Raw genomic sequence first — 60,948 nt, forward strand, 5'->3', positions numbered from 1 at the left:
GATGTACTTGGACTTGATTTTCATGGCAATACATGCTGTGACGTGCATATTCTTGATTTGTCTTGGATAGGAGTTTAGAAGCAAGATATGCTCTCTAAGTTGTCAAACTAAAAAATCTTGAAAACCTTTATAACAAATAGAAATAAATCATTTGTTTTTGTTTAGTGCTCTCTAGTGGAAATGGGCTGCGAGAATTTTCCCCCGAGGTATCGGCTTGTTCAATGAGAACTTCATTTAATATATCTATATAGTAGTATATAATAGGACTTCATCTAGGATGTGGCTCAGACCGTCATATGCATCGCCTTGTTCAAATAAAAGCTAATTAATGACCTAGTAAATTAAACAACTATTAGAAACAATCATGTTGTGTATAGTAAGAAAATAATTAAGGTATGGCTCTCTGATTTGGTTAGCCCAAGACTCCATCTTCTCTCATGTGTATACAAACTAATGCAGTCGTATCACAAGGTCAAGTCATCAACAAATGTGTATACAAATTAAAAAAAAAGCTGTGCATGATTACTTGCAGTAAGAACAGATAGTTTGTTCAGAGTAAGACAACGAAGATAAGTAGGTCCTTTAGACTAGCCACAGCGTGTGAATTGGGCGATGCTTGAAACAAGAGAGAGAGAGAGTGTTTGAGCATCGGATTGCACATTGCAGCTATCGATGCTTGGAGAAAAAATGCTGGCATCGAGGAATGTTGGTGACTCGATGCTGAAAGAATAAAAAAAAATTTAGCCAGCCATTGGTCGTGGTCCCACTACGCCAGATCTTAACATCACTGTCGGTACAAAAAAAAACCCCTTCACTGACATATTTTGAACCGACAATGGTATACCGACAGTGATGTGAGATTAACATCACTGCCAGTTCTTATGAACCGACAGTGATGTGAACCGGCAGTGATGTGGTTTTTAGAAAAGGCAAAAAATTCATTGAAAAAATAGAGAAATTTTTTTAATACCGAGAGAGGCCCCACTGGACAGCCACATGGTCGCGCGTCATAAGTCACAAGTCAAGCGATTTTTTGCTCGAAAAACGTGTGCTTCACGGCCACCTACGCTCGAACCCCTGTCGTCCTGCTTCGCGTCTTCGGCCCCTAACCACTCCACCTGCAAGCTGTTTGTGTCCAAATAAGATTTTCGTCCTAGCCATTTTATGTTCATCTAATTTTGAAATAAGTATTTAGGACCCTAAATGAATTCAAACAAAAAAGTTGTCAACTATAAAATTTTATAACTTTTTGAGATCTACAACTTTTATTTTGGTAGTCTCTCCATCCGAGATCGTTTACAAAATTTAAATTTTAAATTTGAGAAATTCAAATATAGTTTTCTATGACAAGATGATTTCAAATCAAAAATTTATCAACTACACAGTTTCATAACTTTTTGAGATCTACAAATTATGTTTTTGCTGTTTGTCTATCCGAGGTCGTTTAAAAAATTCAAAATTTAAATATTTTGATATTCAAATGTAGTTTTCGTTGAGAAGATGGTTTCAAATCAAAAAGTTGTCAACTACAAAGTTCCATAACTTTTTGGGATCTACAACTTTCATTTTGGCAGTTTCTCCATCCGAGGTCTTTTACAAAAATTAAATTTCAAATTTTAAAAATTCAAACGTAATTTTCCTTGACAAGATGATTTCAAATCAAAAAGTTGTCAACTACAGAGTTTCATAACTTTCCGAGATCTACAACTTCTATTTTGGTCATTTGATCATTTATTCATCCGAAATAGTGGTAGTAACATTGTTCACAAATGTTACATATCCCTCTTATTGGTTATGAAACTATAAGAGAGATATGTAAATTTTGTGAACAATGTTAGTACCACTTTAGCGGATGAAGAAATGACCAAAATAAAAGTTGTAGATCTTGATAAGTTCTACAACTTCAATGTTTATGATTTTTTCAGCTGAAATCATTTAGTGTTCCAAAATAACGTTTGAAGTTGCTATTTTTTAAAAATCAAAATTCAAATAGATAAAACACAGTTACATAAAAAGATAGATAAAATAATAGCGGTAAAACCATAATAAATTGATAGATCATGATTTTAAAAATTTTTAGAAAAAAAATCATCAAATTTGATGTTAGTATGAGGGAGAAAGACTAGTTCCAAGTTTTAGCCAGAGATTAAAAAGAAAAATCAGAGTTCTTCAACAATTTTAAATTTTAATTTTAAATAGCATTTTCAAGTAGTAAATGATCTCATAAGAAAAAGTTTTAAACTACAAAGTTGCATAACTTTTCGAGATCTACAACTTTTGTTTTGGGCGTTTCTCCATCTGAGGCCGTTTGAAAAATTCAAATTTTAAATTTTAGAAATCAAACGTAATTGTTTGTTAGATAGATTATTTCAAATAAAAATATTTGGACATCCAAACGATCTTAAATTAAAAAAGTTTGAACTATAAAGTTGTAGATCTCGTTGAGTACTACAACTTTGATATAAAGTTCGTCTTCTTCGGACATCGTACGAAAAACTTATGAAGTTTTCTTATAGCATATCACTGTCGGTTCAAGCCACGAACCGACAGTGATAGTATCAGTGTCGGTTCTTGGCTAAAACCGGCAATGATATGAACCGACAGTGAATACCCGAATATCAGTGTCGGTTGGTCCTAGCACTGCCGGTTGCATTGGTTTCTCATTGTATTATATGTTTGTGAATCTGCTGCATGCCCGGTTGCATTGGTTTCTCATTGTACTAGAAACAGGGTGGGCGTACGTGTGGATTGCTAGAATTTTCTCTGGTTATTGCTACATTCATCTAATTATTAGTTATCTTAAAACATGAAATTAAACTTAGATCGCATCTAATTGAATCTAACTACTTCACTGACAGCTCAAAACGAATCTAATTCGGCACTAATTAGGTAACATAAACATGCATCATAGGATTAATATAAGCATCACAGAGGCTAAACATGCATGTAACAGACAAGATCAATCTTAATAGAAACTGATGCTTAACTTTCATCTCATATCTACACATCTCAATATAGAGGCAAGAAACAATTCGATCCACAAACATAGGACATAAGACACTACCTCCACATGGGCCAAGAACCTATATAAATTTTGTTTCCTTAATTTGTGCTATACCCGTAAACTTGTGACAAAAACATACACTTTTTTGGAACTTAATTTTGAAGCAATATTTAAGCTTGTTTTAGGAAAAGGGTTGTTGGGATTGGCGCCATTACAATTTTTGCATATTTTAAAAACATTGTTACTATTCATCTATTCCGAACCGTGCCATCACACTTCTATGGATACCTGAAATCTGCCACTTTGTACGCATTGGATGCCATTGGGCCCATTATTTGCAGGGCATCGTATTAGAAACAGGGCGTACGTGTGCATTATATGTTTGTAAATTTGCTGCATGCCGGTTGCATTGGTTTCTCATTGTATTATTAGAAACAGGGCATACGTGTGCATTGCCACGCCCACATTGGATTTGGGCCAGTGCAGGATTTTCGCTGGTTGCCACATGCATCTAATCTAATTATAGTATATAAGTTCTCCCCTAGTGTGTGCATATATAGGGAAATTATTTCCTACCCTTAGGGAGTAGCTAGATGTAGCTGCGCACGGAATCACTTTCCATGTGAATGAAATTAGTTAGCGTGTTTAATAAATGGGCCCGTTAATTTAACTGACTACGGTAAAAGCCAAAGCCAAAAGACAGTACTTTTTACGCGCATAATTATTTGTATCACTAGTGCACTCACGTCATTGCACATAGTTATCATCGACATCATTATTTTTCTTGTCTTTGTGCTCCATGCTTTGCAAAACTTGTGAAAACCCTCATCCAATACCCTTGCTAACTCTACGGGACACATTAAGGTTGCGTTCGGTTAGCAGGTTTTCATGCCCTGGAATCATTCCAACCGGAATTCCTTCTTTAATTTATATAGCTAGCGTCAACGGGAACAGTTCCAGTCCAGAACCACCCCTAAACGAACGGGGCCTAAGTCACTTTTCCAGGTACACACAAATCTACACTATATTGTTAGCATCTCCTAGCCGGCTAGATTATCCAAGTGCGAAATAGTGACACTTTGCCATACCAGTGAGGAACGCACTCGCAATGTTCAGTGGGAAAAGAAATCCAAACGACCACCACTTTTCTCGCAAGAAGCACTAAGCTCTCATCTGTCCTCTTCTTTTATGCACGCCTATGGTACCGTAGTTTGTAATCGCAGCAGGTAATGGTTGAAAGCAGATCGAGTAGCTGGTAGTGTAGCAGTGTGGTAATTTCATTTGATTTCTTCACTTCAGGATTTGTGTACAATTACTATTGTTGGAGTCTTCGTCTTTTTGCTGGAACAGCTGTAGTAGTGTGATAGCAAGACCATGTAACTTTTAAAGTTTTGCCGGAGCAAACTTTTTGTTTAATATTTTCTCACTTATTTATCTCTGCAATGTATTTGTTGAAAAAGGAAAAATGGAATGGAAAAGTTGGCTACAAAGTTCTAGAGGTTACCGGTTTGTGAACTATTTTTGATGTAGCAAGATCGACATGGTTTTTTTTTTTTGTCTTTGAAGAAATAAATTTAAGTTTTGTCAGCTCATATTTTGGTTGTTTTAATATGTATGTCTTGATGTTGCCGTAGCCGGCCTGGGCGCTGGGTCCGGCCCAACAGAGCATGTTGGGCTCTATCCCGGCTCCACCTGCAATGGCCTCAGAATTCCCGCCATCAACAGGGGAAATCTTTTGGGGTGCTCTCGGCTATCAGCTCGAGCTCAATTCATGTTACTGCTGGCATCATCCAACTTGATGGCCTCACTTTCAGCAGCGGCTCCTATCGGTGGCCCTTGCAGAAGAATGGAGACTTGAGTTTGCTTGTGTCTTTCGCCGTGGAGAGCGACGTGTCATCCAAGCTTCGTGTTGGTCTCGAGGATATGATGCTACTCGGATTAGCACCGTCCCCATGGTGCTGCGGAGTGGCTTTTACCTTTTCTTTATGTCGGCCATGATTCTCTTGTTGAGCTACAAAGTAGGGTCGTGTATCTACAGCAGGTAAGTTGAAGGTGACACTACGCCAGATGTTTACACTAGCTAGGAACGGGGACATTTTTACTGTAGTGATGGCTGGGGTTGGGGGCGCCCCTACAGGGGGCGTCCTCGGACCCCAGCAGCTCAGCCGTCCTTACAGATGGCACTGTAGGGACGGCTGGTAACCTGAGCCGCCCCTACAGTTGGGGCTGATTTGTAGGGGCGGAAGCAGGTAAGTTGAAGGTGATGGCGCCTCTGGTCCGGCCTGACCCGAGGGCTGTTTATTTTGATTTTATACGTGGATCATCCCCTCAGTGATCAGGGGATAAGCTTTGTTTTTTGTTTTTTTTTTACACATTTACCATTCTGACCTGTCAAAACATATAGCAATAAACTTTTGAACTGGTGATGGTGGCCATGCAGGGACCATGTCCTCGTCAGGCAAAGTAGTGCACTGTGAACTTGGGGCTCTGCCCTTATTATTGTAACCAAAATTTAACTGCAGTATGTTATGTTCTGTCCTGTGGAAGAAAAGCTATTTTTTTTCAGGTGTAATACCCTGGTGAGCTGCAGGTAAAGAAACACTGAAAATAGGATTATTATCAGGCCGTGTTATTTGCCCTGGTTCATATAATCATATTATCATAATCTTAATACATTGTGAACTACGTAGTTTACAGAGTAAGTTATCACTAGTAGAGAAACGACATTTGATCCAGTTCGAAATTTGGCTTTAGTCCCGGTATTTTTCGCGTCCGGGACTAGAGAGACCTTTAGTCCCGGTTTATAGATCCAACCGGGACTAAAGGTCCCTGCCCAACGGCTACTGCGCCAGGCTTTTGCTGGAGGGGACCTTTAGTCCCGGTTGAAGCTACCAACCGGGACTAAAGGTTAACTTTTACTCCCGATTGGTGTCTCCAACCGGGAGTAAAAGTCTACTCCCAACCGGAGACTCCATTCGGGACTATAAAGGGACCTTTAGTCCCTGTTTCTATCTCCAACCGGGACTAAAGGTACCCTCCTATATAGCCATTGTTCCTCCCCGAGCCCGAGCCACTTCGAGCTCAGTGTTCTCTTGCTATCGTCGGCCTCTCTTTTTCCTCATCACCGGTCACAAGATTTCTTCCATTCCTCCATCGGTTCTAAAGGTTACCAACTTTATACTCTCGTGTTTCATCTGTAGCTTATTTTATTTTATGGATTAGATATATGTGGTTTTTTTATGGTAGATTTTTTTATTTGTAAGCCATTTAAGCTCAAAATCACTTTAAAGTTTGCGTATTTGGATGAAAGAAGGTTAAAGTAGTTATTCAAAACTAGTATTGAGCTTTCATTTCTAGCATGCATAGCACACTTCATGCTTTAGAGATATAGAGAATTTTAGAGTTTTTTTAATTTTATTTGTTTATAAAATGAGAAATTTATATTATATTAAAAATGAGTATAGAGAGTAGATGGCAACTGCTTCTAGGTCCTCGGCCTCTCATCGGGTTACAAAGCGACTGAGGCCGGACCTTCCTCTCATTGCATGTGGCAAATGTGAGGAGAAGATTATGATGGAGTACCGGGTGAGGAAGGAGTGTCCCAACAAGGGCCGTATCTTCTATAAGTGTTCGGATCGCAATGTGAGTTATTTGTCGCATTTGATGATTATAGTTAATTTATAATTATTTTCATGATGATTGTAATTAAAGTTCTAATTTTTTATTTTAATTTCAGTGGGATGGCACTGGATGTTCAGGCTGGTACTGGGAGGAAGAGTATGTTGAACACATGCAAAACTCTCTTGCACAGGCGGCTACGGCGGCTGATGAGGCAGTGATCCCGCGGAAGAAGCCCATAGATGTTGAACAAACATATGATCTGTCTGTTTTAGTTGGGATTGGTCATGAAATCCTTATGCTGCTGAAGGATATGATAGAATATACAATGCAACCTTTATTTGTAATATATATATATACACACACATACATACATATTATATGTACATAAAATAACATACAATATATGTATATGCATGTAATATATACGTTAGTTTCATACTTTAGTTTATACAAAATGTTCGAACATTATAAACGTGTAGAATACGTATATTATTAGCAGCGGAGAATGCGTATTCGAAAACCTATTCGAAAACCAAAACGAATCATTAATTAAAAATAGAAAAAAAAAAGAAAAAGGAAACCTTTAGTCCCGGTTGATAATACCAACCGGGACTAAAGGGCCGCCCCATGTGGCCAGGCCGGTAGGCCCTTTAGTCCCGGTTGGTCTTACCAACTGGGACTAGTCCCGAGCGCGAAACCGAGACTAAAGGAGGGGACCTTTAGTCCTGATTTCGTACTCCCGGTTCTAAAACCGGAACTGAAGGCGGTTGAGAACCGGAAGTACAGCCCGTTTCTCCACTACTACTACTACTACTACTGCTGCTACTGCTACTACTACTGCTACTGCTACTGCTACTGCTGCTGCTCCTGCTGCTGTACTACTACTACTACTACTACTACTACTACTACTACTACTACTGCTGCTGCTGCTGCTACTGCTACTGCTGCTACTGCTACTGCTACTGCTGCTGCTCCTGCTGCTACTGCTGCTGCTGCTGCTGCTACTGCTCCTACTACTACTGCTACTGCTACTGCTACTGCTACTGCTACTGCTACTGCTACTGCTGCTGCTACTGCTGCTGCTACTGCTGCTGCTACTGCTGCTGCTACTGCTACTGCTGCTGCTGCTACTGCTACTGCTGCTACTACTGCTGCTGCTACTACTACTGCTGCTACTACTGCTACTTCTACTGCTACCGCTACTGCTACTGCTACCGCTACTGCTACCGCTACTGCTACTGCTGCTACTACTATTGCTGCTGCTACTACTACTACTGCTGCTGCTGCTGCTGCTGCTACTGCTACTACTACGCTACTGCTACTACTACTGCTACTACTACTGCTGCTGCTACTACTGCTGCTACTGCTGCTGCTACTACTCCTACTCCTACTCCTACTACTACTCCTACTACTACTACTATACTACTACGGATACTACTATATGCGGCTACTGCATGCACTTTCTACTGCTACTGTTGTGCTGCTGCTGCGATACTCCTACTCCTACTCCTACTCCTACTCATACTCCACCTATACGCTGCTGATATGCTAACTGTACTGCTACTGCTCCTACTGATACTGCTGACTACTGCCTACTTGCTAGCTAAGCTATGCTCTGCTGCTGCTGCTACTACTGCTACTACTGCTACTACTGCTACTACTACTGCTACTACTACTACTACTTTTGGCTAATGCTATGGCTATATGTTACCTCTGCTAACACTTTTGACCTGCCGTATACATAGGTCGTCCCTACTCAACCTCTAAAAAGACTGATGTTCGGCCTCCGGCTCGTCTTGCTAGACAATACATTGTGGGGCAAAGGAGATCAGAGGAAGGAGCCATAGATACTCACAATGAGTCCTCCGCTCCACAACCTTAGGACACAACCATGAATGAGACTGCCCAGCCAAAGAGGAAACAAGGGGGGATTAGAAAGCCAAACCAATATCACGACAAGGCATGCTATGTGATAACAGAGGTCGGGCCAGACGGGTAGATCCTTGAGTCATATACATACAGGGCAAAATTCTATAATCATATCGGGTTTATAGTTAGAGATAAGTTGAACCCAGCTATCTGTGGCTGGAATCTTGTACCTATGAGCCAAAAGGTAGACCTATGGGAGAAGCTGAAGCAGAACTTCAGGTTTCTGGAGGGAACACATGAGTTGGTACAACAAAATGCTTTTAAGATAATGGGGCAGAGCTTCCGACGTTGGCGGTCGGATCTGAACAAGAACTTTATCCAATAGAAGTTGACTCCTTTCCACGAGTATGGCAACATAACTCCTAGTCAATGGGAGGAGCTCATGGCTGAGAAGACTTTAGAGGCATCATTTGCCATCAGTGCCCGTAACAGTGAGCAGGCGAAGAAGAACCAACACTACCCTTGTCTAGGCCCCGGTGGCTACGCTGGCAAGCAAGAGGTCTTTAGGAAGATGGACGCAGAGGCCAAAGCTGTCAAGAATATGGAAGTGCCAAAGTTGAAGCCACGCCTCAAACAGTGGATATACGCGAGGAGTGTGGATTCATCTGGTAGTAGCCTCAAGTTTGCTAAGCTAGAGACCAGAGAGGTAGTATCAAAGATACTAAAACTTGCTGAAGACTAGGAGAAGGGCGCATTCAACCCTTTCAGAGAGAGGGATGAGCTTACCGTTGCCTTGGGAAACCCCAAGCACACAGGACGCACCAGGGGGCTAGGGAAGAGGATAACCTAGAAGCACGGATTCGTAGAGGAGAGGCACATGTACAAGAAACATGGCAGAGACCGAGAGTCTAATCTTGAGCGCTAAGTGAAGGCTCTAGTTGAAAAGATGTTGGTGGAGAAAGGACTGTCTACGACGGAGCCATAGACACCAATGGGGCCGCCCGGACAACTGACGGTAGTTAGCAGCCCTCCAGATGTTCCCAGCAGTCAAGGTTCTAATGCAACCGGAACCCCTATCGATCGCATACGGGCGCCAACTAGTTGCAAATTGGTGGTTCCGATGGGCAGGCAAAACATGATCATTGAGGTGGCAACAGGCGTGGCATATCCTTTGGGCGGCACGTGGCACAATAGGGACATCCCGTAGGACTACACTCGGGTCAAGGTGCATACCGTGAAGCCCGAGTTCATGACTTGGAAGATAGAACACCCTACTCCCGAGGGGCTCATGTTACTCGGAGACGTCATGAACCAGTTCATCCTCTGGTACAGACGGGACATTGTATTGACCAAGTCTTTGCCAACTCTAACTGAAGTTCATCCTCTGGAGTGACCCGTTGAGGACGGGGAGGTATACTCATTGGCCCATGACTATGACCACCACACGCTAGAGACTTCTCCACCTTGTACCGAGCAAGGGCATGATGACATGCCATATCCTTCTCCACCTCGTATCGAGCATGGACATGATGACATGTCATGTCCTTCTTCAGCTCGTACCGAGCAAAGGCATGATGAGATGCAACATCCTTCTCAACAAGCGCAGTCGATACATGAACAACAAGTGTCTCATGAACAGCAATTGCCTCATGAACAGCCGATACATGAAGAACAAGTGACCCCTGGAGCAGGTGATGCACAAGTTGACAAGGATGTGCTCGAATGGGAAGCTCGAAACAAAATCCCAATCAAGATAAGGTCATCATATGTGGGCATTAATGACGTCTCGTCGGTGCACAAGTGGATGGCCCATGACCAGTTCAAGGCTAAGAACCAAGTAAAAGAATTCAGAGCACCAGCTTCTAAGGAGGGCACCACTAGCAAACTACACAAAGGGTTTAACAAGTATCCAGCTGTTGATAACCTTAAATGGTCAAATGATTGCCCAGATAAATATGAAAAAGGCAAGAACTTCCTACCAAACCGAGTCATAGAGTGCTTGCCACGTGGAATGAGAAAGTTCCACGATTGGTACTTGCGTGCTCAGATAACAGAACTAGAAATCTTACAAGCATGGATCCCTGCCGGCACATTTGGAGCCCTAGGTGGGCAAATTGTTGTTGAGTTTAAGGATATCCAGGCATGCTTCCACCTCAGACGAATGGAAATGAATCTAATTCGCATATGGTGCTTGTAAGTCCTTGCCCTCTCGATATGATACGAATGTAATCTTTTAATTTTGTTGTAACTAACCCGCGCCGTGATTTGTAAAATGCAAGCGGACTTTGTGAAAAAGAGGCCAGCTCTAAAACATGGGTATATAGACCCTTCACCTATAGCATCAACAAATTTTAATTACCCTAAAGAGTGGAAACTATATTTCAAAGAACTAAGAGCTGGAAAGACACTTAAGGAGAAAGAGGACATTAGGAACAAGAAAATATTGGAAGAGTCCCTCAAGGTTACGGCATACATTGCCCTATGCTTTAAAAATCTTCAATAACACGATAATATATGGATACCATACCACTTCAAGTAAGTTCGACTGTATACTTAGCTTTGTTCAATATACTTTGTTCGATGCAAAAGAGCTTATGTGTTCCTTCTATGACTAAATTCATGCAGCGATCACTAGATTTGCATAGGCGTCTAGCTCTCACATAGCATGGCATGGGTCTTTGATTCAGCGGATTTCCCAGTCGAGACATACAAAGACTTCATAGCGATTGTCAAGACATATACATATTGACAATTCTTATTTTAGCTACTATGTTTGTATACATACTTGTAAGATTCAATGTGGGATACTAACAAGTTGTATTTGCTAAAACCATTGGAACAGGACATTCAGGCACTATGTCCAGGAACATAAGGGGAGGCATCATCCAAAAAGGAAGAAAAAGTTGTATGCCAAAACTCTATATGCGGTAAGTGTCATTTACTTTGGTACTCCATATATTACGTGTCTGTCAATAGCATTACTTAACATCTCCATATGCAAAACACACAGTGCCCCAAGCAGAAGCCTGAGAGTCTACATTGTGGATACTACACATGTATTATGATGAGTACCATCGGTGGCTACAACAGAAACCCCAATCTGGTAAGTTTGAACCTCTTCGCTGGTAGTATGAAAAGTTCGCATATGTTGTGATATAGTAAACCTAAACTTGTTCTCTTGTAGTTGGAGAAAGATAAAGACACGAGAAGGACCCCATACAAGGATAACGAGCTCTTAGAGATGGTCGGCGACCTTTGCAACTTCATAATGGACCAGATTGTGTATCATAAAGGTACTTACCATCATCTCCTTTCTGACTTAGGTAGTAATCCTCTATACCAACACCTTCGGGAGACTGATAGGCTAGCCCTAGGCCGTTGATGACAATGTGGACTTGTGGTATGGTTTGGATCAGACTTTGAAACGGTTTGGACTTTATTTTGCATGTGGACTTGTGGATTTCTTAATGGACTATGTTATAATGATGGACTTCATAATGGACTATGTTGTAATGATGGATTTTTATGAATTATGATTTGTGATGATGTTCTAAATAATGGTCTTGTGTTTGTGGATGTATATATGTATATTTGTGGCGGTCAGATTCGAATTTGAATTATTTTTTTTTTGCTGGAAAATCCACTATAGGGGCGGTTCTTGATTGAACCGCTCTTACAAATACACACAGCAGGGGCGGCTGGTGATACAGCCGCCCTTACAGAAGTCCACTACAGGGGCGGCTGATATTACCAGCCGTCCTTACAGAGAGAACTGTAGGGGCGGCTGAAAACACCAGCCGCCCCTACAGAGGGAACTGCAGGGGCGGCTAGGAAACTGCCCCTACAGAGGCACCCTCTGTAGGAACACCCTGGAAAGGGCGGCTGGCGCAGCCGCCCCTACAGAGGCTCTAGAGCCGCCCCTACAGTTAACTTCTGTAGTAGTGTCTTGAGAAATTATTCTTAAGTATGTGGTGTACTAGTGACGCATTGTCAAGAGTTTTGAATACCTTGTAGGGTTAGATCTCTTACTCACCTTTGATTCGGCATGAAACAGTTAACCATTGGTTGACCTTAACTAGCTTCTGTGTAGTTACCCAATGCAAAGCTAGGCAGTTGCTTATGCACCCTTGTAATTTGCACATGTTGTGCCTGAGACCTTGCTCATGTGCTCACCTAGACCCAAGTGGCCATATACATGACCGAAACCCAGTACTACTAATGTAGCTAGCCTCCACGCCTCCATAAAACATGAGCAGGTTTTCCTTGGACCTTTACTCTACTCTTGCCTTTGTATTGCACGAGAACCTACCTGATTCTGCAGACCTTTTGCAGCGTGCATATACTGATGCTCGGGTTTCTTTAGGCGACAGTCAGTTCAGATCTCCAGTATGTGTAATTATTTGCGCTCGATTTCAGATCGATTTGTCAACAATTAGGTCAGTGAGTTGGAGGAAGTGGAAATGGCATTTGCAGGTAATTGTGAATCGGTACGGGAATCTGACTGGAAATGTAGGTCTCTGCCCTACATGAGATGACACTGACCTAAGTAGTCTTGTCTACTGCAGTTTTGTTTATAGTGTTAAAATTTCCAAAATTTCAGTTGTTTTTTTTTTTGTTAATGTCTTTAACATATATATATGATAAATGAAGTATGGGTTTTTAATTTCACACTACAAAATGACACCCCCTTTTGCAACATATATGTGTTGCTAAAAGTCCATATATGTATTGGTAGGGTCTATATCAAGGACATCTAATATGTGTTGCCTAAAGTGGCGTTGCAAGGGTTTATTGCAACAATTATATATGTGTTGGTAACACCTACAAATAACCGTTGTAAGTTTACAACGGATATTAATGGGCTATAGCAACACATATATGTGTTTGTACCAAACGTGGACCGATGACTTCTACAGGTCCTAGCAACATAAAGATTTGGATTGCTGCAATGTTTATATGGGTACCTAGGAATAAACTATCATTGAACAAATATTGGAAATTAGAGACCATCTCACACATGAGAAATACCAATACTTAGCCATATATTAAAAATCAAATTGTTGCATTACAATGAGTACCATCCATACAAAGATTTGTGCTTTAACAAGCAATCTTGTCAATACAGCCCAAAGAAAAGGCTCCAATCTTGTCTCTATCAGACAATTTCACGTTCTAAAACTGAAATATAAAGCTCCAATCTGGCATAATCTTCACATGAAACTCTTGTTGACGAAACTTAGCCAACTTTACTCATCTGAACACTGACCTTGAATAAGAAAAAACAAACATGATCTTGTAAGTACAAGTATCCAAATGTATCACTGCTAATTTCTTAAAGCATCAATATATCTCAACATATAATTCGAGGTATACAGAACACATTATTCTGATATCATGTGAATTGTAGAATGTAGTTCAATCACTTCTCACTACTGGATTCAGGTTCTTTGCCGCCAGATTACACTCGGCAAAGCCTTTGCCTGAGTGCGACACTCGGCAAAGAACAAACGGCAAAAAATTGATCGGCAAAGCCCTCTTTGCCGAGTGTCTTTTATCGGGCACTCGGCAAAGGCTTTGCCGAGTGCCCCGGGGACACTCGGCAAAGAAAAGCAACCATCACGGCGCCGGTCCCGTTGACGGTCACTTTGCCGAGTGCCAACCCGGGCACTCGGCAAAGATTTTTTATTTTTTTTAAAAAAAAATTCTTTGCCGAGTGCCAACCCTTCAGGCACTCAGCAAAGAGTTTTTTTTTACAAAATTTCTTTGCCGAGTGCCAACCTTCAGGCACTCGGCAAAGATTTTTTTATTTTTTTTAATTTCTTTGCCGAGTGCCCCCTGTCCAGCACTCGGCAAAGTTTGAATTTTTTTTAATTTCTTTGCCGAGTGGCCTCTGTCCGGCACTCGGCAAAGTTTGAATTTTTTTTTAAAATTCCTTTGCCGAGTGTCCTCTGTCCGGCACTCGGCAAAGTTTGAATTTTTTTTTAAAAAAAATTCTTTGCCGAGTGTCATGGTCACAGCACTCGGCAAAGCTAGAAAAATGGTTTTCTGGACACCAATTTTTCCAGCTTTGCCGAGTGCTGTGACCATTGCACTTGGCAAAGGGGTCCTTTGCCGAGTGCAACACTCGGCAAAGTGACCCAAAACTGCAATTTTTTTTTACATTCCATCATGACAAATAAATTTATACAAACATATATCACATATATATCTCATCCATCACATATATATCTCATCCATCCACACATCCATCCGCATATTTCACATCCATCACAATATATATCACATATATAATAATAAGTGCTCAAGTCCATCCAATTACAGGAACTACCTAATAAGTTAATCAAAGCAGCTTCAGCCCCCCCCCCCCCCCCCCCCCCCCCCCAAAAAAAAACATGAGCTTAGACGATGGTCCAAAACCCACCAGGACGAACTGGAGCCTGCTCCATGGCAAAAACTGATATGTTATCCTCGACCGAAATGGACATTGTCCATGAAAAAGCCTATTGAGTCTTCACTGCTGAGCACTCTGATCTTCCAAGTTACACCTAGCCCTGCCCGTCCAAAGGTCAGAGTAACCAGGCCTACTTTGGGAAAACCAGGGTCGGTGTTGTTTTTACAAAGTGCAAGGACTTCCATCTTATCAACAAAACTGGCTCATGAGGTGTGCCTTTGATGAAGAGCATACTTGACAACCTCGTAGAAGGAAATGACAATACCAACTGATGGACCAGCACGTGCAACCCGTGGGCCGACGCCTGTGAACAGCCCTTTCATGCCTCCAGACCTACCAGAGAACAATATAAGCAAGCAGCAAATCACAATTATGAGTATTCTTATCAAACCAATTACTAAACTAGAACTAAGAAAAAAATATATGGAAGTAAGGAGCTCCACGTCACCCATTTTGCCGTTCACATTTGAACAATTCTAATCTAATGGACACAAATGTAGCAAGGCAAAACTAACTAGATCAAAGATCTGCAACCTGCTACAATTTCTTGGGAATATCAAAACTAAACATGCAAGTGGCTAAAACGTTCTTCCTTAATACTATTCCAAAAATGAATAATAATATAGATCTATAATAAACTACATGAACGATGGCAGATTATTTTTCTGCAGCAATGTGCAGGTTCAACATACTAGTTCTTTCAGAAATCTTGCTGAAAGTTCAAAGGAAAAAACTGCAGGCTCAACATCAGCGAATTTGAACCAGCACAATTTATACACAAGGGGAAAATGAGTGCAGCATGTAGGCAATACATGGTTTTGTACCGATGGAATGAATAAGTCATGAATCAAACAAGCAAATGCACAAACATCTTGGGCGGGCTGCAAATGGTTCAGCAACTGTGCCTAAAAGACCATGGGCCTCATTTATGGCACCTATCCAATCCGCCTACAATTTTCCAGCCTGTGAAGCTGCAGCATTGATTCGTGTCGGTGCTCAGTTTGGCACCAATGTGGTAGATCACTATTCTCACATAAAAATGACAAACAAATTGTTCAAACCGCGAAAACTAAATCCACTAATCTAAAAATATGGAAATTGTTTCTGGAATTTTATGTCAAGTGAAGTTCACCCACTAGATTTCCACTTATGACCCAGCTCCTAAACCTTTAGGGGTGTGACAGAAGGGCAGCCCTGACACTACAAATGTTTAATAAACAGTTTCACCTTTCATGTGCAAGGTTGTCATCTCACTGGTTTCCAATATGTACATAAAAGGAATTTGTATCAGCATGTTTCCCTACCCACCTATTGGTGTATGTTTTGCGAACATACTGTGACCCCCACCAGATTATTGGTTTCTGGATTATTATGGAAATGACCACCCAAGGCAAATCAAATTTTCTCTAACAAAAATATGCCCTGCTATTTTCATCGTTTTTGCTAATTCAATCTTCTAAAGCCGTCCAACTCTGATCAACTTCCTTATTGCTCATAGTCATAAGAAACAAAAAATCTAATATTTTGTATCATATATCCTAGTAGCTTTAGTTTGCTAGGTTTCACACATAAATGTTCAGAAGATGCAACTTTCAAGAGCAAATTCAAGCAATACCTACAGAGATGTCAATCAGTAAGTAAACTCATTGATCATATTGATCCTATTAGTTTAATTGAAGAAAATTATTATATGTGTATTATGCATAATAATTGCTACTATGTGTATTATGCATAATAATTGCTACAACAATGAACTTAAGTTTAACAAATACAATCAGAGTGACCAAGGGATTGACTTAGCTTGATCTAGTTTTCTAAGGTCTTGCTCTCACTAGCTTTTGAGGCATATTCTTGGTTTCCTATGTCAGCCTATAAATTGAAACTAACACACATAAATAACAATTAAAAGCAAATAATCTAAAACCTGACAGCAAGTCCTTATTTTCGATGTATTTAGGATAGTAATCAACTGGACTTTAAATTAAGGATAACCTCCAAAATCTTGTTCGGTTAATACCTGTGAGCTTCAACAGGTAACACGTTCCACACTTCCACAGTTCAGAAATGTAATCACTCAATACAATAATTTAACTAATCATACGTCTGATAGTACAGTAGAGGCCATTGTAAAGTCTAGCCCTGTTTCATCGGCACATGAGGCCATTGTACTTATCCAATAGCTCATAGTACAGTAGAGGCGTCTCTCAGAGACAAGCACAGATGAATTTGAGCTCTAACGATCCTTACAAAAAAAAAACAGTGCAAATCTAAAAGGCTAACACATTACAAGCTTCCATGAATCATTGCAGCCATGCAGTTGCTATTCCATGGTACCAAAATCATGCACTGCACTTGGGAAGTATAAGGAATCCTTATACTTATCGGGGATGATGCTGTACATGTTGAAACAGAGTAGTGACAAATATAATAGACTACTTATCGGGGATGATCCTGTACGGTGAGGAGGCCTATGCTATTGGGCAGAAATGTAGTGATTAATTATAAAATATACAAAGTGCATTTGTTTGCTAACTGCTATCAATTGACAGTAATGTAGAATCCTTTCTAAAGGAACCAACCTCAGTAGGAAGCATTTAACCATCCAGACACATATGAGTAGTTTTAGAAAATTCATCGTACATTTCTCAGTAGCAGCAGTTTATTTACATTAATGTATCCAATCCAATGATAAAAAAACATAATGTCACATACCTAAACAAAAAGAGCTCTCTACAAGCCAATCTCTCCATTTTTTCCTATATATAATGACCTACTACTATTCAACAGAATTAGATATTTCATTCACAAAAGCCCCAGAATCTAAGCTGAAAACTGTTTTGCTAGTTCAATAGAAGAAAATTTTTGGTAAAGGCTAATAGAGACCATGGAGAACAGATAGATGCTAGTAGATGACATTCCAGCACAAGCTAATAGATGCTACAACACCAAATCCTACCGATCCTACAGATCACCGAAGTATATCTACAAGCAGAGACAATAGATGCTTCTTGTTTGGGAGAACAACTACCAGAATCAAGAAGAGGCGCAAATACTCCACGAGCCCCAGGCACGCGTCGTAGCCGCCATCGCAGAAGCAGCTCTCCAGGGACTCCACCACCCCGCCGAAGTGGTGCCAGAGGAGCAGCTCCGATCACTCATGGCATCCACCACCCCAAATCTCCCAAATACTCCGGATCCAAGAAGAGATGCAAGAATCAAGAACCCTAGAAAGGGCAGAAGAAGAGTACCTGATGAGAAGGCGGCCGCCGGAGGAGATCGACGCTGGAAAGAGGAGTCCCGCGTCCATGCCGCTGTCGCCCGATGCGTCGTGCCGCCATCTCCTAGTGCGTCGTGTCACCACCGCCGCCGCCGCCGCCAGCTTGGCCCTCGTGCGCTGCCCCGCTGCCCCTTCCCGTACTCTTGCCCAGCGACGGGACACCCCAGTAGAGGCCGGGCGTCATTCCCGGGCCGGGGTGACGGGAAAAGGCCGGGGTAGACCGGGCTACAGCCCACGCCAGGCTTAACCGAATGCACCGGGGTCCTCTCTTTGCCGAGTGTCCCCACCGACACTCGGCAAAGGGAACACTTTGCCGAGTGCCTGGCAGCTGGCACTCGGCAAAGAGCATGTTTGCCGAGTGTCAAAAGATGACACTCGGCAAACTAATTTTTTTTTGTATTTTGATCTCCAAACTTTTTCTATAGTCCTCTTACAGTACTTGGTACTCCATGTCAAAATTTGGTACATTTTCCAAACTGTTTGCTATATTTAGTTAATTTATTTCATTTAATTGAATTTTTTCAGGAAAATGCAAATTTGAACTGCACGTGCATCGAATAATGGAATTTAATGATTCAAAAAATGATATTCATGGTATTGAGTGTAGTGTAAGGCCGTATCCAGGAACGGACCCTGAAATTTTGAACATCTTGTTCACGAAACATGACCACGAACTTGCGGACGAATTATTTTTAAATTCTATAAAATGCAAACGAAGTCCGAAAATCATGAAACTTGTCGAGATGTCATGGTATCGTATGTGGAGGATGTGATAAAAATTTGAGAAGGTTTGGTGCACGTTATCACGTACGATGCTTACAAACCAGGACATCTCCACATGTGACACATACGATATCATGTAGAGATGTCCTGGTTTATAAGCATCGTACGTGACAACGTGTATGAAATCTTCTAAAATTTTTATCATAGCCTCCACATATGATATCACGACATCTCAACAAGTTTCATGATTTTCGGACTTCGTTTGCTTTTTATAGAATTTAAAAACACTTCACACGCAAGTTCACGGTCATGTTTCGTGAACAAGATGTCTGAAATTTCGGGTCCATTCCTGGATACGGCCTCACACTACACTCACTAACATGACTATCAATTTTTGAATCATTAAATTCCATTATTCGTAGCACGTGCAGTTCAAATTTATATTTTTTGAAAAAATTCAAGTAAACGAAATAAAGTAACTAAATATATCAAAAAGCCACAAAAAATCCCCAAATTCTAACTAAGAGTTCCTGGTACCTTAAAAGGGCTGCACAAAAAAATTCGAGGACAAAAAAAATCTTTGCCGAGTGCCGGGCATGGCACTCGGCAAAGAGGGTTTTGAATTTTTTTAAAAAAATTTCCTCTTTGCCGAGTGCCGTCACAGGGGCACTCGGCAAAGACATTTCGAAAAAAAATTCTTTGCCGAGCGCCGTGTCAGGGACACTCGGCAAAGTATTTTTCAAAAAAAAAACAAATCTTTGCCGAGTGCCAGATCTGGGACACTCGGCAAAGAATTTTTTTAAAAAAAAACTTTGCCGAGTGCCAGATCGAGGGCACTCGGCAAAGTATTTTCTAAATAAAAAATCTTTACCGAGTGCCAGATCTAGGACACTCGGCAAAGAATTTTTTTTTAAAAAAACCTTCTTTGCCGAGTGCCTAACAGCAGGCACTCGGCAAAGAAGGACGTAGCCGAACACCGTTACACGGGGCAGCCTATGCCGAGTGTCGTGATTTTGCCGAGAGCCTGGCACTCGGCAAAGAAGTCCTTTACCGATAGCCTTTTTTACCGAGTGTCCGGCACTCGGCAAAGAACTCTTTGCCGAGTGCCCGATTTTTGACACTCGGCAAAGAATTTTGCACTCGACAAAGTCTCTGTTTCTAGTAGTGTCTGTAGGTTCCAAAATTTTGTAGGAAAGCACAGGTTGCAGAATCTTATTGAGCAGAGTGTAAAATGTCAAAATATTGTCGACAGGACAGTTCATGCAATGACATCTAATGTTCATGTTCATTATTTCAGTTAATCAGTGCCACTTATGCAAGTAAAGAAGTCTAATTTGCACACGACTTGTACTTAAACAACGGGACAAAAAGGATACCAGTAAAGCAAGTAATTACATCATGGAAGCAAGATGAGCAGGAACCAAAGCAAAAAACAAACTAGATAAACTTACAGAAATAGCTCTTACTAAAAGTTGACCACAAACAATAATTAACGAGAAAAGAAAATAAGGCAAGGCTACAAATGCAAACTATCAGCAAGATGGAATAAACAAGGAATTATACACACTATTAGAAGCAAAGATTACCTTCTTACCTGCATACTTTGTCGAAGTGCTGCTGTTGCTATCTGAAAACCAGGGAGCTTAATGAACATGTGCAAATTATCTGCTTACCTGCTTAATGAACACGTGCAAATTATCTTGATGTGCAAGCAAAGATTAGAACACTAGTGCAAGATAGGAACAGCAGAGAGCTTACCTGCTTACCTTTGTCAAAGTGCTGGTGCTGCTACCTGAAAACCAGGGAAGGCATGGAAGGCATGGACTGAGGGCTGTCACTGATGGAAATAGAGAAGGAACAGATGCACACAAGCTGCTGAAAAAGACTGAGATGAGAAAAATGTCAATTCAGAAACAACTAGCAGAAATGAAGTCAACTAGCAGCGATGAGTTAGGAATGAACTACAAAGACTGCTAAGCCGGACTGAACTGCAAGAGGGACAAACGACTTGTTATTCTTTCACTGAAATGAAACGATTCAGTTCTGATGTTTCTGCTTCAGAAAAATATCCTTTCACAAGTAGCACAGAAAATTGTGATGCGCATACTTCGATTGATACAGGACAATATGTCACCGATTCTCTACTATGGAGAAGCAACTCTTTAGGGTCCCTGATGTTTTCTCATGCTTGTTTCAACCTGTCCACCTGAATGGATATCAGAAAATAAAGTCATAAATCAGTTAACAAAAAAGAAAAAAAAGTCAGGAACTTTAAGAAAAGATATAGAATATTGACACTTGATAGCAGAAATATGGACATCCGTCAGTCACCGTAATTGAATTTCCGCCTACCTGTTAATTAGTAAACTGAAGAAATAATCTAGTCAGAACAAACAACACCCTGTTTCATCACAACAAGCTAATAACGGCATATTCATATAATCAATTTCGTTACCACAGAAATTGATAATGAAAAATATGCATTTATTTAGACGAACCACCTATCCTAATCCATGATGATATAGATTCAGTCAACAACCGTAAAATTAACCCCAATCAACTATGGAATTGAACAAACATTTGATATCCTTCATATTTGATATAACAATCTGACGGATCACACAAAATGACATGGTTATCCAATTGAATAATTGAATGTATAGGACTTTAGAGCTGAGAAAGTGGGGCAGCGAGGCACCTGGGGCCGGCCTGCAGGGAGCGCCACCGCGGCAGTGCAGGGAGACTGGGAGTGGTCGGTCTTCCTCGGCGGCTGCCGGTGGCAGCGAGGCTATGCGTCCTGGATTGTTAGCTAATCTACTGCTATCTTGTGTGAACACAGTAAGAGAAGGTGGTGTTGAAAAGGCTCTCTGTTGTGATACTGTAGTCGCTGCAGGTGCAGGCGCCGCACGACTCACCTGCAGCACTGTAGGCACATACAGTGGACGGCGTAGAATTAGCCCTGTATGTTATCCAGTTACTGTTACAGCATGTGCGCTGTATTAGGACTAGATGGATAGAGTTGTATAAATAGACACCACGGCAAACCAGTAAAGAGAGCTCAGATTTGTCATCTCACAGACAGGGCTTAACGCTTTTGTCTTGTATTGTGCGTGCATGCTATGTTCTCCCTTCGTCTTCTAGCTCAAGCCATAATGTGTGGGGACGGACAACGCTTGATCGTAGTTGGCACGGCTAGTGGGTGTTCGGCAACACTAGCAGGTGCTCGGCAAGACTGGTGAGTGGTTCTCTCACCTGAGCCGGTGATCCTGTGGGCCAACAAGTGGTATCAAAGCCGTACAAGCGCCGTCGCCAGACTAAACGCTGGCGATGACAAGCGGTTCGGAGATGAGCGATAGCAGTGGCACTGCTGTGGCTGCCTAGCCACAACCGGAGGTCGTTGTTCTCACAGTGCATGAGGTCAGCGGCACCAGTTGGCTGACGCTGACTCGCACCAACTATGGAGAGTGGTCGGTGACCATGAAGGTCAAGCTCAGAGCCTGACGGCTCTGAAATATTGTTGACAAGGACACCGACATTGAAGAAGATGACATGTCAGCGCTGGAGGCTATCCTCGTTGCTGTACCGGTGGAGTACAGGGAACCGTTGGGGGTGAAGAGCTCGGCTAAGGAGGCGTGGGAGGCTATTACGGCGATGCGTGTCGGTTCCAACCACGCAAAGAAGGCAACGGCCCAACTTCTGAAGCAGGAGTACGCCAACCTCAAGTTCAAGGATGGTGAAATGGTGGAGGACTTCTCCCTCTGCCTGCAGACGCTCATCAGCAAGCTGAAGAGCCATGACGTCACCATCGACGAAGAGGAGGCGGTCTCCAAGTACCTCCACTCCGTGCCAGCAAAGTACATCCAGATCGCTCTCTCCATAGAGACGATGCTGGACTTGTCCACCCTCACCATTGAGGATGTGATAGGCCATCTGCGGGCGGTGGACGAGCGCCTAGAGCAGGCGACAGCAATGAAGGACAGCGGGAAACTCCTGCTGATGGAAGAGGAGTGGGCTGCTCAGAGGAACTCTAGGAAGGTAGCCTCCTCCAGTCGCGGTGGTGATGGCAAGCGCCGTGGTAAGGCTTCTTCGGAGAAGAAGCAGGTCGACCCCAATGTCTGTCGACGTTATGGGAAGATGGGCCATTGGGCACAGGAGTGCCCAAATCGCAAGCATGAGAAGAAGGCTCAGTCTCACCTAGCGCAAGCCGATGATGAGGATGAGGCCACTATCCTGATGGCGACGTTCTGTGTACTGCACGACATCGAGGCCAAGGAGAAGACTGAGGCGACGATGGTGGAACGACCTAGGAAGGCCCTGAAAACCATCAACCTCGACGAACCACGCGCCCAAGTTCACCTCGGACGTGTGGGCGCCGACCAGGAGCAGTGGTGGTATCTGGACTCTGGTGTCAGTAACCACATGACGGGCTCCAGGGCATCCTTCTCCGAGCTCAACGGTGATGTTACCGGTACGGTGAAGTTTGGTGACAGCTCAAGGGTGGCTATCTAAGGGCGCGGCACCATTATCTTCAGATGCCGGAATAGGGAGCACCACGCGCTAATGGATGTATATTACATTCCGCAGCTGTGTTCTAGCATCATCAGCCTTGGTCAGCTGGATGAGCGCGGTAGTGAGGTACTGATCAAGGACAGAGTCCTTAGGATTAGGGACCGGGAGCAGCGACTTCTTACCAAGGTGAAGAGGTCCCTGAACCGGTTGTACCTGCTCGACCTGAAGGTAGAGCAGCCGGTGTGTCTGGCGGCAAGGCACTCTGAGGAACCGTGGATATGGTATGCCCAGTTCGGACATCTCAGCTTCGACGTGCTTGGTCAGCTAGAGAAGATGGTCTGAGGGCTACCCTACATCAAGCACGGAGGCGAGCTGTGTGACAACTGCCTGGCCAGGAAACAGAGGAGGCTACCTTTCCCAAAGGCGGCCAAGTATCACGCGAAGGACGCTCTCGAGCTCATTCACGGCGACCTCTGCGGGCCGATCACACCTGCTACAAACGGTGGTCGGCGGTACTTCCTCCTGCTTGTGGATGATTGCAGTCACTACATGTGGCTGTAACTCCTGACAAGCAAGGACGAAGCGGCGGCGGTGATCAAGAAGTTCAAGACGCGCGTGGAGGTTGAGAGCGGCAAGAAGCTCCACGTGCTGAGAACTGATCGCGGCGATGAATTCACTTCGGTGGAGTTCACTACGTACTACACGGATCAGGGTGTGGGGCAACACCACATTGTGCTGTACTCGCCGCAATAGAATGGCGTGGTGGAGAGACGGAACTAGATGGTGGTCGGCATGGCCTGATCCATGATGAAGGCCAAAGGCATGCCAACAAGGTTCTAGGGTGAGGCAGTGACCACGGCGGTGTTCATCCTCAACTGATCTCCGACCAAAGCCCTAACGGGTAAGACATCGTTCGAAGATTGGTATGGGCGCAAGCCAAGCGTGTCCTTCCTCCGGACATTCGGCTGCATCGGCCACGTTAGGAAGACAAAGCCGAACCTTACCAAGCTAGAGGACAGGAGCACACCCATGGTGTTCCTAGGCTACGTGGAGGGTATTAAGGTGTACCAGCTCTATGACCCACATGGTGACAAGGTGCTTGTCTCGCACGATGTCGTGTTCGATGAGGAAGCGGCTTGGGACTAGAGCAGTCCGAGCACGGGGGAAGCTGGTAGCTTCACCAACACCTTCGTCATCGAGCACTTGGTCATCCATGGTGGTGGAAACACTAGGGAAGAGGTGCCAAGCACTCTGAGAGGAGTGCCGAGCACTCCTGGGGTAGTGCCGAGTACTTCAGGAGGGATGCCGAGCACTCCAGGAGGAGTGCCGAGTACTTCTAGAGGGATACCGAACACGCTAAGAGTGTTGTCGGGAGGTTCTATAGTGGTGGCGACCACTCCAGGATGGGTGCCGAGCACTCCCATGGCGGAGCCAAGATGTCTTGCAGCGGTGCCAACCACTCCAAGACTAAGGCTGGACACTCCTACAGTGTGGCCGAACACTTCAGGAGTTATGATGAGCTGTCTAGGTGTTGTGCCAAGCACTCCGATGGAATAGGAAACTCCATCGACACAGATCGAGTTCGCCTCGCTTCCAAGTGACATCACTGAGTTCGTGGACGCCTACCACAAAGGTGAGGAGGTGCGGTTCCGCAGACTAGACAACATCATCGGTAGCACAGGTCCCTTAGGTCTGGCGGGCAGGCTGCTCAATGACACCGAACTACTACTCGTTAGTGCAGAGGAACCACCCATGTTCGCGCTAGCTGAGCATGATGGAAACTGGCGACGGGCGATCCAAGAGGAGATGAAGGCAATCGAGGAAAATGAGACTTGGCAGCTCATCGATCCATCTCTAGGATGTCGTCCGATCAGCCTGAAGTGGGTGTATAAGGTCAAGCAGGACGAGCTCGGCGCCATTGTCAAGCACAAGGCATGACTCGTCACCCGAGGCTTTGTTCAGCGTGAGGGCATAGACTTTGAGGAGGTTTTTGCGCCAGTAGCACGCATGGAGTCGGTTTGTTTGCTACTTGCTTTGGCAGCAGCAAAGGACTGGCGTATCCATTACTTGGATGTTAAATTGGCCTTCCTCAACGGTGAGCTGGCGAAAATGGTCTTCATCAGGCAACCTCCAGGTTTTGCCATCAAGGGAGAGGAGTATAAGGTGCTCCGACTATGCAAGGCGCTCTACGGGCTGCGGCAGGCCCCCCGAGCATGGAATGCTAAGCTTGACGCCATGCTGAGCAAGCTTGGGTTTCAAAGGTGCGCAACCTAGCACGCGCTCTACAAGTGGCGATGGGGGAAGGAGGAGCTTGTCGTCGGTGTGTATGTGGATGACTTAATCATCATCGGTGCACGCACGAAGGATATCAACACTTCAAGCGTGAGATGGCAGCTCATTTTTGAATGAGCGATCTCGTCGTACTTTCCTACTACCTCAGCATTGAGGTGAGACAGGGGAAGGAGGAACTCACACTTGGTTAGAGCGCGTATGCCTCCAAGCTATTGGAGAGGAGCGGCATGGCTGAGTGCAAGCCATGCATGACTCCGATGGAGGAGCGGCTGAAGCTAACGAAGGACAATACCGCGGCGAAGGTGGATGCAACACTCTATTGGAGCATCGTCGGCGGTCTGCGGTACCTAGTCCACACGAGGCCGAATATTAGGGCTACGTCAGTCGCTTCATGGAGAATCCCAGAGAGGATCACTGGGCTACGGTGAAGCGGCTACTGCGCTATGTCAAGGGGACGGTAGATCTTGGGATCATCTTCCTAAGGACCGGTGGGAGTAGACTGTAGCTCACTATATTCAGCGATGCAGACATGGTGGGGGACATCGATGGGTGACGGAGCACCTCTGGCATGCTCATCTTCCTCGGGTCAGCCCCAATTTCATGGTTGTCGCTGAAGCAGAAGGTGGCGGCGCTATCTATGTGCGAGGCAGAGTATGTAGCAGCAGCCACAGTGGCGTGCCAAGTTGTGTGGCTACGCCAGCTGCTGGGCGAGCTGGCCGGTATGGAAGCTCACCCACCATCACTGATGGTGGACAACCAGCCCACCATCGCCCTCATGAAGAATCCGGTTCTGCACGATCGGAGTAAACACATCGACGTGAAGTTCCACTTCCTCAGGGACTATGTCAATGGTGGGCAGATCATCATCAAGTTTGTCGAAACTGGTCGACAACTCGCGGACATCCTCACCAAGTCGCTCGGACATCTTCGACTCACGAAGCTAAAGGAGATGATCGACATGTAGAGGGTACATGGGTTAGCAGTAGGATTAGGGGAAGATTATTAGCTAATCTACTGCTACCTTGTGTGAACACAGCAAGGGAATGCGGCACCGAAAAGGCCCCCTGCTGTGATACTATAACCGCTGCAGGTGCAAGCGCCGTATGGCTCACCTACAACACTGTAGGCACATGCAGTGGCCGGCGCAGTGTCAGCCCTGTATGTTATCTAGTTAGTGTTACAGTATGTGCGCTGTATTAGGACTAGATGGATAGAGTTGTATAAATAGACTACCATGGCAAACCAGTAAAGAGAGCTCTGATTTGTCATCTCACAGACAGAGCTTCGGCCAACGCTGGTGTCTTGTATTGTGCGTGCATGCTCTGTTCTCTCTTCTTCTAGCTCAAGCCATAGTGTGTGTGGACGAACAATGCTTGATCATGGTCGGCACGGCTAGTGGGTGCTCGGTAATACTAGCGGGTGCTCGGCAAGACTGGTGAGTGGTTCTCTCACCTAAGCCGGTGATCCTGTGGGCCAACATGGACTTGGAGCCCTAGTCCATCGTAGCCTAGCCCTTACCGCCCTGCGTGGCTCCTGGATGACGGCACCACAGCATGGGTTGTAGGATCGAGATGGCAAACTAGAGGAGGGTGAATAGTCCTTTCTAAAATTAATCACGTAGGCTAACCGAAATAAGTACGGAATTAAAACTATCGGTCTAGCCAAGACTACACCCCTCTATCTATATTCTCTAGCACCTTCCAAAGATACTAATTAAGCAACAAAGGTGCCGGGCTAGCTAGAGCTCACCTAACCAATTCTAGAAGCAAGGTCACACAAACATATGCCACTAGTACTTTAAGCAACAAGGGAGCTCCAACACAAACTAGTAAGCACAAGCACAAAGCTACCTAAGCTTACTAGCAATGCTCAATAACAAGGCAACCAATGTCAAATTAGAGAGCGCAATTACTTAGCTACACAAACTAAGCAATGTGACTAACAAGGTTACACAAACCAAATTAGCCACGCAATGGAGCTACTTCTATGCTACACAAGCAAGAAGGTAACAAGTAAGCTACACAAGCTAACTAATTACAAAAGCAACTATACAAGCACAATGTATATGAAAGTAATTACAAGCTTGTGTAACAAGGATGCAAACCAACGGGAAGAACAAGGTTGACACGGTGATTTTTCTTCCGAGGTTCATATGCTTGCCAACACGCTAGTCCCTGTTGTGTCGACCACTCACTTGGTGGTTCAGTGGCTAATTGGCATCACCCGCCAAGCCCGCACGCCGGGCACTGCAAGAACCTATCCCGAAAGTGAGGGTAGCTCAATGACAAACTTTACTAGAGTTGCTCTTCGTGGCTCCCGCGGGGCGAGCACAATGCCCCTCACAAAGCTCTTCTCCGGAGCACCGCACAAGCTTCTTGCAGGCTTCGACAGAGACCACCACCAAGACATCTAGGAGGTGGCAACCTCCAAGAGTAACAAGCACCACCGGCTTGTAACTCGATCACCTAGTGCCACTCGATGTAACCTCATGATGCAATCGCACTAGAATCGCTCTCTCACATAATCGGATGATCACTATCAAGCATATGTGAGATGGAGGGCTCCCAAGCACTACCACACAAGCCACCAAGGCTCTAGTGTGCTCAGCTACTGGCCCAAGGCCAAGACCCCTTCTATTTATAGCCCCATGGACTAAACTAGCCGTTACCCCTTCACTAGACAAAGCTCGGGACGACCGAACGCTCCGGTCGTATCGACCGAACGCAGGACCTCAGTGTCCGGTCAACGGATGCTCACCACATGTCCCCGATGTTCAAACATAGTCACTTGATCTCAACGGTCAAGTGATGACCGAACGCAGGTGCTCAAAGTGACCGGACGCAGCAACCCCAGCGTCCGGTCGTTTCCAGTAAGGTACCAGCTACGACCGAACGCGTCCAGTCGGTCAAGATCGGACGCAGCATCAGCGTTCGGTCCTTCTCCACCTTCTCTGTGTTGCCTACATCACCGTACGTCAGCCTGACCGGACGCACCCTGCCAGCGTCCGGTCACTTTTAGCGTCAGCGTCCGGTCGAAGACCGACGCCTGCATGCTCTCTACCGCCACTGACCAGACGTAGGACCCCAGCATCCGGTCACCACGTGACCAGCGTCCGGTCCACTCTGTGAGACCCTATCTTTTCTATACAAGGCGCCGGTGGCACCGTCAGACTGTCTGCACTCTACGGGCGGACACTCCGCCGGTGGAGTTTCTAACCCTTCTCGCCTCCGTTTCATCGCCGAGTTGATCCACATCAACTCCAACTTCATCTCCTTTATAAATGTGCCAACACCACCAAGTGTACACCACCATGTGTATGTGTGTTAGCATTTTCACAATCATTTTCCAAAGGATTAGCCACTCAACTTGCCACGCCACTCAATCCTAGCGACAATGCAAAGTTAGATTACTCGAGTGGCACTAGATGACCGATATGCAAACAAGTTTGCCCCTCTTGATAGTACGACCATCTATCCTAAACCCGGTCATCGACTTCTCTACACACCTATGATCGGTGAAATGAAATGCCCTAGGTTATACCTTTGCCTTGCGCATTCCATTCCATCTCCTCCAATGTTGATGCAACACATGCACCAACATGATCAACAATGATATGATCCACTTCATATCATCACGTGATCATATTGGTTCATCGATCTTGACTTTACTTGCTTTTCACTATTGCCTTCGTCCATCGGCGCCAAGTCTTGCTCAAGCTTCACCGCCACGCGGTCCATCGCTTCAAAGCCTCCGACTTGCCCTTCACGCTTGCAACCGGTCCATCAAGCCAAGTCTTGTCTTGATCTTCTCCACCTTGATCACATGACTCAATGTCATGTCTCATTTGTAATGAGCTCCTTCATCATCACATGTGTGAGCTTTGCAACATCTCCGCGCCATTTTCACCTTCATGGCATATGTTGCTCACACACATGTAACTATAGACTAATCACCTGTGTATCTCACATAAACACAATTAGTCCACCTAGGTTATCACTCAATTACCAAAACCACACAAGGACCTTTCACGGGTGCCGGATGCCGAGACACCGGCGCCGGGCACGGGTGCTCTCATCTCTCGGCTAGCGGCGCTGGCGAGTCGCGCCACTCATGGAGGAACGGCCCGGCGGCCCGCCCCTGATGGTGAGGAAGCAAGTTGCCACTGCCAATTTCGAAGGTGAGGAAACAAGCCGACGCTAGAATCTTCACTGGATCACCGGTGCCAATGATCCATCACCGCAGGGGATCACATCTGGTGCCGCATATAGGAGGGAAACACGAATCTTGCAGCTACACCGCCACTAGGTTTAGAGGCATCGGGAAAACTGACTAGGCAAAACGTGCGAACGGGGAGAAATGAGTGGGGGGTGGGGGCTGAGGAGGTACGGGATTATAAATAAATAATAATATATATAAAAAGAAAGTGGGCAGGTAGGCCGACTAAGCATCCTAGTGGGCAATCGGCCCATTAGCTACGGATGCAACCTATATGTTGGTAAATGGGGGTTGCTGTTGTAGTATCACATTCATTCCATCTATTTGTTGTTCTTCTCCATAGTAGTTGGTTGTAGTGCTCTGTTCCCGTTAATCTCTCCTCTTCATGGAAAAAAACAAATAAAACACAGAGTTAATTAATTGTGATCAGTAATAATGTAAATTGCACAGTACAGAATAAAGGACATGGGGAAGAACTCAAGAGAAGGCCAAATTCTTCATGTAAGTAGCTTTTCATTCGCCACATCCGATCCTCTTGTGCTTCATTGATTTGCATCCCCATCTATTTTGCCCCTGTGTTTTGTGTTTTGTCAATCTTTTCTCACGTCTTCGTTTTGTGGTTTCTCGACCTCCTTCCTTTGGATCTGATCCCTTTTGTTTCTTGTAGCAGGGGTTTTACGTGGGATACAAATATATATATACGTAGGTCTGTCTTGTCTCTATGTTGTTGGACCAATCTAAAGCCTAATTCAATGTGAAAAAGATGGGCCCATGTTTATGCACCCGGTTGAACTCAAAAAATGGCTAATGGTTTTTTTTTTTTTTTGCGAGCCTGTTAATAACAGACAGATTTTTGTACCGGGTTTTTCTGGACCGTTAAGACTGCTTCTATACAGAAACACTCCAACCGCTTAATGGGTTTTTTGGGAGCCCGTTAAGGAACAGATCTCTATACAGGGTTTTTTGTTTTTTTTTTCTGGACCCGTAGTTAATTAAGACTGCTGTATAGAAATGACTAGGACACATATTTTCACCATTGGATATGAATCTAAGGGCCAGTAACTGTCGCCTGAAAAGAAGCCATGCATATTTCAGGCAGACACCTGTGTATGTAATACTGTAATAATTATAGCCGGACTGAGATGACACGTACTGTACCATGCAGCTAATTGAGCGTACTACTGTCACCTAGTAGGTACTCTACATCGATCGGTGGTTTTGGCTTTTGGCCCTATTAGTAATATGTACCTGTTGTAATCTACTGCTACCTTGTGTGAACACAGCAAAGAAATGCGGCGTCGAAAAGCCCCCTGTTGTGATACTGTAGTCGCTGCAGGTGCAGACGCCGCACAGCTCACCTGCTGCACTGTAGCCACATGCAGAGGCCGACGCAGAGTCAGCCCTATATGTCATATAGTTACTGTTACAGCATGTGCGCGGTACTAGGACCAGATGGATAGAGTTGTATAAATAGACTACCACGGCAACTCAGTAAAGAGAGTTCAGATTTGGCATCTCCCAGACAAGGCTTCGACCAACGCTGGTGTCTTGTACTGTGTGTGCATGCTCTGTTCTCCCTTCTTCTTCAAGCTCTAGCCATAGTGCGTGGGGACGGACAACGCTTATTCGTGGTCGGCACGGCTAGTGGATGCTCGACAACACTAGCAGGTGCTTAACAAGACTAGTGAGTGGTTCACTCATCTGAGCCGGTGATTCTGTGGGCCAACGGCTGCTGCATGCATGCTTCAGTGCTCACTGCACAGCGGTATGTAATTTCCTCATGCATGCATGCATGCATCAATGCAATATAATGTCGCAACTATATATATATATATATATATATATATATATATATATATATATATATATATATATATATATATATATATATATATATATACACACGTGCGCACGCGCGCGCGCGCTGCATGCAATAATGCAACTCTCTCGATCCGGCGATGCAACTCTCGATCTGTGGATGACATATGTGTTGACCATGTACTCCCTTCCCTCTCCTCCACTCTCTATTATTGGTACGGTACGACGGTGGATATATGATGATGAATAATCTTTACCCCTGCATGTATGTATATATGTGTAAACTGGGCCGTTTGATGATCGAGATGCACGTACATGCGCGCGGTGGACACTATGTATGTATATATGTACAGCGGCATGCATGCATGCATGCATCGACGAGCTAGCTATATACGGATCGGACGCGGAGCTACACACTCGATCCGTAACTGTATCGTCATCAAAAGTCGGTCGATCGGTACGGTGGTCGTCGATCTATCAGTGCATATATATATGCATCAATGCAATCGCAATCGAATCGAAAGCTAGGCCTTGTTTAGATGCATCCCAAATTCCAAGTTTTTTCACTCTCTCTCCATCACATCAATTTTTAGCCGCTTGCATGGAGTATTAAATGTAGGTAAAAAAAATAACTAATTACACAGTTTAGTTGGAAATCACGAGATGAATCTTTTGAGCCTAGTTGGTCCACGATTGGACAATATTTGTTAAATAAGACGAAAGTGGTACTATTCATCGGGTTGAAATTTTTTCGCAATCTAAACGAGGCCCTAGTAGTAGTAGCTAGTACTCTAGCTACGTAATAATTGAAGGTCGTCAGTCCCGTTAGTTCCGATCCTCATCTTCATGCATATGCATGCACCCGATGGATGCACATGGACCACCGACCCGGCCGGCTGGCCGTTTGCATGCATGCGTTGCAGCAGTTTGCTCAAGCTCAGCTCATCAGTGATCACCATTCATCCACAAGCAGCTATATATTGGAGTCGATCGATCGATGGAGGGAGTACGTAGGTAGTGATCGATTTCTTTGATATATACACGTCAGATAGATAGATAGATAGATAGATAGATAGATAGATAGATAGATAGATAGATAGATAGATAGATGGCTAAGCTAGCTGGGATCACTATATATAGCGTCTCGATCGAGACGATCCGGCTTTGATAGTGATCGAGACGCTCGCTGGCTCGATCAGTCGTCGTCCTCCGATCCGATCCGATCCGATCCGGCTGTGTATGTACACATGCCGAGACGTACGTCAGCCAGCGCCGATGCATCGCCATCGCTGCCGGCCGGCCGGCCTTAGACGATTATTGCCTTGCATCAAATCGCCCGAGCGCGCGATCGACGATGATAAACCCTAGCTAGCTTGGCAGCCAGCAAGCAAGCATGCATGCATGAACCAACATGCATTATTAATTATATATATATATATGATGAGTACTGTATATTGCATGTATGATGATTGTTGCCTATGAGATATATTATAATGCTAGCTGCTAAGCTAGTACTAGCTAGTTTGGCTCATCCATCTCATGTCCGTGCATGCCGACCCCTAGCTAGCTAGCCTGCTAGCTTCAAGTCTGTTTAGGAGCTAGCTAGCTAGCTACCTCGCTCGCTCGCTGCTGTAGTACTTTATTCTACTTTGCTGTTTCCTTCTTCCTTCCCGGCCACCGGCCGGCTGCTCTCATGTACAGGGCTTGTTTAGATGTCAAAAATTTTGGCAAAATGGCACTGTAGTAGTTTTCGTTGTTATTTGGCAATTAGTGTCTAATCATAGTTTAATTAGGCTTAAAAGATTCGTCTCATGGATTTCGTCTAAATTGTGTAATTAGTTTTATTTTTTATTTATATTTAATGCTTCATGCATGCGTCTAAAGATTCGATGTGACGGGGAATCTTGAAAAATTTTGCAAAATTTTTTGCAACTAAACTGGACCATAGTCCTCACTAGTACAAACCGTGCGCCATCGCGCGTGTGGGCAAATGCGTCTCTGTTAATCTTGCAATGGTTAATTTATGAGACAGTGTAGATACATATAAAAAATATATGCGTATACCTTGGAAAGCCAAAAAACAGTTATAACGTGGAATGGAGGGAGCAGTAGACATGTCACAAGCATATGATTCAAATATGAGTAGATTGCATGTATTATGTAAATCTGGTAGCCAATGCAATACATATTATAAGTGAGGAGTCTACAAACAGCTGCCAACAGCAACCTTTTAGTCCTTTATGCTGCTACTCAGCTGATTTACGGAGTAACGATCATTAAGCACTGTGATCATTAGCTAGGAAATAAGGCACCATGAGTATATATAGAGCATGATCAAGGGAAAATGTCAATAGCCAACATGAATTCAATCAAAGATTAGAATGCAGTTAATTTTTGAAGCAATGTGAACAAGGCTGACCATGTGTTTTTCCCATTGCTGATTTTTTATTTAAGAAATATGACACCATGCTGTAACAATCCACCATAATATGGAGTCATGGAATGATTTTGGCACAACCTATGAGTTTCTAGTTGATCGATGCGTGTACCTCAAGAGAATGTGATGCAAACTTACAGAGTAGCAGTTACACCACGTTCTGAAACTATTTTGGCTGAACAAACTGCAGTGATTCCCAAGCAGACAAGGTGACCAAATATAAGTTGCAAAAGAATTGCATTCTTTGTAATGGATGGTGCTTTATTATTACTTAAATCTTGATCATGTAAGAAGCAGCTGACAAAAAGGGTGGACAATTTACTTCTCAAAGCATGGTAATGCTTAATTATACGTGAGATTCCTTGTTTAAGCATGAAAAAAGAGGAAACACCTAGGGAGTCTACCTGAATGTAAATAGTTTGTTTCTCAGGACATCGAAGCCTGAAAATACAAGGAATTGCATATTATTTGTATTGATATATAGGGCTGTCCAATAGATCTCTTGGTGCAATAAGTGAGCGAACATTCAACAACAATCGTGGCCGCACGATTGAAGATCCAATGGTAATGGAGGCGACGTGGGTGGTGGTTCTGGCAGGAATCTCCACGGGCATTCTAGGGGAGAATATAGCTCCTCATAGTCCTGATGATAAGTACAATATTACAGTAAAGTAGATATGATGATGGAGGGTACGCGTACTGATCAGATCGAGCGAGATTATTCCTCCGATCCTAGCTAATTAGATATGCATATTTTAATTTTCAATTATACATGTGTACGCGTAGTCATGAATAATCAATATGCTGATAGATATTTTTTGTTCATTATTAGATATAAAATTTTGCTACTTTTAATTTAGGGGTGCGTGACTGAGAACTTTCTAATATTGAGCAAATCTTTTGCGCGTTTAATAAGAAAGAAAAAATAACTTTTCAATGTCGATATACAATATATATTAACCAAAAATCTAGTAGTAATAATAGTTAATATATTACTCCTATCCGGTTGTTGTGGATCGAGTTACTACTTTTTGCACACAGATAGATACTCTCCAATAATGCATGCATGCATGTGTCGAGTTACTATTGGTGGGAAGGACTAACCCTGGGCAAAAATAACAGAGAACCGATAACCGAACCGAAATAATCAGAACCGAAACCGAAAATTTCGGTTCCTAGTTCGGTTCCTAATATTGAAGAACCGAAATAACCGAAGAAAATTTGGTTCCTACTCTCGGTTAACCGAATTAACCGAAAGAACCGAATTACATGAATTATACTTCACTTACTTGTATTTTGTAGGATTATGTTTAGTTTATGTGTAATGTTTTATATTTGAACTGCTATATATTTGTGTTACTATATTGCTATTGTTTTCTTATATATTATTATTATTAAAAATGAATATAGTGTTGCATAAATTTGCCTTAGAACAAGTATATTTATTATTGTCTTGAGGTCTTCTGAAAAAATTCGGTTAGTTCGGTTAGAACCAGAACCGAACCGAAATAATCGAAAACCGAAATGCTCAGTTCCTAAATTTTTTTTGAACCGATCGGTTCCCGTTTTCTAGGAACCGAATTTCATCAATAACCGAGAGAACCGAATCGAAACCGAACCGAGAACCGAATGCCCACCCTGAGGAAGGACACGTGTGGGGGTGGGGGGGGGGGGGGGGGGGGGGCGTTGCGGTTGGGGACCGCGAGAAGTTGTAACTAATTTGTAATTCGGGAGTATACCATTTACATTTGCTTTAATTTGGCGGGAAAGGTGGGTGCAGGTCGTGGGAGGCGAGGAAGGGCTAAGGGATGTGCGCAGCGACCCAGTTCAAAATAGTCACCATGCAGTCTCCACGTAACCTTTTGCTTCCCGATCGAGCAGAACTACTACAAGTCTAGAAGTATCAAGTATATATACTCGATCCGTACTAGATAGAAAGCTCATTAATTATATTGCATGCACTATTGGTGTCATGCATGCATAAAGAAAGAAGGAAGCTAGCTTAGAAGAAAGCTCATTAAATGAGACTAGATTTAGCTGACTAAAAGCCTCTTTAGCACGGCTTATGCCGGCTTGGGCTTCATCTATTTTACGCAAATCGAGGTACTGTAGCGTGAAGCTGTTTTATAAACTGGGGTTAAAATGAACTAGAAGTCGGAAAAAGCTAGTTTTTCTGGCTTCACCGGTGAAGCCGTTTTGGATGAGCCGTGCCAAAAGGGGCTTAAATTTTATGAGGGGAAAATCAAACAGACCCGGTTTGTTTGATGCATGGTTCAGGCCAAGAGTCAGTTACCTGAGTGGAGAGAGTAGTCCACACGAGAAGAGACAGAAATTGTGCTGCCCATGAGCTCACACAACAGGCTTGGCTTTTAAGAACGGGTCATTTGGTTTTTTTGGGTGCCGGTTTGTATTGAGCAAATTATTGCTCGGGATTGTAACATTTTTTCTGAGCAATAAAGAAGTCTCTTTTTTCCTCAATCAAAGAAAAGAAAAGAAGGTGACCCCGCGGCCCGGTCCCCCGGCCCGGCCGGCACCACCACCGAACGTATGTACGCGGCCGCGGCCTATATATATATCCGACCCGACCGAGACTGCTGGCGTGCAGCTGGTTGAGCTTGAGCGAGGAGTTGAGTGGAGATCGAGCTAGAGCAGTTGACACACAACGTACTGATCAGCCGGCCAGCGTGCTACTAGCTAGGCTAGCTAGCTGCAACTCGATCGATCGGCTAGCTAGTAGCAAGCAAGCATGTCAGGTGGCGGCAGATCGTCGCTGGCGCTGGTGGCCTTCTTATCGGTGCTGATGCTTCACATGGCGGCGGGCATCTACGGCGCTGGTGGCAAGCGGCCGGTGCCGCCTGCCGCAAGGCCCTGGCCCCCGGCTCCGCATGCGGTGGTCGTATCACCGCAGAAGCTGGACGAGTGCCGCCGAGGACGAGGAGCGGCGGAGTGCTACACCAGCATCGGAAAAGCTCTGGCCGAAGCTGGGCGTCTTGTCCCCAAGGTGAAGCACCGGTTTGTCCTGCTGATCAAGACCGGAGAGTACAGAGAACAGGTGAACATCACCCGACGGAACGTCGTCCTGCTCGGCGAGGGCAGAGGAAACACTATCATCACGGGCAACCTCAGCAACCTAACGGGGACGGGGATGATGTACATGACGGCCACAGTGAGTAATTCCGTGCATGACGATCATCTCTCTCTCTCTCGATCATATATGTATTTTTCCTAGCTAAGCTAAGCTAGCTAGTAGCAGGTATCATGCAGGCATATGCATGCCATTCTGTTCTGTTCTAGTTGCTTAATTGGTCCGGCCGCGTCTTCCGATCGATCGAGCCCTGCTAGCTAGCTAGATCTGCTGTGACATGATCGATGATACTACATCATATGCATGCAATATACTAATACATACATACAATAAATACGTATATGCGACAGTATATATACCTTACATTATATATATAATAACAATCTGTCTCTGTCTTTCTGTATATATATATGCCCGCAGATGCTTTAGCCGACGGCTTCCTCGCTCAAAATCTTACAATCCGTAACGAGGCCGGGCCGAGGGGAAAGCAGGCGGTAGCGCTCAGATCAAATTCCAACCGGACCGTCGTATTTGGATGCAGCATAGAGGGATATGAAGATACACTCTACGCTGAGAACGGCGCTCAGGTGTACCTGGACACCGACATCTACGGGACCGTAGATTTCGTGTTCGGGAACGCGAGAGCAGTGTTCCAGCGCTGCCGCATCCGGGTGCGGGAGCCCCTCCCCGGCAAGCACAACGTAATCAGTGCGCAGGGGTGCAACAACAAGACGTACGAGGACTCCGGGTTCGTGTTTCACAGATGCATCGTGGAAGCGGACCCGAACCCGAGTCCGGATCCGGCCGGTGGCGGCGGCGCCCCCCACCCCCAGAACCTCACCGGCGTGGAAACATATCTGGGGCGACCGCACAGAAACTTTTCACATGTCGTCTTTATGCAGTCGGAGCTGGGAGCCGTCGTCCACGCCGACGGATGGGTGCCGTGGGACAAGAACCACGGCATCAAGGAGACGACCGAGAGCGTCAAGTACCTCGAATTCAACAACACGGGTCCCGGAGCCGACACGGCCAGACGCGTGAACTGGACTGGCGTCCAGGTCATCCACGACGCAGCCCAGGTGGCAAAGTATTGCATCGACAGCTTCATCGGGGGAAAGGAGTGGATTCCCGAGCAGATCCCGTACGACCACGAGGTCCCCGGCGGGGTCGTCGGGGTCGGGGTCTAGCCTGCCTGCAGCATCAGTCTCGATCGTCGTCGTCGATCGTCGTCCATCTCGATCGATCCCCACCCCCACCCCCGATCCATCACATCCCATCCATTGCCTTCACTGCCTGCCTGCTACTATCTTTCAGCTTGCCCTTCCAAGCTGAGTACGTAGTGAGAATAAATGATTCCTGCCTGCCTGCCTTTTGGCCTTGCCGGCTTGCCGCTGCTAGTAATCAGAAAATATGAGTCCGTACGCACGCCTACATATATAGATATATATATACCATGGTATTTGTACTGTTGTATATATGTGTGTAATGTAATACAGTATGTATGTTTGGTATTGTACTAGTATATGTTTGCATGCTGTCAACGACTGTATGAAATGTGTGGTATTGCTTAATTAATTGCACTGTAATGCATGTGAACCAACTCGGGAAATGGTATTTGTACTGTTGTATATATGTGTGTAATGCAATACAGTATGTATGTTTGGTATTGTACTAGTATATGATGTTTGCATGCTGTCAACGACTGTATGAAATGTGTGGTATTACTTAATTGCACTGTAATGCATGTGAGCCTATACTTGGCCATATGGCCCGAGGCCCGTTGGCCCGGGCCATGGCCCGATGTTTCGGCCCGGCCCAGGCACGGCACGGCCCGGTGGTTGGCGGGCCCGAGCTGTCCCGGTCCGACCCTTGGGCCGTGCCTGGGCCTCACTTTTGGCACGTCGTGCCGGCCCGGCCCAACACAACGGTCGGCACGAGGGGCCCGACCATGGCCCGTTTGGCAACCGGCCAATATAAAGCGCCCCTCTCCCCCCGGCTCTCTCCATCCTAAACCCTAATCCTCATTTCACTCCGTCGGCCGCCGCCTCGCTCGCTCGCCTAGCGCCAGAGCGGAGAAAGGGTGCGCTGCTGCCGCTCGCCTCCAACCATCACCGGGCGTCAACGAGCTTCTCTCGACTCGTTTGAGGTTGCTTCCTTGCCGGATCTACGACTACGGCCATCGAAGGCGCATCGACGACTCCTCTCGCTTGTATGCTCCACGCATCCTTCCTGCTTCCTCCATCTTCGTCTTCATCTCCGGTCACCGCTCGCCGGATCCGGTCCCGTTTTGGCCATCTATAGCCTCTTCTCTCCCCTCTGACCGTCTCTTCCCCATCTCGCTCCCTCCACCATCCTTCTCTTCGTCAGATCCATCCCCCAAAACCTAGTCTCTCCATCCTCTTCTCGTAGATCTGTGGATCTCGGTCTTCAATGGCAACTTCGGTGCTCCGGTTGAGCAGGTAAGCCACACTCCTAACCCTAACCCTAACCCTAACTTTGCGTAGCTTGTTCTAACTTCTATTGTTTTGCAGGCCGCAGGCTTCTTGCTCAGCTGCGGTAGCCGCCGTTGAGGGACCGAAGTGCCCGCAATGGCCGATGGCGACGATCCCACCTCCACCAATTATGAGTTGAGGATGATGGGGCTTCGAGGTGATGACGAAGACGACTTGGAGGACGGGCGCGCGGAGCTATTCGGCACTGCAGCCACTCCGATCGAGGTTGGCGCAGATGAGCCGCCGGCGGTGGCGCCGTAGTCTGAGCACGGCGCTGCTCCTGGAGTTGCTCCTGAGCATGGCGTTGCTCCTGGCGCTGCACCGTCCAGCTCTAGCGCCAGCAACAAACGCACCAGGTCTGAGGTATGGGAGGATTTTGAGGAGTTGTTTGAGCTCCGCAATGGATCTCAAGTTAGAGTCAATGCTAAGTGCAATTACTGCAAAAAAACTTTGACTGCTCGTTCTAGTGCTGGTACTGGTCATTTGATTAGGCATATCAAATCATGCAAATCAAGAAAGCTTGGCAGTAATGCCATGTCTCAGTCCCTGCTTAGGTTTAATCCTGATGGTTCTATCCATCACTGGGAATACAGCCCTGAGGTTGCTAGAACACAGTTGTGCAGGTTGATTGCTAGAGAGGATCTTCCTGTTTGTTTTGGTGAATCTGCTGCTTTTGAGGAGTACATTAAACTTGCTCATAACCCTAGGTTTGTTCCTATCTCTCGGCAAACCACCACCAGAGACTTTGTTAAGTACTTTAATGAACGTCGTAGCAAACTCCTTGAATCTTTGAAGTATGTTAGTTCTGTTGCTTTGACATCTGATATATGGTCTAGTAATGCTTTGACATCTAACATGTGACAGTAAAATTCCTTGAACAGTTTTATGATTCTACTGTTGTGTTGTCTAGTGTTTATTATCCAGCATCTCCACTAATTATGCATCATGTTCTTGAGATTGCTAGACATTTAAATGCTACTTATGAAAGAGACAGGGACCTGAAAAATGTTGTTGCCCCCATGAAAGAGAAGTTTGAGGACTACTGGTCTATAATTCCAAAGCTTTAATCTTGGATCCTAGAGCCAAGATAAGAGGATTCACCAATGTTCTCCAAATTATGTCTAACCTAATTGATGAGAACTATTCTGAATATTTAACCACTGTTAGGGCTAACCTATCTGATACTTTTGCTAAGTATGACAACAAGTTTGGTGCTGTGAGATTGCAAAGGGCCACAGTTCTAGGCCCTGCTTCAGGGAAGAGAAAGACTGCTTGGGGGAAAAATTTTGGTGGCACTCCAGGTGGTGGACTTGGTGCTGGTGCCAGCCTAGCTGGTGGACTTGGTACTGGTGCCAGTCTAGCTACTGCTGGACTTGGTGCTGGTGCTAGTCTACCTCCTAGACTTGGTGGTGGTGCATCTTCATCCACTAGGAGGCCATCAGCATGTGCTTTGCTACAGGCAGCACACTCTGGTGCTAACCTGAATGCTTCTGAGTTGGGTGCATACCTTGTGTCAGTGCAGAAAGTCACCAACTAGTAAATATTTGTAGTTTTGCTGTACGTTGTGATCGGAGATGGCCTAGCACTCAATGACACAGGATTTATACTGGTTCAGACAACGTGCCCTATGTCTAGTCGGGGTCGATCGATGACTTTATTCCTGAGCCCAGGTGCTCGAAGTCTGTAGTGGGGTTACAAACGAGAAGGAGAAGGGAGAGGGTATACAAGAGGTTCGGAAGGCTTCGACCAAAAGGGTTGCGGTCGGAACTCGGTGATACTGCGGTTGTAAGGGGTTGGTGTCGATCTAGTGAGTCTGAGCTTGAAGTCAATCTCTCCTCATCGGAGGGGGCGCATCCCCTTTTATAGATGAAGGGGATGGCTTTTTATAGGTGAGAGCGAGAGAGTACAGATATTTCTGAGCCTTGCTGCCTACGGTGATGAAAACTGGATAATGGTTGAAGCCCCTCGATACTGTCGATGTCGCTGTAGGATGTCAGATGTGTACAGAAGGTCGAGCTATCTTCTTTAGGAAGGATGATGCCGGTACTTGTAAAATACTTCTGGATGCCTAGTGGCATGTGAGGAGCTGTGCTATGTTCACCCGATATGGCAAATTCGGGAGCCCATACCGCAATCGATGTCCAGAGACACGTGGAGGGGGCTTACCATATGGGAGTTTCTAGCGGCCCCTATAATACTTTGTGTCAGGGTGGCTGCAAAGCACTGTTCCGTGCAGGGTATGGTCCCTGGTACAGTGGTTTTGACTTGTGAGCCATGCCTTGCCTTTCTTCGCATGCCTTCTGGTTCTTTCCGAGTGGGCGTCCTCGGTCGGATGGTCCCTAGTCGAAGAATAGCGATGAGCAGGGTTTTCTATAAACCCCGATAGGAGACACAGGGTCGAGGTTGGAGGCGGTCCTCGGGTTAGGCTTTCCGAGCAGAGGCCGTGTGAAGGCGGACGGGGTCTAAAGCTAGCGCTCCGATTGAAGAGGCCATTCGGAGTCGACATGAGCTTGAGGTGCTCCGGTCGGAAAGATGGGCCGATGGCGACCAGGGCCTGAAGCGAGTGCTCCAGTCTGTTGAGTTCAGACTCTTGGGCCGGTCCAGAAGAAGAAAAGGCCATTCTTCTGGGCCGAGCTTTGGCGTGGAAGTCAGTCTCCGATGGACCCTAGGTTTATGAACCCGACAGGAGCCCCCGAGCCTCCGGGCGATTCGGACAGAATCGTCTAGGGGATTTTTGTCTTGCCAGCGGGTGTGCACGAGCGCACCTGTGGGTGTAGCCCTCGAGCCCCAGGTGGTTTAGGCTAAACTGGTTGGGGGTGTTGTCTCAGCAGGCGTTTATGCATGTTTTTTAGTTTGAGATGGAATTTTGTTTAACCATGGCGTCGTTGTGTAGCCGAGGTGTTTTAAGCGCGGGGATTGGATTGAGACAGAACTTAACGATCCCAGCGTCAGTGCGTGTCGGGGATCAGATGAGGAAGTTTTTAGTTTTTGAAACAAGCCCTGGCGTCGGTGCGCGCCATGAACGGAAATAACTTAGTTTTGGATGCAATAGAGTTTGATCTTTGGCGTCGGTGCGCGCCGTGGGATCGGGTAAGGTGGAGTCGCGAGTAGACCCCGGCGTCGGTGCTCACCGTGGATCGAAAGAGTTAGTTTTAGTTAATGAAGCCGTCTGAAGCCATTACGCGAGTTTAGGAGTCGCGATCCCAGGAGCCGTAGCCGAATGTCACCGATCCCATCGACACGAGTTAAGGAGTCACGGTCCCAAGCCGTAGCCGGATGTCACCTATCCTGTTGACACGAGTTAAGGAGTCATGGTCCCAAGCCGTAGCCGAATGTCGCCTATCCCATCGATGCGAATTTAGAGTCGCGGTCCATGGCGTTTAAACCCCCAAGCCTTGTCGGGCCTTCGTGGGGGCTGTGAGTCATTTTTGCGCTACCCGATCCGGTTCCTCACAATCGGAGGGACTGAGTTTTGTCGCATGTCCCGATCGCTCGGGCTCGAAGACTAGCTCGGTGAGCTCACTAATGGGTGTGATCGAGTAGAATCCAGGTCCGTCGTTCGTGATGGGGTCAGCATAGCCCTCTAGTGGCATTCCACTACTCCTTTACCTGTAGCCCAACAGATGCCTAGGTCGTTCCATAGACCGACCCGGGTGGCCTAACGGCCTCCCCTCGATGGAGATTCTGTGGGCTTGGCAAGAGGTTCAGGATTGAACGAGAAGGTTGAGATGACCCAGTTTGCCAGACCAAGTGAAGGTCGCACGATGCTCATCTATGGTTTTCTCCCCTAGCTCTGTTTGGTTGCTCATGTCGAATGAGGCAAGCCACCGCTTTGTGGCACAACACGGAGCGTTTTGGTGTATTTCGCTGCACGTGCGATGTTTATTTCCCGAGACCCCGGGCGGTTCATGCCCTAACCGTCCGGGGGGTTCAGGCGTATGAGATGAATGCGCGTATGGATGTATGAATGATTTGTAATGAAATAGAGGGGCTTTGATGGTGTTTTACCTTGAAGACTGGAGCGACAGGGTTTGAAGAGCTCCAGTCGGAAACGCCTGTCCGAGACCTATGCTTGTTAATCGTGGGTTAGCACTCGTGTGAACAGTTTTGTATTTAATGAACACATGCTTACCTTGATGACCTGAGAGACGGGTTCAGAGAGCTTCAGTCAGAAATATCCGACTGGGACCCATGCTCGTCATTCGAGACAGAGTCGGCATGGCCCACATGGGGTGCCCCTTCGCTTCCTACCTGTATCTTAGGTGCTTATCCTGAGTGAATCGATCGACTCAGGAGGCCGGTTGATCTCTCCTAGGTGACTCGATCGACTCAGGGAGGTCTGGTGGTCTCTTCTGGCGGAGATTCCTCGCTCTTCCTTCCTTCTTCTTTCTCACCGAGAGTGCTTATACGCTGCAGCGATTTCTAGGTGAGAGGAAGAGTGAGCGAGGGGGAGGACTTACGGATCCTTTTGCAAATCCAGAGCATGATGTCGGATTGGAGGTGAATGTCGCCCCAGTCTTGGCCGAGCTGGATGCCGCGTCGTCGAGAAGTGAGCAGCTCGAGCCTTTGTCGGTTGCACCGTCGTCGGATGTCGCCGGGTCGGCCCAGTAGCATGTAAAAATATAATAGTAGTTAGTAAAATGTAGGAAGTTTTAAGTTTGTGGGGAAGCCCCCGTGTAAGACGTTTTGTGGTGTGTTTTAATGACTGCAATTGGTTTTTGTTCTTGTGATGGAGTCGCTCCGTTCGGGGAAGCTTGTTCCCTTTCGTTCCTTAGTTTTTCCTTAGCATAATTTTATTTTAAATTTATTTCTATCTCATACCTGCCCATTTGTTTCGTAGGTCACAACTTTGCGAGCCCAGGGCGTGACCCGCAAGGCTCGGCCGGTCGTAGCCATAGGAAAAGGCGGGGTGTGATTAGTCGGAATGTTCTAAAGCAAAGTTACGTAAGGTAAAACAAAGGAACGAACTACCCCCTCTTTAGGGTAGGAAGGAATTTTCCATACAGCAGTAAACAAAATAGAGAGGTAGTACTCAATATTTGTATATTTATGGAGCCCCCGAGCGACCCGGGTTGAAAGCGTTCGGGCGGGGGCGCTCTTATAGGAGCATGTGCTTTAATCGAAGGTGTTTAGACCGGTTTCTAAGGGAAAAAACGACGTAGTTGTTCAATGTTCCAAGTGTTGTTGAGAACATTGCCGTTGTTGTCCTCCAATCGGTAGGTGCTCGGTCAGATTACTTCGGTTACCATATAGGGTCCTTCCTAGGGTGGAGAGAGCTTGTGTTTTTCCTTTGTTGATTGGGTCCTTCGTAGCACGAGATCACCAACTTCGAGAATCCTTCCTCTGACCTTCCTTTCGTGGTACCTACGGAGGGTCTATTGATAGCAAGCGGAGCGGATGACAGTTGTCTCACGGGCCTCTTCGAGCAGGTCGACTGCGTCTTGTTGAGCTACCACGGCTCGGTCGCGGTCGAAAGCTTTTACTCTTGGTGCGTCGTGGTCGAGGTTGGAGGGCAACACAGCTTCTGCTCTATAGGCCAGGAAGAAAGATGTGAATCCCATGGATCGGTTTGGGGTCGTTCTTAGGCTCTAGAGGATCGTTGGGACCTCTGCAACCCACCTCCCGTCGTGTTTGTTGAGTCGGTCGAAGATGCTCGTTTTGAGTCCTTGGAGGACCATGTCGTTGGCGCGTTCGACCTGACCGTTAGTTCGTGGATGTCCGACCGAAGCCCAATCGATTCTAATGCCGTATCCATTGCTGAAGTCTTGGAACTTCTTCCCGGTGAAGTTAGTCCCGTGGTCAGTGATAATACAGTTAGGAACGTCGAATCGGTAGATGATGTCAAGAAAGAATTTGACCGCCTCTTTTGAGTGAAGATTGGTGATGGGCTTGGCCTCTATCCATTTGGTAAACTTGTTGACTGCTACGAGTAGGTGAGTAAAACCACCTGAACCTTTCTTAAGAGGTCCTACCATGTCGAGGCCCCAGACCACGAATGGCCAGGTGATTGGGATGGTTTAGAGCTCTTGTGTTGGCAAATGGGTTTGCCGAGCGTAGAACTGGCATCCTTCGCACCTGCGGACGACCTCCTCTGCATCTCGTAGGGTAGTGGGCCAGTAAAAACCTTGGCGAAAGGTTTTTCTGACCAGGGATCTTGGGGCCGCATGATGCCCGCAGATCCAGGAATGGACCTCGAGGAGGATCTATTTTCCTCGGCTGGCGAGGACGCACTTCATGAGCACTCCTGACGGACTCCATTTGTAGAGTTCGTTACCGAGCACGACGAAGGTCTTGGTGCATCGAGCGATTCATCAGGCTTTGGTTCTTTCAGGTGGGAGAACCTCCTCGAGGAGGTAGGCGAGTAGCGGTGCTTGCCAATCGGTTTGATCGAGTGCCAATACAGCGACGTCCGTGGGTAACGTCGTTATAGAGGTACTGGGGTCAGAGCCCCTGAGCACCAGCTGACTGTCGAGGTGTGTCTGGGTCAGACCTTCTAGGATGCGGGCGGATGGCTCGTGGGCATCATTGATGAAGACTCTGCTCAGGGATGGATCTCGCCTGGCGGCTAGTTTTGCGAGGAAATCGGCGGTGGCGTTGTCCCTTTGAGGGACGTGATGCAGTTCGATTCCCTAGAATTTGTCCTTGAGCTTATGCACCTCTTGGTAGTATGCTGTCATCAGGGGACTTTTTGTAGGAGGATTCCTTCATGACCTGATCAATGACTAGTTCCGAGTCGACACGGACGTAGAGTCACGTAGCGCCGAGCTCGATGGCGATGCATAGTCCATTGATAAGGGCCTCATATTCTACGGCGTTGTTTGAAGCCAAAAAATAGAGGCGGATGGCGTAGCAGAGCCTACTCCCATCTGGAGAGATCAGAACCACTCCAGCCCCCGAGTCAGGCACCATTACGGACCCGTCGAAGTACATTATCCAGTATTTGTGGGAGACGTCCTAGGCTAGTAGCTGGACCTCCATCCATTCAGCGACAAAGTCCACGAGAGCTTAAGACTTAATTGTGGTGCAAGGGGTATACCTGATGTCATGGCCCATGAGTTCAAGGGCCCACTTAGAGATTCATCCCGCGGCATCACGATTGCGGATGATGTCTTCGAGTGGGTATGAAGTGACGATTATGACTTCGTGGTCGGTGAAGTAGTGTAGGAGCTTCCTGGTGGCCATTAGCACGGCGTATAGGAGTTTATGCACCTAGGGGTACCAGACCTTGGGGTCGGTAAGTACTTCCTCGATGAAGTACATGGGTCGCTTTACCTTGAGCTAGCGTCCCGGTTCCTCCCTTTCAACGACCAGGGCAGCACTCACCACATGGTTACTTGCCACGACGTAAAGGAGGAGGGGTTCTCCCTGTTTGGGAGCGACGAGGATCGGGGTTGACGTCAGGGATATTTTGAGGCTTTCGAGAGCCTGCTAGGCTTCCTCGGTCTAGACGAAGGTGTCTGTCTTTTTGAGGAGCTTGTAAAGTGGCAGCCCCCATTCGTCGAGCCGGGAGATGAAGCGACTAAGGGCGGCCAGGCAACCAGTGAGCCTTTGTACGCCTTTCACTTTGCGTATGGGACCCATGTTGGAGATGGCTGTGATTTTTTTGGGGTTGGCTTCGATGCCGCGCTCGGATACGATGTATCCAAGCAGCTTTCCCCTTGGAACCCTGAAAACACATTTTTCAGGATTTAGCTTGATGCTGAACCTTCGGAGGTTTGCGAACGTTGCGGTCAAGTTTGCGATCAGGTCGCAAGCTTGAGCCGTTTTGACCACTATGTCATCAACTTAGACGGCGATTGTTGGTTTCAACCGTTTAGTCTGGTCAGGCTGATTAGGCGGGTCGATTTGGTCGGCGAAGCATCGCTGCATGCACCTTTGGTAGGTGGCGCCAGCGTTCTTCAGACCAAAAGGCATGGTTATGTAGCAGTACGAACCATACGGAGTGATGAATGAGGTTGCGAGCTGATCGGAGTCTTTCATCATGATCTGGTGATAGTCTGAGTAGGCATCCAGAAACGAGAGGATCTCGCAATCCGAAGTGGAGTCAATTATCTAGTCTATGCATGGTAAAGGAAAGTGGTCCTTCGGACACGCTTTATTAAGTCCGGTGTAATCGACGCACATTCTCCACTTCCTAGTCTTCTTTTTGACAAGGATGGGATTGGCGAGCTAGTCAGAGTGGAAAACCTCCCTAATGAATCTAGCCGCCAGGAGCTTGGCGATCTCTTCGCCTATGGCCCTGCGCCTTTCGTTGTCGAAACGACACAGGCGTTGCTTGGTGGGCCTTGAGCTCGGGATAAGGCGTAGCACGTGCTCGGTGACTTCGCGTGGTATCCCCAGCATATTAGAAGGCTGCCATGCGAAGACATCGTGATTGTCACGCAGGAAGTCGATGAGCTCGCATTCCTATTGGGCTGGGAGCTGGGTCCCGATTCGCACCGTCTTGGCTAGGTTGGTGGGGTCGATACCCACCGCCTTGGTTTCCTCGAGCGGGCGGAAGGCCATCGAGGAGGTTGGTTTGTTGCAGTCTGGGACTACAGGGGTTGACGACTCCTCGAGCTACAGGAGCTCGGACGAGTTGACGACCGTGGTGGTGAGCTCGTAGTGCTTGCGGTCACACTCGAAGGCGTGTGAAAAGGTGCTACTCACTATGATGATACCATTTGGTCCTGGCATCTTCAGCTTGAGGTAGATGTAGTTGGGGATCGCCATGAATCTTGCATAGCAAGGCCGCCCCAAAATGGCGTGGTAGGACCCTAGAAAGTCTACCACTTCGAAGGTGAGGACCTCCGAGCAGAAGTTGGCTCGACTGCCGAATGTGACAGGAAGATCGATCTGTCCGAGCGGGTATGCCTGCGCTCCTAGGATTACCCCATGGAAGGGGGAGCCCGCTGGGCGGAGCTCTGGTCGGAGGATGCACATGGCATCGAGGGTGTCAACGTACAGGATGTTGAGACTGTTGCCTCCGTCCATTAGCACCTTGGTGAGGCGCTTCTTGCAGACAATGGGGTCAATGGTGAGCGGGTAGCGTCCTGCTCTCGCGACATAGGAGGGATGGTCCCTCTAATCAAAGGTGACTGGGGATTCCGACCAGCTAAGAAAAGAGGGGACGGCCGTTTTGGCGGCGCACGCCTCCCTGTAGCGTACCTTGTGCTTGCGTTTGGACCAGATGGCATCGGATCCGCCAAAGATCATGATGCACTCCTCGGGTTCAGGGAAACCGTCCCTGTCCTTGCCTATCGCCCTGCCCCTCCTAACTACTGGCTCCTTGCCGTCCCCCTCCTTTGGCGCGCCGACCTGTCGGAGGAAATGTTTGAGGAGCTCGCACTCCTTATAGAGGTGTTTGATGGGAGGCTTGCTGGGGGTGTTGGACAAAGGTATGTTGTTCTAGGCTATCAGGGCTGGGACTCCGACTGACACTGTGTGCATCTTGGTTTGGCCCAAGTCGCGCATAGATAGGCGGTCGACATGGGGTGGCCGTCAAGTCAAGACGAGGTGCGGTCGCGGCTTCTTGTGCCACAATCGGTGGTTGTGGCAATGACAGGGTGTAGTGCCCCATCTGCTGTGTCCTTGTTCCTCGGACGGGGAGCGAGTTCACGAGTCGGCATCGTGATATGGAGCACTCCGCTTGTTGAACGGCGGCGGTCTCCAACAGTGCCCGGATGTTCTGGTGGATTGCTCGTCCACGAGGGTCATTCGACTCAGGTAGGTCACGCAGGAGCATTGCCGCGGTGGCAACGTTCTGGCTAGCCCGAGCAAACTATGGGGGGTTGGTCCCCCAAACCAGAGCGTTGTGCTAGGGCTGACAGGCGCGACCCTGATCGCCGCCCACCGGTCCATGCGCACAGGGCGCAGCGTGGTGCGCCGGGCGCGTTGGTGCAGTTGGCGGCTGATGCGGCCATTGTCGTCGTAGATCCTCCCCGTGCTCACGTGTGAGCTCGGGGGTCTCCGCATGAGGACCTGGTGGGGCATGGGTTCACAAGGACTCCATTACCCCTAGCGGCCGTTCTGGGGCGTCCGCCGCAGCGTACTCCTGAGACCGACTGTGGCTAGGCACCACGTCGCCGATGCTGGAGCCATCACTCCCAACATCGTCATCCATGATGTCGAGGAAACAGGTGAGAGCATAGCTCGCCATCCCCATAAACTCAAACGTGAGAGGATGCGGTGCCAGCACCTTTTGGAGTCCCCGGGCGTATGCGTCCGTGGAAGACGCAAGGCCATAGGGGAACCAACCGTATGGTGGCTGCGATGGGGACAACGGTAACCCACCGGGTATTTGGCAGAAGATAGAGTGTAGTAAGTAAATAACAGCATGTATATTACTCACAGCGGGGTTTGAGCGGAGAGTTTGCTCGGAATGAAGCACAGATGTCGCGCCATTGAAGTCGCACGTCCCGGAGTCGATGGAGGACATCCCTTCGATGGGTACCGGGTCATGAGCCTCCTCGCGGAGGTGAAGTACGCCGAGCCAGTTGGCGACAAAGTCTAGGCTCCTGAAGCGGAAGGCCTGGGACGGCTCGAAGATGGGTGGAACCCGCATCCTGGCAGGCGAGAGTGCAGGGAACTCCAGCGAGCCAAAGCGAATCGTATCGCCCGAGCCCACCATGGCGGGGGTGGCGGAAAAATGGGCCATCCGATGACCAAGAGTGTTGAACGTACAGCGTCTTCCCCACGGACGGCGCCAACTGTCGGTGCAGAAAGTGACCAACTAGTAAATATTTATAGTTTTATTGTACGTTGTGATCAGAGGTGGCCTAGCACTCAATAACATAGGATTTATACTAGTTTAGGCAACGTGCCCTACGTCCAGTCGGGGTCGATCGGCGACTTTATTCCTGAGCCTAGGTGCTCAAAGTCTGTAGTGGGGTTACAAATGAGAAGGAGAAAGGAGGGGGTATACAAGAGGTTCGGAAGGCTCCGACCGGAAGGGTTGCGGTCGGAACTCGGTGGTACTGCGGTTGTAAGGGGTTGGTGTCGATCTAGTGAGTCTGAGTTTGAAGAAGTCGGTCTCTCCTCATCGGAGGGGGCGCATCCCCTTTTATAGATGAAGGGGATGGCTTTTTACAGGTGAGAGGGAGAGAGTACAGATATTTCTAAGCCTTGCTGCCTACGGTGATGAAAACTAGATAATGGTGGAAGCCCCTCGATACTGTCGATGTCGATGTAGGATGTCAGATGTGTACGGAAGGTCGAGCTATCTTCTTTAGGAAGGATGACGCCGATACCTACAAAATACTTCTGGATGCCTAGTGGCATATGAGGAGCTGTGCTATGTTCACCCGGTATGGCAAATTCTGGAGCCCATACCGCAATCGATGTCCAGAGACGCGCGGAGGGGGCTTACCATATGGGAGTTTCTAGCGGCCCCTATAATACTTTGTGTCAGGGTGGCTGCAAAGCACTGTTCCGTATAGGGTATGGTTCCTAGTACAGTGGTTTTGACTTGTGAGTCATGCCTTGCCTTTCTTCGCACGCCTTCTGGTTCTTTTCGAGCGGGCGTCCCCGGTCGGATGGTCCCCAGTCAGAGAATAGCGATGAGTAGGGTTTTCTATGAACCTCGGTCGGAGACACGGGGTCGAGGTTGGAGGCGGTCCTCGGGTTAGGCTTTTCGAGCGGAGGCCGTGTGAAGGCGGCCGGGGTCTGAAGCTAGCGCTCCGATTGAAAGAGCCATTCGGAGTCGGCATGAGCTTGAGGTGCTCTGGTCGGAAAGATGGGCCGATGGCGACCAGGGCCTGAAGTGAGTGCTCCGGTCTGTTGAGTTTAGACTCTTGGGCCGGTCTAGAAGAAGAAAAGGTTGTTCTTCTAGGCCGAGCCTTGGCGTGGAAGCCGGTCCCTGAGGGACCCCGGGTTTATGAACCCGACACCTTGACAGTGACACTGTCAACCAATATGACGACGACTTCAATATCCTTAACTGGTGGCATGAGCACAAACTGTCATATCCTGTTCTTTCCATCTTAGCCAGAGATGTTTTGATTGTGCCTGTTTCTACTATATCTTCAGAATCTGCATTTAGTCTAACTGGCAGGATCATCGAGGAATGGCGACGGCGTCTAACTTCAGACATGGTGGAGATGCTGTCGTTGGTGAAGGACTAGGAGCAAGCAGATACAAAGACTCAAAATACCATGGAGAATGTGAAGCTAGTGGAGGCATTTGAGAACTTGTATCTTGATGATGAGAATGTGTAATGCTGTGGCATGTGGGCTTGTAGTCTTTTCCTTTCCTTTCTGGATGCCCGTAAGACTTAATGAACTTATGAACACTTATTAAAGCCGTGAGCTGTACTCTTTTTCTTTCTGGGGTTTTCTCACGAGGTGTGAGTTTTTACCCAGAAAGGTTTTTAATGAGGCAGTCATTGCACTAAGCAGCTAATATATCAGTTATTTATGTTTATATTCATGTTACTTGTGATCTGTAAAAGATGTTTACTTGTTGAAAGATAACCGAGAACTTGTTGAAAGATGTAACTGAGAACTTGTTGAAACCTGTTTACTTGTAATCTGTGAAAAATTCTGAGCTGAACATGTTTTTTTTAGTCTGGGGGCTGTCGGGCCTTGGGCTGGCACGGGCACGCTGGGCCGGTCGGGCCATCGGGCCGGCACGGCACGGCACGAGACCTTTAGGGCCGTGCTTGGGCCGTTAGTGCTGCCCGTGGGCCGGCACGGCACGACCCGATGCACTTGGCGGGCCGTGCCGAGCACGGGCCGGGCGGCCGAATAGCCATCTATATGTGAACCAACTCGGGATTCAATTCGGCTATGTATCATATAACATTTCATTTTGTGGCAGCAGCCTTCTTCTCTGATCTACTCACATACATAATCTCACCAGCTAGCAGTGGCCGTACACGTGGTACAGTACTTCATTCTCTCTAATCATGCATGCATGCATGGTGTTCACTTGAATTGGCAGCTGATTTCAGAGAGATGCCTTGAAGCGTATTCTGAAAGCCAAACACCTAGCTGCTTTATTTCAGAGTGCCAAGGCCCCTCCAGTTTCCTCAAAAAATATTCTGAAAGCCAAACACCTTTGCTTGTGGTAGCTAGTGCTCTGGTTCCTCTGTTTTCTGGTTTATTTGTTGCATTGATTGATATAAAGATATGATTTTTGTGGAGTCTGAAATGCATGCATAGATCTGCCCCTCCCTGAGTTTGTGGGTCAGCCGGTCAGTCCGGATCGACCACAGCAGAGGCGCCATCAACCAACTTCAACTTACCTGCCCGATCGTCCAACAAGAGAATTGCATTGATTGAATCGTGGCTTGGCTTGGGCATTGGCATTGGCATTGACATGGTCGCCGCCGTCCAGGTCCAGCCGTCGCTGGCCTTGACGCCACCGCCCACCCCACCGGACAAACAAGCGCGGACTCCACCACGCCCCTCCCGCTTGCCTGCTTCTTTCTTCCTTGCTTTAAATTTAAATGCCCCGCCAGCTAGCGCCGATCCAACAAGACGACGACGCGCGCGCATGGAAGAGCTCCAGCTCCTCCTCCCCGTGGCCGGCGACGACGCGGCAGCCTTCGTGCTGTCCCGCCTGCCCCACCCTGGCACAGCAGCCGCCGACGCTGCCGCCTTCGTGGACGCCACCACAGGCACGGGCACGGGCCTCTCTTTCTCCGCCCTCCGCCGGGCCGCGCTGTCCCTCGCCTCCGCGCTCCGCCTCGGCCTCGGCCTCCGCCGCGGCGACGCCGTCCTGGTCCTCTCGCGCAACTCGCTCCTGCTCCCGCAGATACTCCTCGGCGTCCTCGCCGCCGGCGCCGTCGTGGCGGCCGTCGACCCGGACGCCACGCCCGCCGAGGTAGCCGCCGCCGCGCGCGACTCGGGCGCGGCCATGGTCGTCGCCGCGCCCGAGGTGGCCGCGAAGCTCGCCCCCGCCGCCGTGGGCCTGCCGCCGCTCCTCCTCACGTCGCGGTCGCCGGAGGATCCCGCGGCGCTCTCGGCCGAGGAGCTCATCGACGGCGGTGACCCTGTGGACCCTGCTGCCGCTGCTGCTGAGGTGGTGGCCGTGTCCAACTCCGATGTGGCGTTCCTGGCCTACCCGTCCGCGACAACAACCGCCGCCGCAGTCACGATGACGCACGCCGATCTCGTCACTGCCATGGCCCGCGTCGCGGACGTCGGCGGCGGCGGCGGCCGCCGGGTGTGTCTGGCGTCCCTTCCCATGTGCAGCGCCCACGGCCTGCCGCTGCTCGCCCTCGGGCTCCCAGCTGCGGGAGCCACCACGGTGCTGCTGCCTCCGCCGTCGTCGCAGTCCGATCCGAGGGCGGCGAGAGAGGCGGTGGCCGCGCACGCCGCCACGGACTTCGTGGCGACACCTGAGGAGGCGGCGGCAGCTCTGGCCGCTCCCGTGCCGCTAGATGGGAAGCTCTCCTCGCTGAGGCGGGTCATCGTGGCGCCCACACCGTTGACGCCAGGGGCACGGGAGGAGTTCCGCCGGAGGCTGCCGTGGGTCCAGCTGACGCAGCTGCTATCCGGCACGCCGGAGAACCAAACGGAGCAGCTGCCGTCACTGAAACCTGAGGTGACCACGCCACCTGCAGGCGCTGCGGTGATACAGTAAGGATGATTTCATTTCTCTTTTCAAAAATTTTTTATTATTATTGTTATTGAGGTGATCACTGCCTCTCTGAGTTTTGACATCAAATCAAATACTTATACATATATTATATATTATAGATATGTCATCAGCTCAGCTGAAGTACTAAACATTGTTCCGTTTTTCCTTCAGGCAGAACAGCCTGCCAGCAGATCCAATGTCTGCGACAAACAACTCTGCCTCCTCCTTGGTAAAATAATCTCTCCATTCCTTGAAAACAAGAACAAATTCTCTCTTTTTTTTGGATAAATGGAACAACCATACATATAATCCATGAATGAACATATATAGAATAGAAATGTGTACAACACGGGCAGGGCAATCTCTCTTTTGGTGCAGACGGGCAGTGCAATGCAAAAGGACAGTGACAACGGTCTATAGTAGCATCCGAGTACAGTATAAACAATGTAGTATATTTCTTCAATACCAACGAACACCTTGCATTGCTTATATAATTTATAGTATGATGAGTACTCTTGTAATAACCGCCTACCGAAAAAGGGGTATCAGACGACAAAAACAAAGTGCTAGCTAGCTAATAATCCAATGTGATACAATCTCAGTCTTTGGTATACTTGTATGATGCTATGCTCTTACTGTTCAATTATTGTCTAAGACTACCTAGGAAAATTTTCTACCAGGTGCCACCACCTAAGAAGATAAACAAGATTATTTCGGGAGGCATCTTTGCAAGATCAACCATGAGCAAGATCTTGAGGAAGCACCCGGTAACTGGGAACAGACAAGCTGCCTCAAAACTGTAGCAGATCCTCCGCTTCCATTTCCTGTTCGGAAGCTGCTTGTCAACCTGATGAAGCATGATTCAAAAGTTACAATCAGTCGAAATTTCTAGTATCAAATGTTGAGTTATACAGTAGAAGCTGATAATTTCTACTATCAAATTGTATGGAAGCAGTCCGTGAGTTTATGATGTGAATGGGAAAAAAAAGATGCAGAGTTTACCCCCATACTTACAACGCTATAATTCCCTACCTAAGATTTCAAGTGACAACTTTTGCATTTTTCCGTCCCATAAGTATGAAACATATAAAAATCTAAATTCAAAAGACCTTCAGATGTACTAGAGATTTTTTAGATAAACGGTGTACTAGAGACTAGGCAATCACATTCGTCTCCCCTAAAGTTCCCGGCAAACATAATTTAGTGTGCCATAAAATCTTGGTCAAAAAGGCTATACCATCTGCAAGATTTCTATTGTCTTCTGTTAAGTAAAAATAAATGTGAAAAATCCAAGATAATTATGATTTAATGTCCACGTCATCATTGCATTTATTTGATATTGTAGATGTTAATTCTATAAACTTGGCCAAAGTTAGACATATTTAACTTAGGACAAAACTAAAACTACTAACAATTTGGAACAGAGAGTACAACTTAGCAACAGCATGATGCAGTGTGCACTAGACAATTCATGAGTTAGAACCCTATTTGAACAAGTTTCTGACCAAAAAGGTCGTGTGGAATGGAAACCATAAAGCTACAACTGTAGCTGAACCCCTGAGTACATCAAACATTGTTCCATCCAAGCATGCTGCAGATAGGACTTACTATTCGTCGTCAGAGACCTCTGCACTACCTGCCACCCACTTCCAAACACCCCCAGATTTTTGTCTCTGAGTCGTTGCAATGGTTTGCTCCACCTGAGATATTTGTTGACGCAGTACGTCTAGTTCATTCTCCAAAGAACCAGCAGATTCCAGTCTCTTCCGTGCAGCAGCAATTTGCGACTAAGTTGAGAGATTCAGGAAAAAAGACAAGTGATCAGAAGCATAAGAAGAAAACCAGAAAATAAGAGGATCAGCGAATCAATTGTATGTTTAAGTTTAGCACCTCAAGCTTCTGGCATCTTGAACCCTCTGCTGCTAGTTGATCTTGAACTGATTTAAGCTCCTTTGAAAGGGGAAAAGGCAAAGATTGTCAACAAAAAATCAAGAATTCCATATTGCAGAACGTAAAGAAAGCTTTACCTTTGCTAATTCACTATATGACAAGTTTGCCATGTCTAATTTATCCTTTAGTTTTGAGTTTTCATCGCGAACTTCTGCCAGTCTGGACGCTAGTTTACCATTCTCTCCATTAAGTACATCAATTTCAGCAACGAACTTTTTGGAATTACTTGCAGGTTGAGCTCTCTTGATGTCAAAATCATCTGTAGCAACAATATCTCTGGTTTTCTCATCTGTAGCAGTAATTACAGCATAGGCAGCTGTCACAGAAGCTGCGGCGGCAGCTGCAGCTGGTGATTGAAGAAGACGAGGTTGAACTAAATTTCTTGCCTTGGGTTTCAAAACAAAGATCTGCAGCAAAGTGCTCATTTTTGTCAGATAGTTAAGCATGTCTTTTAACATCAGGAATAGATAACTGAAAGAAACTCAGGCACTCAAGCCGCTAACATATACGAAGACAATCCCAGAAAATGAATCTAATATCTGACATTCAACATATGAATCATTTCCAAAAAAAAAGTAATATGACTAGATATCATTCACTTAAACTGAGCACCTCGTTGCTGTATTTCCCATTGTAACCGCCAAAGGCAATTAGAACCTTTTCACCATCAACTGTGGTTGAGCAAAGGGTGAGACCCTGTATAAAGTATCAAATAAGCACAAGTCAAAAGACAGTATTAAAAGTGTGTTGGTAAGTCACAGTTTAGTCTTACATCACCACATTTTGCAAAGCTCAAGATCTAAGGAACATGAATGTGTTTCTTAATGGCATATTTGATTGTTGCCCCCAAAAATAAACAGCACACTGTCATTTATTTAGGCTAATGTTGAAACAAAAAGAATTGCAAATGAAAGTACCACAAAGATGGCATGGCATTTTGTAATGGTGTTTGCAAGAGTAAAAGTTAAACCTGATTGTAAAGAATTAAGCCATCCCTAACATCTATCCACAAAAGTATTGTAACCAAATCTAGACATGTGTTGGAAAAAAAATGAAAACAAGAGTTAGATGTGAATAGTCATGATAATATGATATTTAGTAAATAAGCAGTGTACAGAAGGCAAAAATAAAAAGTTGTCAATGTGAGTCTATTTCATTTTTACATCCATGCACTCGAGACATGAAATTGCAGATGGAATGCTACTACAAGACTACCTTACTTTATGGTGAGTTTAGCTAATTCCAGAACTAGGAAACACAATTGCACCAAATATTTCTTACCTCACAAGCTAGAGGATCTCTAGCTGAGACGCTGGTGACCACTGACCACACAAACTTGGAAGCATTCATTGCAATTGTATCAGTGGAACCTGCAACATGTGCATTTACATAGATAGTAGATCATAAGTAATTGTACCCAAAAAAATATAAACACTAATTGCAGCATCCTGTGCACATTACCATTTGCATTATCTCCACCACCAACAATGTACCAATTTTCATCAATCATAGCACCAGCATGACCACTTCTAGGAGTTATATGTGCTCCTTGGGCATCAGGTTGAGACCACTCCAGCTGTTAGCACAAGAAATTACTTAAGCGAGTATTGAAAGTATATTATTCATTCCTATGTTCATTGGAGTCTTCAAATTTAATGTTAAACTTCAGAGACAGAGAGAGAGAGAGAGAGAGAGAGAGAGAGAGAGAGAGAACATAGACTTGATCCCATCTTGTAGAAGTACGGTGTAATTTGCTTAGCATGTCTGCATGTCACCTTAATACCTTATGACATACAGCAGCTTCTTTTAGACATAGTGAAATGGAGTCCTACCCTATCAATGGATTGTAATTACTATTAACTTGGTAAAGTTTTTGAATTTGGAAGTCCTACTAAAACCAAAACTACTATTATGTGTAAAATGATTTGAAGGCACTCATAAGCAATCAAAGAACAAGATTAGAAGATGGATTGCCACAGATTGTTTTTGTAAAATTATTCGAAGTTCCAAAGTATATAAGAACACAAATGAACTTGTGTAACCTAACTCGTAAACAACATTCAGTACTTACAGTTTGCAAATCGAGTAGGTAAAGATCATTGAAGCATGTAGAGTGAGAAGAGCCACCAAAGATCAGAAGATACTGGTCAGTGTAAACAGCAGCTGAATGATCGTACCTAGGAGCCGGACCACCTTTCCTATTTCACAATAGGAAAGCAAAACAATAAGCTCAGCAAGAGCTTGGAATTACACAAGGATATTTTCAGTATAAGCTGTACATAATTCTTACTCTGATTTGAGTTCTTCCCACATCATTGTCTCCAAGTCAAGTATATGAAGATCATTCAGTAGCCTTCTCTTGTTATCCTCTCCACCAAACATTAGTAATCGAGAACCAAGTAGGGATACAGATTGGCCACCTCGAGCTGTCTAAAAAAAACAATAGAACTCAGCAAGGTCCCAGGTAAACATGTGCACCAGTTCACTTACAAATCAGTTTGTTTTTAAGTGCAGAAGAAAGGATTCTTACTGGAACTTTTCCATAAGTATCAACAGCAGACCAGCTATTGGCTTGCACATCAATAAGCCAAACTGCATCCAGAAATTCAGCACTATCATTTACAATCAGTTTGGTTCTTGTAGAACTGAGATCACTCCAATAAAATTAACAAGCAACAGGCAATGTTTTGGGAAAAAGGGTACATCAACGAAGCACGGGAAACAACTGAATTACTGGTGTACTGAGAACTATATGTGCGTCACAGGAAATCTATGATCTCACATTTTTCTGCTCTAAGTTTCTCTAAGTTTAGTGTGTTACAAAAAATATAATGGTTTCATGAAGAAATACGTCATACCTGAAACCTTATTTGATGATGATGATGACCTCGTGTTTCCAGCTACAACCATGAGATAGTTTTTCCACTGGACCTGAGCAAAAAACAACGGTCAGCATAGATCATAACAGCTGTTTGGATCGAATGAGTGAATGAGGCTATGGGGCTACAAAACAGTAAAAAAAAAATCCATTAAAAAGGAAGGATTGTATGTTTACCAAACTGTGGCCTGCTAATGCTGGGAACGATCCACCTGTGGCATTGTTTTCATGATTCAGCTGGTTTGACTCTCTAGCAGGGTTTAACGCTGACCACGTGGATGTCCTAAAATCAAAAAGCTGCCAAACATGTCCAAGTTTGTTCAAATATAGGTAACGGAAAACCGTGAGGGACAAGATTTAGTGGCGTGGCAAACCTGGACATCCGATAGAGAACGGCCGTTGCGACTCCCTCCGACCACGTACAGCTTGTCTTGGACCACTTGCGCGGCATGCTGTCACATCACATATCAGCGCACTTGAGGAGTGAGGGCGGTAACCGAAGCAGAGGGTTCAATCAACGCACAACACACCACGGCCAGCAGATCTAATTCATTCCGCCATTCACCCCGTCGTCCTAGTGCAGTATAGACACATGGCATGGAAATCACTGCTTGATGGGCCAATGTCCCTCGACCCTCGTGAGCTAAGATAAAACTAGCCGCTAGACATAAACGGGACGGACACCAGAAGGCAGAACTACAGCGCGGTTCCTGCTGCAATCTGCGGCAGGCGGGGCATCTGTTTGCACCGATCGAATTTGCACCCAGTAATGAATATGAAGTGATGATGATGACGGCACACTAGGAAGGTTCCTAGCACTGCTGGTCACGGAATCACAGCGAGATCGCCGCCAGCAACGGTAATGGTGACGAGGAAATCGATCGAATGATACAGTAGCAGGTATAACAACAGCAGCAGAAAGGCAGGAACCGCTCGTGTCGTACCTTATAGCGCGCGGGCGGGCGCGGCGAGCCCCCGGCGGGGCTCAGCAGCACCCACTGGTCGTACGGCGCCGCGGCGAGGCCGGCGTCGCCGCTGATCCCCTCTCCCATTCCCCCACCGACGCTCCCAACCCACCTGGGATGGATGGAGGGTGGATGAATCTGGGCAAGATTGATCCGGGTGCGGGATTCGCTGAGGACTGATTCCTTGGCTGGGCTAGGGAGAGGGATGGAATGGAGAAACGGGCTTGGATCTGAGGGAAGGGAGTGGAAGAGGGAGACCCCGGCCCTCTCGTCCGATGACGCGGAGTCGCCGCGCGCGGCGTGTCACGTCCGTTCCGTTGGGGCGACGGAACACGGTGACCTACGTATTGCGCTTCGTCAGGGCAGACACGTAAACCCTCCCTGTGAAAACGTATTTCCGCATTATTTGAGTGAACACGTTAGGGGGTGCTTGGCGCAGCTTCGGCTCTGGCTCTCCCGCCAGGTTAGACATGGAGCCGGAGGAGAAGGCCACACTAGAAGAAACGCTTCTGCGTGTTTGGAGGAGTCGAAGCAGTCTTTCATATACGGACGTGGAGCCATGATTTATAGCTTCGACATCCGGCTCTGGCTCCAGCAAAGAAGCCCATAACTATGAAGTTGTACCGAATAGGCACTCAGATAAGAAGATGTAGTCCAAAGAGAGGTGCATCCGATGGTAATTGGCATATTAAGTAGTCATACTACGTTTCTCAAAAAAAAAAAAGTCATACTACGTAATGTGCAGTGTTTGTACATATACATAAACTTGACCTGCTCCTTTTAAAAAAAACTTAACCTAC

The 60,948-nt window shown here is 46.5% G+C and overlaps 3 protein-coding genes across 4 annotated transcripts; 2 read left to right on the forward strand and 1 right to left on the reverse strand.

The window, feature by feature from the left end:
* Positions 1–36,830: 36,830 nt before the first annotated feature.
* LOC136475246 (pectinesterase-like) lies at positions 36,831–38,897 on the forward strand. Its single transcript, XM_066472802.1, has 2 exons — positions 36,831–37,386; positions 37,722–38,897. The coding sequence occupies exons 1-2, from the start codon at positions 36,963–36,965 to the stop codon at positions 38,486–38,488; spliced, it is 1,191 nt and encodes a 396-aa protein (XP_066328899.1). The 5' UTR covers positions 36,831–36,962; the 3' UTR covers positions 38,489–38,897.
* A 14,017-nt stretch (positions 38,898–52,914) lies between these two features.
* LOC136478417 (4-coumarate--CoA ligase-like 3) lies at positions 52,915–55,158 on the forward strand. The gene is made up of 3 exons (XM_066476867.1): positions 52,915–54,354; positions 54,527–54,584; positions 55,036–55,158. Exons 1-3 carry the CDS (start codon positions 53,090–53,092, stop codon positions 55,156–55,158), a joined length of 1,446 nt encoding a protein of 481 aa, XP_066332964.1. The 5' UTR covers positions 52,915–53,089.
* LOC136478416 (acyl-CoA-binding domain-containing protein 4-like) lies at positions 55,062–60,434 on the reverse strand. 2 transcript variants are annotated; one of them, XM_066476865.1, is made up of 14 exons: positions 60,128–60,426; positions 59,558–59,635; positions 59,361–59,480; positions 59,164–59,236; positions 58,836–58,897; positions 58,596–58,735; positions 58,377–58,503; positions 57,767–57,881; positions 57,587–57,675; positions 56,918–57,001; positions 56,383–56,712; positions 56,246–56,305; positions 55,964–56,142; positions 55,062–55,202 (listed from the first exon to the last, which is right to left on the reverse strand). In XM_066476865.1, coding segments are annotated over exons 1-14 (1,566 nt in total). In that variant the 5' UTR covers positions 60,236–60,426; the 3' UTR covers positions 55,062–55,201. The 2 variants fall into 2 exon arrangements, with proteins under 2 accessions (XP_066332962.1, XP_066332961.1); XM_066476864.1 differs by lacking the exon at positions 55,062–55,202 and having other exon boundaries at positions 55,963–56,142; positions 60,128–60,434.
* Between the last annotated feature and the right edge of the window lie 514 nt (positions 60,435–60,948).

This window comes from Miscanthus floridulus, chromosome 8, assembly GCF_019320115.1.
Source record: "Miscanthus floridulus cultivar M001 chromosome 8, ASM1932011v1, whole genome shotgun sequence".
Lineage (NCBI taxonomy): Eukaryota > Viridiplantae > Streptophyta > Magnoliopsida > Poales > Poaceae > Miscanthus > Miscanthus floridulus.

Bases quoted from the DNA above. Each gene is read 5' to 3' on its own strand.
- LOC136475246 (XM_066472802.1), top strand. From the start codon at position 36,963: ATGTCAGGTGGCGGCAGATCGTCGCTGGCGCTGGTGGCCTTCTTATCG. The intron at 37,387-37,721 runs GTAATTCCGTGC...ATATGCCCGCAG, and splicing joins GTACATGACGGCCACAGTGA to ATGCTTTAGCCGACGGCTTC.
- LOC136478417 (XM_066476867.1), top strand. From the start codon at position 53,090: ATGGTCGCCGCCGTCCAGGTCCAGCCGTCGCTGGCCTTGACGCCACCG. The intron at 54,355-54,526 runs GTAAGGATGATT...TTTTTCCTTCAG, and splicing joins GCAGGCGCTGCGGTGATACA to GCAGAACAGCCTGCCAGCAG. The intron at 54,585-55,035 runs GTAAAATAATCT...ATTTTCTACCAG, and splicing joins ACAACTCTGCCTCCTCCTTG to GTGCCACCACCTAAGAAGAT.
- LOC136478416 (XM_066476865.1), bottom strand. From the start codon at position 60,235: ATGGGAGAGGGGATCAGCGGCGACGCCGGCCTCGCCGCGGCGCCGTAC. The intron at 59,237-59,360 runs GTAAACATACAA...TTTTTTGCTCAG, and splicing joins CATTAGCAGGCCACAGTTTG to GTCCAGTGGAAAAACTATCT. The intron at 57,882-58,376 runs GTAAGTACTGAA...TTGTGCTAACAG, and splicing joins ACCTACTCGATTTGCAAACT to CTGGAGTGGTCTCAACCTGA.